The sequence below is a fragment of the Papilio xuthus genome, unplaced genomic scaffold, assembly GCF_000836235.2.
Source record: "Papilio xuthus unplaced genomic scaffold, Pxut_1.1 DF826115.1, whole genome shotgun sequence".
Classification (NCBI taxonomy): Eukaryota; Metazoa; Arthropoda; class Insecta; order Lepidoptera; family Papilionidae; genus Papilio; species Papilio xuthus.
This window is the reverse complement of record NW_013532534.1, coordinates 5,770,818-5,842,906: the sequence shown is the minus strand read 5'-3', so window position 1 is coordinate 5,842,906 and position 72,089 is coordinate 5,770,818. Positions and strand designations below refer to the sequence as shown.

General features: G+C 33.2%; 1 protein-coding gene across 1 annotated transcript; it reads right to left on the bottom strand.

The window, feature by feature from the left end:
* Nucleotides 1–44,657: 44,657 nt before the first annotated feature.
* On the bottom strand, nt 44,658–56,946 carry LOC106123362 (uncharacterized). The gene is made up of 7 exons (XM_013319620.1): nt 56,663–56,946; nt 50,029–50,234; nt 49,531–49,684; nt 47,670–47,787; nt 45,635–45,801; nt 45,043–45,099; nt 44,658–44,815 (listed from the first exon to the last, which is right to left on the bottom strand). The coding sequence occupies exons 1-7, from the start codon at nt 56,697–56,699 to the stop codon at nt 44,742–44,744; spliced, it is 813 nt and encodes a 270-aa protein (XP_013175074.1). The 5' UTR covers nt 56,700–56,946; the 3' UTR covers nt 44,658–44,741.
* Nucleotides 56,947–72,089: the final 15,143 nt, after the last annotated feature.

Genomic DNA, 72,089 nt, shown 5'->3' with positions numbered 1-72,089 from the left:
CATTAATGTGGACCCCAAGTCTAGTCGACTTAACATTAGCCGAAACTCGACTAAGCGTCTGACATGTTGACTCTGCAAACGGAATAATTTATTCATTCGCAAGTGCTCAAGACACGATCCGGAGATCGAAACCGTGTGGTCAGATGTCAGGAGTTGTCCTGAATCTATTTGAAGCATTGTCCAAATGTAAATATTTATAAGTCAGTACAGTTAAATAAGCAGAGTCTTATTCTTCAATTTTTTATGAATACGTGTGTGAAGTGTAATAATAGCTATACTTAATAGCTGTGACTTTACTTCGCCGAAAAAGCGAAGCGATCGCTGCCCATAGACATCAGAAATTGCTGATGCTTTGCCAACCCCCAATTGACGGAGGTGGGGTCGCAGAAAACGATATTTTCCATTCGTATGCATCCCCTCCTCTGTTAAATCCACTTCCCCTTCAAATTCATCTTTCATAAGAAAAGGGTCGTAAGTCAAAGGGTACTAAAATAAGGCATGCAGAATCAAACTTAACAGATGAAACGCGGAAATTTGAACAGCATTGTTATATGCTATAATAATCACTTTAATTTAAACAAACTCAAGTATATGACACATCCCACAGTACGTTAGAAGAATGCTTAGCTGCTTAACACATACAGTACCGCCGACATGTCCGCGAGTTCAGTTAGTAAGTGCGACTAAGTATATGAAAAACGTAGTGGCATTGAAAGTGTTAACTTATTTACATTCCGTCCTGTACAAGCAGCGAGAAGCGCGCTTTATTACACCGTCAATTATGCTCACTGCATTCAACTAACAAACAATAGAAAATATTACTATGACATTCACTCTTAGCTCCGAGCGAGTAATTAAATAATACGTTGAATAAGTGTTCAAATGAATATACTTTTGAATGAACATGGTTTCAATTACAACAGCGTTGCATGTATGAATTTTTAAATTATGAATGTAACTTTTTAATTTCAGCCTGTTCTTTTTAATGAAACTCTACATTTTTATTTACCCTTTTATATATTTACTTATTTTATATTTTATGTATCTATTTTGTCTCACTAATACTATTTTTAGAGCGTCGGTGACTCAGGTGTTAAGCTTGACTTGAATCACGCTACGTACATTGCGTTTTTCGAATTACATATGTACCGACTTTTTTTCGGTGGAGGAAAACATCGTGGTGCAACCTGCATATATCTAAGAAGAGATTTAAAGGTTTGTGTGATATCAACCAACCCGCAATGGGATAACGTGGTTGATGGCCTAGTCACCGTTAACTTAAGGTAGACTCTGAGCCCCTCAGTGGGGACATATAGTGAGCCGATGATGATGAAAACTATCTTGATATATAAGTACCAAGACTATTAATCCATTATCCATTTGTTAATGCAATAAAGTATTAATTTGGTTAATTATGTATGTTATTGTAAAGCGTGTATACAATCTACGTCGGATCGCTTTGATAGGTAGTCTCACGGGGCGCAAAGCAATTAAACGCGTATTGACTTAGGAAGATCTAAATCAATTTACAGTTTGACTGGATGATAGATCTGCGGTTATGCTCAATAATTAACTTAGGATTGATTTTAGTCCGAATCTACTGCGTATTTCAATTTTAATAAATCAATTCTAAATTTAAGCTTTGTGAGTTTTTTCTTTTAAATAAATCAATGTAACTATAGCAATCTTGATTCGCTTTTGTTTCGTTTTTTTCTTACAAATGAATCGATCTTTTGATTCAGGCATTATTCATTTTATATCACGAACACTTAACCCCAGTTCGCATTGAAAATGCATTCATAAAAGGATATATGAGGCATACGGGCGGTGAGCGCCGTAGGATCGCACGATAAAATCCCTGAAGCTAACTTTAACGTTAATATTTAACGTTCCATCGCGGCTGTTTCCTGGCGTTCATTTCAGCTGGGCCAGTAATGGTGATCCTATAACGGCTGGTCGTTGAGATTGAGGTGATCGGACTTTATACCAACATTAATACAACGTTATATGATTATTTAGTAATCTTAACTAAAGTCTAATGAGATTGAATGTTGGCTACAAAGGTAGAGGAAGAACAAAGAAAGTATGGATAGATTGTGTGAAGGAAAAGGAACAAAAGAAGACGTTGGCGTTGACGTAATTATTTCAATTTTGTGATAGAAGCAGTAATAACAAAGACAGAAGTCATTATTATATTATATTATATTAACATAATAAATGCGAATGTTTGGATGGATGGATGGATGTTTAAAGGTATCTCCAGAAGGGTTTTATGGATTTCGCTGACATTTGGCATAGATATAGAACATAGTCTAAAAGAACACTTCTTCTTCTTCTTCTTGTCAGCTATGAGACGCTCACTGCTGGGCATAGGCCTCCCCCGAAGATCACCATGATGACCGGTCTTGTGCCACCTGCACAGGACGCTCCGGCAACCAAGACCAGGTCCTCTGTCCAGGTCATTGTAAAAGAACACAGGGGCTACTAATTACTTTTTTAACGGACGGAGTTGCGGGCAATATCTTGTATTGTTATAAAGATAAACCGATTGCAAATACTGATAATATAAAAAGTCTCAGTAAAAAACTGTCAAATATCCGAAATCATGTTAAAATACGATTTAACTTTGTAAAAGTCGATGGTAACACGTAAAGTCCATTACAAGCCTAAATTTACCAAGCTAAAGTATTCTAAGAGAGAAAATTTCCAAGTTCAATACGTTATAAAGTTTATACCTTAAAGAAATTCTAACATCCTTTATCTGAATTGACTTACAAATCGAAGAAAAGAAACCTTAACTTTTCTATTAATAATATTATTGTTCTTTAAACGACAATTAAACATAGACAAAAAGCTAATTGGAGCGTAGGTGACTTAGACGCTAAACACTTGATTTGCAAACTGCAGGTCCTGGGTTCGAATCTCGCCATTTACCTTTATATTTTTCAATTTCTGATTTACATATGTACATTTATCCAACGTCTTTATTGTGAAGGAAAACATCGTGGAGCAACCTACACATATCTAAGAAGGAATTCAAAGATATGTGTGAAGTCAACCCGCACTGGGCAGGCGTGGCTGAGTATGGCCTTGTTACCCCTAACTTAGGGTAGGCTCCAAAATCCTCAGTGACTTGCAAAGAGCAACATAATTCACGCTCTTAACCCAGAGTAGTAGGCAGAGACCATGGACCTCCATTTGGATTGTTCCTGACATATCTCTCCCGTTCCTTCTGCATAATTTTTTACATTTTGTCTTTTTAAACAAAATGTTAAACACGGCTCGTATTCTCAACCGTGTTGCCAACTTTGACATACAAACGTTTGTTTTGTTATTAATTCTAATTTTGGGTTCATTTCAAAGTCAAGAAGTTTAATTAAGTTCGGAACAGTTTTGCCTGGGGTAGGAATCAACGTGTGCAATTTTAAGTTTGGTACAATTCATAAGAGACCAGTGATATGAAAGGGTGGGACCGAAATAGGTTTCCGACACACACACTCTTAGGATAAAACGCGGAGTAGTTTTCACGATTGTCTTATGCGTACTTATGGTATATCATCGGTCAAGCCAGCCTATTCATGGAATAGATTGTTGTTACTTGCTGGTTTTTATCAATCATTAAGATAAAGTATTATAACATCGAAAAATAATGTTTGAGGTTAATTAGATTAGGCAAATTTCTCAATTTGTCTATTAATATGTAAGTAAAAAAATAAATGTATTGTTTAAAACGCCATCGCCTATATCTTGAGGCAAGCTCGCCTTTCAGCAGGTGCATGTGTGTTTTGTAAGTTCGATAATTTATTCCAGAACTGTGTACCGTGTGGTTTACAATATATTTCACTTATTTTGTATCATAAAAGTCAAGGCGTTAAACGAGCTGGCTTAGAAAAACGTTTTTCTGTCTTTTACTTACTCGAAATGGTTTCTGTGACATTGGAAAAAACATGTTTTTAGACATTATTAGTTAGAATCCTTTGCCGCGAATGACGCGTTTTCGTTACAACGTCAAGTGTTACAATGATTATTGAGGGGACGGATAAACGTCGATAATTTACCAAGGCTAGTGTTGCGCCAGTACACCAGCGCAGTGTAGGATTTTCTTCCTGAAGTTAAAAAATATTAATCAGAGATATATTATGTTTTATTAGACTCACAAAATATTAGGTAGCTCAGTTTACTGTACGCTTATATCTTATATATAAAATTCTCGTGTCACAACTTTCGTTCCAATACTCTTCCGAAACGGCTTCACCGATTCTCATGAAATTTTGTGAGCATATTGAGTAGGACTGAGAATCGGCCAACATCTATTTTTAATGCCGCTCGGACGGAGTCGCGGGCGACAGCTAGTGTTATTATAATATGGTTATCTTTTTAAGATAATTAATTTACGTTTACTTAGTAAACATTTTACCGCAAAGTCAGTTTGAATTAAATCAATATAAGGAAGTTTCAAAGTATTGAATGTTACAAGCAAACTCCATTACGCTGGTGTTTAGAGGGGAATATAATACCGTGCTTAAAACACACTCTGTATTACATAAAATATGAATACAGGATGACTACAATGTCATATAAGGAAAAATACCTACTCGAGGTAGTTGGTAATATTGTGTGCTATGTTTTGAACTCTGTAACAATTCTGATAGGAAAGAAAAAAAAATATCGGTTTAAGGCTCTTTCCAAGGGCTTGATACTCGTAACTTCCTGATGTATCTTGTCCTTTTGTTTCATCAACTTAGATTTTGTACTATAACTCTTTTTTTTTGTTAACGCGGGAAATGCGTTTATGCACTTCGCTGTCCGTGCTGCGGGGGCAGCAGGGACGGTTTCGTGTGGGACTCCCCGCCTGGAAACAAGACCGGACTACCCACTAAACCCCGCGGTGTTCCCCTACGCCCAACCGGACCGTGGCATCTACGTTAGTTTAACCACGGCCCGGCTAGTGGTACTATAACTCTTACAGCTTAGGTTTTGAGCTGACGCTGTGTGTAATTTAAGCTACAATTTTATAAAAATGCATTAAAAATATAAGCACATTTTATTAATTTAATATTTTAAATTAAATGAACAGTAAAGAAAGCCAACTCACGGCAAAAAATTCGCCGCAGAATGACTGCTTAAGAGGATGATTTTTATTTTTACCTGCCGTGGAAAGTAAAAAGCGGCTAACTTTAAATGGGAAAAGTTAAGTTTGTTATTTGAAAGAAAAGGATCTCCATTACTTCGGCCGTCGGATTGATACAAAAGACTCGTCGAAGGAAGTTCCTCTTACTCTCCGTCAACAAGCTAATTGCTAATCATTAACGTAGAAACTTCGTATTTTATAAAATTTTCAATAAGCTTATTGTAAATGAAATTAATAACTTTGACTTCCACTTTTTTGTATTGCGTTATTTCCAAGAAATAATTAGTTTATTTTAATAGCAAAAAAAATGTAAATTGTTACATTTTTAAAAGGGAAATACAAACTCTTTTAGACTTGAATGTGTGAATTCTGTCTTTTTTTCAAATCTTTTTTATTAACCCTTAATTAGACGAATTTTTTGTAAACGTCATACTTACGTAATTTTCTCTAAACTTGTTCAGTAGATTTTTTTTAATTAGTTGTTTGTCACACTGGACACCATAGAATTAAGGGTTAATCGGCTACGGAATTTTATAGTTAACCGATAATTACTTAACATCAATTGTTTTTACTTAAACACACTCATGTTTCAGGGCACTATCCTCACATTACTCACTTAGCGTTCCAATTAATAACTACCCACAAATGGATCGTTAGCGAAAGCCATAACCAAGTTATATTAAGTTATAAACTTAATACGTCAAGATGACTTTGCTCAATTGATATATATTGCTGGCCGAACATATAGAACATGCAATTTATTGCTTTTGTTAATGTTGCTTACATTCAAGTAAATTAAGTGGGACAGGCTAACTCGCGGCTTGTCTCTGTCGAGGATAAATTCAAACCGCACAAAACATGCAAATGAGGTAAAGGTACGTATCCACCTTACAATCCCCCAAATTACATTTCTCTATGTAATTGGCTACTATGATCGTTAATGTTTTACACCATACAAACATAATGTTATAACAAATCCTTGTCTGTGTTAGCTCGTATTACTAGCACTATTTTTATTTATATTATATATTATATATACTCCCTAACTACTAACCCCGCCCACTAATCACTCCTAACTTAGGGTAGGCTCCGAGACCCTCAGTGGGAACGCATAGTGATCTGACGATGAAAACATAAATGCAAATGTTTAGATGGATAGATGTTAGTTTGAAGATATCTCCAGAACGGCTGAACGGATCTCGATAAAATTTGGCATACATATAGAACATAGAAGGACACATATGCTACTAATTAAGTTCCTTTTTTTTAAATTTCGTGCTGGTGGAAACTTGGGCGACAGCTTTTAAGTAATACAATAACAGAATGCGATGTTATTTTATTTGATATATAAACACGGCTAAACACTCACGTATATTCGTCCGGTGGCTGGCACTCAGCGAGCGACGGGCCGCGTCCGCGAAATAATACCAGTACCACTCATCCTGATGAAGGGCCCCCGATGGGCTCGAAACTAGTCGGTGCCGCCACCGGACGAATATACGTGAGTGTTTAGCCGTGTTTATATATCAATTTAGTATAATGTCTCACGAAAGTTTGAATAGTTATTTTATTTTAGTGTTGATTGTAAATTATTATAAAACACACTTAAGTTCATACATAACTTAGACTTGGAGCTTTAAAAGTATACGACTGGTGGATTGTTAACGAGAGCTATAAATATAGAGTTCACTACAGTTGCGGTAGATAGGGCAAGATCTATAGAGTTTAGTGCACTTGATGTTTGTACGTGTCTGTGAGATTTACACTTTACTTAAGTTTATTTATAATATATTAAATAAAGCTTAAAAAACTTAGTTGCATGTTACTAAGTTTTTTTTAGCGGTCAATGAAACATTCATCTATTCAAATTGTCTCATTTATGATATCAGTAAGATTTGCAAGTTGGATTAAGTTATATTATAAAACTTAAAACGTTGTTAAACGGAACTCGCAAACGGAAATGACTTTGTTAACGTTAGGATCAAACAATTAGTCTGAGAAAACAAAGTGAAACTTAGAAAGACCTGTCTCCAAACTTCCGTTTCTAAGCTAACAAGAAAACTATTAGCAATTATCAGAGTTCGACGTTTCTATCAATTTATAAGTTGTAATCACTTACGAGGAGCGTTTACGAGTTCACACAAGTACTTTTATAACTATTGTTGGATTCTGAGACCAAAAACTCTATATAAAAACATATAGTCATCACTCTCATCACCTTTGACAAAACAGAGAAAAGAATATGTTCTATTTCGTGTTGTTTTATTTTATTTTATCTACTAATAGATAAAAAAACGTGGTTGACTATGGCCTAATCACCCTTAATTTAGGGTAGGCTCCGAGCCCCTCGGTGGGGACGTATAGTGAGCTGATGATGATGCTGATGTTAAAAAAAACCTTTTCTATAATTATCAAGTGGTCTATTTTTTAATGATGAAGATATTTCATGTACCAATATGTATTCCATTGTGTATGAAAAACAATTATATTTTATTTCTTTTATGTCTATTTTATTTATCTTTCTATATAATTTGTGTCATTATAAAGGCCATTTAAAAATAAAAAGTAAGCAAACCAGTTAGTTATTATAATAAATTAGTTTTTTAAATTATTTGAACAAATATTTGAATGTGTTACTATACTTATTCGGTTATTCATAGAAAGTTTATCGGATAAGTTATCGATTACTTAGCGCTGGTACGGGAATGGAACTGACTGGTGTCTCTTGTGACCGATGGAGTTTCCTAACTAAATTTACTTGTTGCTTTAGATAATATTGATATTAGTAATTGTGAATTATCGTGATAATACTCTTAATATATTCTGAAAATTTACGATCATATTTTTCATTATATGCTACAGTTTTTATTCCTTTACCTATTCATAACGTTTTATTAACAAAATTAAAATTTTACAGTTACTAGTTTCTTGCTAATAAGAAATTAAAAATAAAAACCTAGTCTTAATATTAAAGACACTATTAAGAATCCAATAATCGTAAGTCAGATCATCATAAATCGGAGTCTACCCTAAGTTAGAGGTGACTAGGCCATAGTCAACCACGCTGACCCAGTGCGGGTTGACTTCACACATATCTTTGAATTTCTTCACAGATATGTGCAGGTTGCATTACAATGTTTTCCTTCACCGTAAGAACGCCGGATAAATGTACATATGTAAATCAGAAAACGAAAAACACATTGGTACATGGTGGGATTGGAACCCAGGACCTGCAGATTGCAAGTCAAGCGCTTGACCTCTGAGCCACCGACGCTCTAAATCGTAAGTAATACTAAAGAGATATTCCGATAACTGAGCGAAAGATAAATCGTTGAAAAGAAGAACATCAAAGGACAGTAATAAAATAAATTGCAATAAAAATATTCAAGATAACTTGAAAAGCTCGAGTTAAGCACAGCTTATACCGTTTGAGCCGGTAAGAAGTTTTTAACTGGAAGCAACTTGTTATCGTTGAGTAAGTTATATGTTAGACTTGAGGCGATACATAAGATGCAAATGAGTTGGAACTGAATTTGCATCTCAGAAACACGACGGTGTGCGGACTACGGGAAGCAAAACTAAAAACCTATTTAAGTTTAATCGTACAAGCTTTGGATGGTGAAATATTTCTCATAGAGCAATGTATGTGGCAGGTCTAACTTAATTTGTATTTTATAGTAGTTAAAATGCGAATGTTTAAATGGATGGATGTTTGTTTGAAGGTATCTTAAGAATGGCTGACCGGAACTGTATTAAATTTAGCATGCATATAGAACATAATCTGAAAGAACAATAGGCTACTAATTACGCTTTTTTTAATTCCAACGCGGATAGAGCCGCGGGCGACTGCTGTAGCAAGTAAATCAAAGATGAAATTGTATTTCTTAAGGTGTATAGTCATGCCGATCATTACATTTTAAAGAAACATCTAGATATAGTTTAGTATAGTCTAGTCTTATTACCTACATTATGTAATATGACATTTTTTATTTAAGGTGCAGGATTAGTGCATACGTATATATGACAATGCTAGAGCCCGCTTTAACATCTTCGCACGTATTGTCCCGGCTCGCCCGGTAATATACCACGACCACACAGAAGACAGGCGTCAAGTGGAAGCAATTCCGCGTTTCGTCTGTTTGCGTTCCGGTGGCCTAATTTAGTCCTCTTTCACTTCCCACCCTTTTTCTTAAATGGAAAGGATGGGAAGTGGAAGTGGACTTTCCGGATGAGAGGATGCATGGAAAGGGAAGATATTTTATTTCTATGTATCCTCTTCTCGGTCGATTAAAGGTAGGCAACGCATATGCAATTGCGTATGTGTATGAGCAACGGTCACTTCGCTATTTCAGGTGGCTGCTCGTTTGTTTGCCACCTTATGATATGAAAAAAATCATTTTATATTCAACATAAGAGATTTACCCTTAAAAATCATTAAAAGCAAAGGCAGAAATTGATTTGGATAATGCAGTAAAGTCGGAGGAAGCATGTAGTTTAATAATATAAGTAAAAGCTTTTGGATTACTTGGTATTTGAAGTGAACTAGCGAAGTTGTCGAGAAACGTAGTAATCAACCAATTAGCTACTAATAACAAAGTAAAACTTAGAGACCTACCTTCAAACTTCCCACTTCTGAGTTAACAAGAAAACTATTAGCAATTATCAGACTTTGGCGTTTTAATCAATTTAAAACTTGAAAACGAGGAGCTTCTGCAAACATTGTTACGACTCACACAAGTAGGTTTAACTTTTAACAGCATCGTTGAAGATTTTTTTTGTTATCATTTCCAGTGGAACTTCCCCAAGTCACAGATTAACAAGTTGGTTGACGTTTGTCCTATATATGGACTCGTTTCATTTCATAGGATTTTGATCTCAGAAAACCACGGTAAAACATAGAAAATGATAAGACATCTATAGTTAAAAGTGGATCTTGTACCATTTTTTTGTATTATTATTATATTACAGTCAACAGTTTTAAGGTACCTAAATGGTTACTGTACTTATTTAAAGTTTAAATGACACTTATAACTTAATCAATTGATTTAATAAATTCCGATTCATAAAATCAAAAATAGGTCAAATATAAGTTTTCAAACTTTGACAGCGCATGTGGGGAGAACTGTCCTAACTTCACTGCAAACGTTAACAAGAAAACTGTTAGCAATTACCAGATGTCGGCATTTCAATCAACTTGCAACTCGAAAACAGGGCGCTTCTGTAAACATTCTTACAAAACTATGAAAGCAGTAAATGAAGTCTTTATTTATATTTAGTTAAGGTTGATTTTTGCAAATCAACTGTTACAAATTTATGTAGATGGGTCGAGCTAGCGGTTACATGTGTGGCAGTTATGCAATTTTCTTCTTTATTTTATCAAATTAGAGAAACGTCCTGGATGGCTGGCATTCCGCAACGGTGCGATTCTCGCGCAACTTCTTGCCTCGCACAGCCGCGTTGTGGAACGGTCTGTCCTCGGCGGTATTTCCAAACCAATACGACTTAGGGTCCTTCAAGAAGCGAGCCTATCACCACCTCAAAGGCCGGCAAGGCATCTGCGGTTCATGGGCGTCGTTGAACACCTCGGTGTTCCCGCTGCTCGTTTGCCCCCTTCTGTTATAAAAAAAACGTCATATTTAGTTTTGAATATAAACAATTTTTTTAACTTCCCTTACTTCACTGTATCTTTGTTTTATATTTAACTAAGCACATAGGATTGTTTTATCTCAAAAGACTTAAAAAGCTCTTTTATCTGTGCAAATAAAGTTTAAGGATTGATTATTGCGATTGGTCATTTAGATATTAAATAAATCCTATTATTAACCTATTATAGAACCAATCTTGCAAAATAATTCATAATATTATTAAAATTCATACACCAAGTTTGTACTTTGTTCTTTACGTTTGTCATTTCATCGCTCTCAGACAAAGTACGTTAAATATTAAATCAGTTCAAATCGTGTTCACTATCTTATTCTTTTCATTTATTCACACTGGGGTTTTGAAATGTCACCTGGATTAGAATATATAACAAAGTAACTGTCGCCAACATCCATCCATTCGCGGAATTAAAAAAAAAATAGTAGCCTATGTGTTCTTCCAGACTATGTTATATCCATGCCAAATTTCAGCGAGATGCATCCGTTCTGGAGATAGCTTTTCAAACAGACATCCAAACATTCGCATTTATATCAGTAAAAAAATTTTTAAAAGAAATATAGGACAAGGGTTTTTTTACGAATAAAAACATAATTTTTTAATCACTAGTTTAGAACTTTGTCTTTGTTGAAAAAAAACTCTTTGTGTCGGAAATATATCGCATTATTAAAATGAGTTTATCAAGATGTTTGATATCTTTAAATCAAGTAATTAAATAATCAAAGCGGACATTGTACGTAAATAATTCATGATATCAACATTAGTATTACGTAAATTATAATTTTACGTTTCTACAAATATAATAAATTTATCCAAAGATCAAGGACCAACCAAATTATAGCTGAGTCGTTTTAATTTTTGCCATTTCTAAGATTTCAACGATTCAGCAATTTTAATATCTTATAAATTCAACGTCGCCACATTACTTCCTTTCATGCATTTATTCAGTAAGAGCCTTTGAAAGAACGTTAACTGGAGACAGACCTTTCATAAAGGACAAAACTTGTGACCAAAAGGTTGAATAATTTTATTTAAAACGCTTTCTTCAAATATCATTTGAAATATTGATTTTTATATTATTAATATCTAGTTTTATATTAATTATTAGAACCTGGATGACGAGCTTTGCTCGGTAATTTTTTTTTAAATTTTGTTTTTTGGAAATTATATTTAAGTACGAATTACTAATAAAATGATGAAATATGAATAATATTTTTCGATCTTACCGATAGAAACATTTAAGTTTATGTTTAAGTTGATTATCGATAAAACACGAATAAAATGACATTTTTCTAAAAATGATTCCTAGCTAGATCGATTTATCGCTTCCGAAACCCTCTATGTACTAAATTTTATGAAAATCGTTGGAGCCGATTCCGAGATTCCAATTATATATATAAGAATTGCTCATTTAAAGATGTAAGATAAAATAAGTCAATACTAAATAGTAAAATTTTTAACCAACTTCAAAAAGGAAGAGGTTTTCAATTCGCCTATATTTTGTGTGCGATTGTTAGAAAAATATGAGTGAGTCGTATTTCTCTTTTTAATTTACTTTACAAAGTTATAACTTAGAAAGTAATATAGTCTACGTTATTCATATAATAAAAATAAATTTTTAAAAAGAAAAACTTGCTCCATACGTTCTCGTAGTAAAATTTCCGAAGTTATTTCCTAAAGCCCCATTCCTTCGCGTTTCCAAATTATTGCGAGTATCAACATTATTATACTACGTTTGATTTCCGCTTCTTGAAAATCCTGTCATTTCTCAATATCCGGTTGCGGATTGATTTTTGCGGTGTTACCTGTACTATATTTACATTAGGAAAGGCAAAATATAATGAAATTCAAGAAGTCACATATGTTAGAAACAGCTTAAGAACGAACAAATAACGATGCACTTAAATAGTAACTTAGTATTGAATTTTATATAATCATCATCATCAGCTCATTATAAGTCCCCAGCAAGGAGCACGGAGCCTACCCTAAGTTAAAGGTGACTGCCTAGTCTTATAGTCAACCACGCTGACCCAGTGCGTGTTGATCGACTTCAAACAGATCTTTGAATTTACTGCCAGATATGTGCAGGTTGCACGATGTTTTCCTTCACCGTAAGAACGTCGGATAAATGTATATATGTAAATTGAAAAAACCATTTGGTACATGGCAGGATTCGAACCCAGGACCTGCAGATTTAAGTCAAGTGCAACTTCTGAGCCACCGACGCTCTTTTATTTATATAATACTAGCGGACCCGACAGACGTTGTCCTGTCTTTAATTTGAATAAATTAATATAAAGTTAATATTTGATGAAAATTGTGAATCTTAACCATTCCCAGATCCCCTTGAACACACACAAAAAAATTCATCAAAATCGGTCCAGTCGTTTGAGAGAAGTTCAGTGACATACACACTCACAGAAGAATTATATATATAAAGATTAAAAATTAATTAATTCTCCTATCAAACTCTGAGGTGAGGTCGGGGTTGATATCAAAGGTTAAGTTGCATGTGCTTGATTCCAACACTAGATGTCAGCACTTTATACTGACTATATGTCGCTTAGTGAATAGAATTTCATGCATAATATTATCTAAGCTCCTTAGGCGACGCAATGCAACTAGAGCGAGAAAACAAACTATTTAAATGTGTAAGATAAAATATACATAACTTGAAATAGTGTACTATTATTTACGGTACAAAATGACAGAAGATAAGCTACAGAATTAGTAGAGGTTCTAGAGTTTCTGCCTACTTAAATACTTAGGTATAATTAGACCATGGTTATATATCTATCTTACTTCTAACTAATATTTAAAATGCGAAAGTTTAGATGGATGGATATTTAACACAACACACAACAACACAACACATAACACATAGGCAACTAAGTTTTTTTTTAATTCCGCACGGACGGAGTCGCGGGCAACAGCTGGTTAATTTATAAATCTGTAATTTGTAATAATCATAATATATACATATTCTTTTCATATAAACCTTTTTACTTTATAAAGATACTCAGACAAAATTGGTTATAAATTTATGCAAAAAGTAAGGTCTGTAATACTAAAAGAAAAAAAAAACAGAATGTAGAATACCCTTAAATATTTCCTTACATATATAACGCTGTAAGAAAGGAGCTTTAAGGGAGACAAGCCGTGCTCATAAAACCTGTTGTTTAAGGCAACCCGAAAAAGCGAGGCTTGCGAAAATATCCACCTTTTTGGATTTATAGCATTTGAGGTATCAATGTGAAAAGGGACGAATTTAAAGTATTTCTGGAAATGTATACAAATTTGTGTCACTCGGTCGAAGGTAAGTATCCTTTTTACTATCTATTTAGTTTATTTTGTTGCGGTTAGAGGTAAACATTTACTGGTAGGGAAGCGAAGGTTTTCTTAGTTTAAAACCCCAACCAAGTTCTATGTGAATAAATTAAATGTTTGAATTTCTCTACTTTTTATCGTCAAGAATTAAAATTGTCTTCGTAATAATTTAAGAGATATTTAGTTTTAAAGTCTTTTTAATTCCTGTTTCCCTTTAAATAAAACGCTATCATCTTCTTAACATTGTTCCCTAGAGAAATTACCATCATTACTAACTTTTGTTTGCATATTAAACGAAACTTGCATAGTCTTCTTGTTGCCACTTACGAAACGAATGCATAATTTAACAAGAAAACAACCCGTTATTTCAATGTTGTAGTTTTAATTCAAAATTTATCTTATTCTAGAAGTTTTCTTGTATATATAAAAGTACGGAATTCAAAAAAATAATAAGCCTAATTTCAGCGACTGAAGATACGTAGAGACAAACATTCAAAGATTTTAAAAGATTACTATGAAATTTTGCAGCAAGATAAAAATAAAGTTGTTTTAAGAGAACTTGTGCACATTCAGAATTGTGTTTGACGAAACAATCCAAATGGTCAAAATAAAAACAAGCGCGCATCTCTTTTTTCTTCGTCGTACTTTAAAGAGATTCTCGTTGGAATTGTTAACATTTAGTTCAAAGATTCAACACAGTCCTGATTGATTCTGAGCAAAGAACGCGACGACGGAGCAATTCATTTTGCTCTCTCGTTGATAGCTTTACTGAGTACATTACGGTATTAAATCTTAAGGTTTCTTTAACGATATTTAATGAAAAATATTGTATCTTATATATAAAATTTTCGTGTCACAATTTTCGTTCCCATACTCCTCCGAAACGGCTCGACAGATTCTCATGAAATTTTCTGAGCATATTCAGTAGGTCTGAGAATCGGACAACATCTATTTTTAATCCCGCGCGGACGGAGTCGCGGGCGACAGCTAGTAATTATATAATAAGAAAAAATGTTTACTATTGATTTATTACTTTCCTTAAAGATTTTACTAAACTAAAAGTAATCATGTATCTAACAGTTGTAAAAATACCTTTAAAATATCTGTTTCTATTTGTTAGAGTTTCGTGTTTTTTTCACCATAACATTCCATTTACCCGTAACAATGAACTCACTTCATCTATAATAACTAGTGTGAAATCATTTTAGTAATTTCAATACGCCATTTGTATTTCTATTCATAATTAATATGCAATGTGGAATTTATTAGGTACAGTAGAGATTTGTTTATATTAACAACCGCAATTTTAATCAAATGTATGCTTGCTGTGGGTTCCCACTGTCAAAACATGTTTACAAAAACATTTACATAAAACTACTTTATTGAAAACTTTGAACTAAATGTATTCTTCAATAGACAAAAATACGTAATGTATGGTCCTTCCTTAACTCACATTATTGTGGATCAGGCGTCAAGCACTTGACTTGCAATCTGCGGGACCTGGGTTAGAATCCCGCCAAGTAGCAATGTGTTTTTCGATTTCCGATTTACATATGTACATTTATCCAAGGTTCTAACGGTAAAGGAAAGCATATCTGAGAAGAAAATCAAAGATATATGTGAAGTCAACCAACCCGCACGTGGTCAACGTGGTTGACTATGGCCTAGTCACCCTTAACTTTCGGTAGGCTTGGAGCTCCTCAGTGGGGACGTATAGTGAGCTGATGATGAACACTTACACAACACACTTATAACACAGACATTTAACTGTATGTGTGCGTAGTATGTGTGTATGTGTGACTAGAATGTTTTGGAAATATGTAGAAGGTCATTAACATATTAATGGATAAAATCTATGTAATTTTTGATCTCCATAGAAATAAATCAAAGGTACTCTTGTGTTAGTTAAACCTGTGAAGGTATGTTAGTCTAAGATTCGATTACTTGAATTGGATATCGGGGTTCATTCCGTAAGGGTCAATCTTTGTTAGCGTAAGCGGATCCTACATTAGCCCCTTGACCGGTCCCAAAGGTGATGCTGGAAATTTGACTCGACACTATTGACTTTCAATTAAACTGTAGCCTTCACATCAAAGTACTGATAGTTTTTAAAATAATTTACTTATTATGCCTATATACACATCATCAGCTCACTATACGTCCCCACCGAGGGGCTCGGAGCCTACCCTAAGTTAAGGGTGACTAGGCCATAGTCAACCACGCTGGCCAAGTGCGGGTTGGTTGACTTCACACATATCTTTGAATTTCTTCTCGGATATGTGCAAGTTGCATCACGATGTTTTCCTTCACCGTAAGAACGTCGGATCAATGTACATATGTAAATCGAAAATCGAAAAACACATTGGTACATGGCGGGATTCGAACTCAGGACCTGCAGATTACAAGTCAAGTGCTGAAACCACTGAGCCACCTTACTTTTATAAGCATACGAATGGAATCAAATGCTGTGTATTCATAAAATATTTTAGTACACGATTTGTTCGTTAATTATTAGATGACTCTCAATTTGTTATTTAAATTATTATGTTGAAATATTGAATTTCTTACAATAGCGGCTAGTTTTTAATAATTTGAGCGGTTAGATGTACCTTTGCAAATATACTTTGTGCCAGCAATGAAACGAGGATTTAGCAAACATGCAACCGTGATTTGAAGCAGCTATGACTCGCGAAAGCCATGGTCGACTTCACTACACAGGATATTGGAATAAAGCAAATAAAAAACGACTTTACATCCACGCGGATCGCCGCTAGGGCTCTGATATTGAAAACAGATTGAAACGAAATCCTCTTCCTGGAGATAATACAAAAACATGTTTTGCAGCAAATTATTAAGAATATTTATTTAATAATAAATTAAAATGGTAGGTAATAGAAGGGCTTTTATACCATTTTCCTCATTGTTACTCCTTAGTTATAAGTATAAAAATTTGTGTATAATGCCTTTTTTTTTATAGTCAGGAAATGCATTTACGCACGCCTACGCCGGGCGGTGCAATGGCATAGGGAGTGTGGGACTCGCCGGCCACAGAAGGTGACCAGAATACCCACTAAAACCTGACTGCCCTCTGACGCATCGGGACGGGACCACGGGCACGCTTTCGCTCTCGTCCGCGGCTGTGTATAATGCCTATCATTAATATGGCTGGATTCAAGAGTATATATTTCTTTGTGTCCTCTCGTGCCCTTAATAGTTGGATTGACTTTGAAGAATTATGTGTCATACGATTTTTATTCTCCACGTAACCACTAAATCCACGACCTACCAGTTCTATAGAGTGGAATAAGACTTTACAAATCAGTTGTTACTTGCGTTAACTGTTCCAATTTCAAATATAGTTCATCAAGTTTCCGTCTCCTTGTAATCCTTAGGACGCTAGCATCCAATTATGAGAAAGCATCAACCACGTCCAGTATCCAATTTCGTGCAACAATTCCAAACTCTCTGATGCCTATGGACCGCAGTGCGTACATAGTAAATTGGCGAATAGCCGAGTGGAGTGCACCTAATTGAATAATTAACACTTTGCCGAGCGACAAAGGACTTCGAAAATGCCTTGATGTGCCGGAATATTCTAAAGCTGAACGATCTCGGCGCATGGCTATTATTTCGAGATTGAGTGTTCAAGTACAGCAATTAATATTTCATTAATTAAACAGAATGAACAGTAATTCGTGTAGTTCTTGAGACATCTTACTTTCGTATTAATATTATAAATGCGTATGTTTAGATGGATGGGTGTTTGTTTGAAAATATCTCTAGAACGGCTGAACGGATCACGATGAAACTTGGTATACACATAGAACATAATCTGAAAGAACACAGATGCTACCATGTTTTTTTAATTTTGCGAGAACGGAGTCGTAGGCGACCGCTCTGTCATGTATCTTTAGCTCCTGTATTTAATATCGAAAAATCGAAACTTAGAATTGATGTCTGTCTGTCGTAACACTAGTCGGATAACTTCATTAATATAAAAATAATTTTATCTTATATAATCGTTTTATTTGCAAGGCTTATGTTCCTTATTGGAAATTATCGATTCCTTGAAATCATGACCGGGTCATATACCATATCGCATGCAAGAGAACAGTTCCCGCGGGATGCGCCGGGATTACGCCGAATGCTTTTGTAATTAATTGTCTGAGAGCTTTGCGAACATGAACCACGGATTAATATTGGAATATGTATCGAACATAATAAACTTGAAACACTTTTAATATGTTTATTTTAAAATCTAATATGCGATTGTTTATTCATATCAACGCATGAAGAACTCTTGAATGTGTTTTTTTTTACATAAGGTGGAAAACGAGCGAACGGCCACCTGAAATCGCTGAAATAGCGAATTGACCGCTGCCCATACACATACGCAACTGCATATGCGTTGCCTACCTTTAATCGACGGAGAAAAGGATGCACAGAGAGAAAATATTTTCCCTTTCCTTGCATCCTCTCATCTGGAAAGTCCACTTTCACTTCCCATCCTTTTCTTATAAGAAAAAGGGTGGGTAGGGAAAGAGGACTAAATTACGCCTGAGGGACGAACACTCATCAGACGAAACGCGGAATTGCTTCCACTTCACGTCTGTCTTCTGTGTGGTCGTTGTATTTCACCGAGCGAGCTAGGCCAATTCGTGAGAAGATGTTAAAGCGGACTCTACCACTGTTAAACTACCAGGTTACTTAACTCTACCGGGTTGGTACTTAAAGTTCTTCATAACTCCTACCTGCTATCATCTACATATAATTCTAATTATTGACCAGGAGTATAATATATCACGTTACAAATCTTAAATTAAAAATATTCGTTAATAAAGTCTGTTTTATTTATCACTGACCACTCTTGCTTTGCTATTTCTTTTTTATTTATCTGTTAAAATCTAAGCGAGTTGTTAGTATTATTTAAATAAAACAAAGGACTTGATAATCTTTGTAGATGAACAGAGTTAATGAATCACGAAGGTTTTCGATATTAGTTCGATTGCGTTCTGATACGTGTTTATATATTTACAGGCCGTATGATGTTATTTGTTATGAAGTTATTTCTCATAATAATTGTATATTATAATATTATGTTTTAATTCTTGAACTGAAAGGAAAGTCTTTAGATTCTAAATTTATGCTATTACTACTAAGCACTACTACGTCCGCGCTGAATTAAAAAAAAAAAACTTAATTAGTGGCCTATGTGTTCTTCCACACTATGTTCTACATTTATACCATGTTTCATTGAAATCCGTTGAACCGCTTATGAGATGCCTTGAACAAACATCCGTCCATCCATCCATCGTAAACAGTTGCATTTTTAATATCATAATACTTAAATGGATTGTTCAAACAGTTCTTTTTATTGTTTTATAAGAAAAGTTTTGTTTAGTTCAGTGCTTGGTCTATTTCAGTCTTGTCTAGACACAGCTCGTTTTAAAAAGAGGATTCAATTAGAATTAATTAGGGACTATCTTATCCCTACGAATGTTACATCGATCTTTTGCTAAATTTGCAGCAATTAGACGATCTTAGGTTGAAAATAAACATTTAGAAATAAAGATCTTATTCTGTACTTAATTTAAAAAAAATTGTAGTTGTGTTTAATTTAAGTTGAAAACAGAATCGAGAAATTATATCATTTCCTTAAACTTTTTAATATTTTCAGTTTTTTTTTAATTTAATTATTACTTTTCTATATGGTATCCATTAGTATTTAAAATAATTTTAAAAGTTCCTAATTAACTTTATTACGATTTCTCTAACTTTAATTAACTGTAAAGAAAATAACTTTAAGAAATCTAGTTATTTCTTAATCATGAGATACTTAATATAAAAATAGAACTCGAAAACTAATATTTACAATATTAAAATGTTCATTAATTTAAAAAGTTTTTGACCAATTAGAAAACCTGATCCGAATCTGTTATTTGAGAGAAATAAACAAATGAAGCTACGAAATTTTTAATTAACTCTTTGAAGTTTTTTGTTTAAAATTAATAAAGTCAAATTACTTCTTTAATTAAATTATTTTATGAAAATATTATATGAATCTATATACTACAGTTACAAGCTATATATATGTTTTTCTATTAAAAATCTTACTAAAATTTCAGTACAATACAAAACCTCGAACTTGTATATTCTTAATCCGGTAGGAAAGCTTTCGTGATGGGTCACAGTCGTAAAACCTGTTGTTTAGGGCAACCCAAAAAGAGAGCTTTGAATAATATCAGCCTTTGTGGATTTATAATCTTTGGGATTTCAAGAAAATATACCGAAATATACGAATTTTGTGTACTTTAGGGTTGCAATTTTTTCTATTCGTTTTGTAACATTGAGTTTAAAAATAGTGTATTATGTATGAAAACTTAAAATAAATATGTTTGGAAGATAAAATTATTACGCCTAAATCCTGTACTGCGAGATAGCTATTAAAATGATCACCGCAAGATGGCGCTGTAGTCATACCAAAACACGCGTCAGTTGTTCGTGTCAGTTTTTCATAATTTTTCAAAAAAAATATTTATTATAGAATTATATTATTAAATTTATATTATATGTAGTTATTAATAATAATAAATTACTGAATGTTTCTAAAATACATATATCGAAAATATAAAAATGTTGTAAAATTTATCAGTGTTTTCTTTTTATGTAACAAAGAGATTCAGTAAGTTCAGATACTATGTTAATAATCCTTTATAAAAGTAGTAGATAAAGTAGATAAACAAACGTCTAAGTAACAGTGGTCAGAAGTAAATTGGGCAGAATATTTTTGTTTGAGATCCTCAATTACCGGCAGTGGATGTAAGGGATCACTTTGTAAGGGTCAATCTTTGTAAGCGAAGGCGAACACCATTAGCCCCCTGACCGGTCCCAGAGGTATTACTTGAGATTTTCGATAACGATGTCATTGATTTTGGATATTCAAACGCCACAGTCTGCCGAGAATGAAACAAAAAGTTTTTTTTTAAATAATAAATTGTAAAATTATTTAAAAGTGTGTTTTTTATGCACGAGCAAGCACATGTCGAGAAATAGTCAATTCGTTTGTCTTTAATAATGTTACGTAAGGTTTGCTTCATCATCAGCTCACTATACGTACCCACCGAGGGGCTCGGAGCCTTCCCTAAGTTAAGGGTAATTAGGCCATAGTCAACCACGCTGGCAAAGTGCGGGTTTTCCTTTACCGTAAGATCGTCGTATAAATGCACATATGTGAATCGGAAATCTAAAAACACATTGGTACATGGCGGGATTCGAACCCAGGACCTGCAGATTGCAAGTGCTTAACCTCTGAGCCACCGACGCTCCTAAGGTTCGGTTATCGGTTATTAATGTTAATTTGACGAAATGGATAATTTAAATTTTTTAATACGAAAAATCATTTTATTAATCAATTTTTTTTTATAAAGAAACTCGTGTTTTCCATTTGTGATCACATAGAATGTTGTTTAGGGAAATTAAATACGAGACCTTTCCTCCATTGCCAGCAATAGTTCGTGGGATCAAATGAGCTTGCTTCTGAAATATATCGCCCGATTTAGCTTAACGTAATGGGATATTCGGGATACATTTGGACGTCTTAAGATCTCTTCTGCAAATAAGCTTCTCCTTAATCTGAATAGATAGTAAAGTTATTTGAAACGTAAAATTACAACTATTTTTGCCTCAATCATTATTAATTTCACTTTTTTGTTAGTTTTTTTTTTAGTTTTAGTTAAACATAGTGGTTGATAAGTAATGGAGCAAGACTGAATCCCTCTAATTAAAGATAGACTCTACCCTCTCGATGGAATCAATGTATGTATGAGGTGTGGGCAACGAAGATAAAGGTACAGATGATCTTAAAATAGAAAATAATATATGTGCCATTTTCAAGGCAAATTGTCAATCTTTGCTTACTTTAGAACGCTACCGCGTGTGCCGTGTATGATCCTACTTTTTAGCCGACTTCAAAAAAAGGAGGTTATCAATACGTCTGTTTTTTTTTTCTTCTTTTGTATATGGCATCTTATGATAATTAAACACTTAAATGTAGTGTACTATATTGAAAATGTAAATTCAATTAAAACCTTTGAAGAATAGATATTAAAATAAAACAAACAGTGAAATTAATAATCGAACAAAATCCCTGTAACACGGGGCATGTAGCCGGCCTCCGGGCTGTATTAGCAACTGCACTCGATGCGATATTGAAATAAAGCGAATAACCGGACATTCCTCTATTTGCATGTAAATCGTGGAACGGATTCTCTATATCAAATACAGATTGAACAGCGAACGATTTTATCGAGGACTCATGTATTTGAATTAAAATTATATTACTAAGGGATTGATACAATTAATGCTAAAACAGAATTAATATTATCTAATAATATAATTTCCATGGAAGATGGGTCGGGTGCTGGTATGTGATGCAACCTGTTCAGACACGCTGGCCCCTTTCCATCTACATGTAACCAACAACAGAGCGGGTGCGGCTTGTGAAGCGGCTGAAAATGCAAAAGCATGCAAATACAGGGGTCTAGGCTCCGAATATCATTTTGTCCCATTCGGCGTCGAGACCCTTGGTCCTTGGGGTCCTAGCGCTTTAAGACTTTTTAGGGACATTTCCAAAAAAATAATCGACATCACAGGGGACCGAAGAGCTGGCAGCTATCTCGGTCAAAGAATTAGTTTAGCTGTACAGAGGGGGAACGCTGCCAGTATCTTCGGGACCTTGCCTAAAGGGACTCCTTTTAATAACATATTTTGGTGAATTATTCGTTTTTTTTAATATTTTATTTTATATCATAGATTTAAGACTATATATAATTATAGAAATAAGGATGTATAATAAATTCATTTTTGAATCATTCATATTTAATTTCTCAGTTCTAACGTTACTTGTACCATCATCCTGTATTTTACTTATACAACTCTATTACTCTTCATATCTAAATTCACTCCCTTCTTATGCATATCCTCTTACACAAAATCCACTGAGAGGCTCAGATCCAACCCAAGTTAGCCTGACTAGGCCAACTACGCTGACTTAATGCGTGTTGGCTAACTTAAGAATGTCAGACATATGAAATTATAAAATCGAAAAATACACAATACAAGGCGAGCATCGAACCTGGTCGTATAGGTATCGGTCTCGTCCCAGTACAGCAGTTAACTATTGCGCCATCGACGCTCAAGGTCGTAATGTGTATTTAAAATTGTTAGTATAGAAAGAAAATGTTTTCAGCTCTATATTTATTTACCCTTAATATTATTAAGAGCTCTTTTCAAATGCCTGAATTTAATCATGTTAAGATTCTTTTTTATCGTCGACCTTTACGTTTCTCTTCCACTAAGCATGAAATTCAAAACATTTATTTAAACATTACAGGTATCCAAGTTTCTTTAGGTAAGGGATTTTTCTTTATGTACAGTTTTACAAAGACGCCAAAGTTCGACTCGTCTTTCGTAGTCAAGATCTTTATTAAAACTTACGAAGCGCAATTTTTTATATAAAAAGAAACGAATTTATGTAACAAAATTAAAGGATAAAAAGTACTGGAAATTTAATAGAATCCACGAATAAACATAGAAAACTAGATAAATACTTGCCTATCTCATTTTTGTCACAGTAACCGAAGCACAACACAGCAAACGAAGAAGCGTTCCCAAGTATTATTACCGCTGGCTTGCAATTTTAAACCAATATTATAAATGCGAATATTTGGATGGGTGGATGGATGTTTGTTTGAAGGTATCTTAAGAACGGCTGTATAGGTCTCGCTGAAATTTGGCATAGATATAGAACATAGTCTTGAAGTCATAGGCTACTAATAAAATTTTTTTCATTCCGCACGGAAGGAGTCGCGAGCAACAGCCAGTATGGAATAATCGATAAATCGATGAACATCAAATACGTTGCGTTAGTTCCTCACATAAGAGATGAAGAGTTAAGAAAGGCGAATCCCTCGTAAGTCATTAAAATAAAACCAGTTAATGTATTTTGTTAATCTTAATTCACCGCGGGGTTAATTTTATTCAACGTTCTGCGCTAATGTATTAAAATATACACACGGAACCGGGATTTAGGTTATATACGTAAAAGGTAGATAGGCTTCGGAAGTATTTTTATTCTGGATCCTTATGTCCGCTGCGGAGGATTAAATGTAAAATATACCGCATATCTACTTTCATTAATTTCTTTCTTTGTTCAAAAATTTACTTTTGTACTTTGTAAAATTACATAAAAGACAAAAGTCTTATGGTTAGCTAGTTGCCCCTGACTACGTCCGCGTGGAACTAAAAAATGTTAGCATCCTATTCGTTATTCCAAACTGTAATTTATCTGTGTTCCAAATAACATCCAAATGTATTCAATCGTGAAGTTACTTGATAACATTCATCTATACGTCAATCCATCCAAACTTTTGTATTTATTAAGATATCTCTGTAGTAAAATTTGATTGTTTGTTTGTGTGTTTGCATTGTATAGGCTCCAAAACTACTGAACCAATTTATAAAATTCTATCAATGATAAGCTACGATATCCCGCGTGATATAGGCTATATTTATTTTTTTTTTTTAATTACGTGTGGACGAAATCGAAAGTCAACTGCCAGTAAGTAATGATTAAGTAAGTAGTAGAAAGGAGTTAATAGAGTTACGTTGTAATCCGCTCTGCGAAGCATCGACAAATTTTACAAATGAAGAATTAGGTGCAATAATAACTCATCAGTCAATTGATGTTTATAATAACATATCAGTATTTTAGCTACTTGAAGCATAAAACGTGACTAAAATGCAATAAGACAGCATTTTATAACTTATTTACTCGTCTCAGATTTATGCGGGAGTATTTTTAAAATTACTAGACATGCAAATGTTATGGACGCGCGCTTGCAGTTGCATATAGACTGAATGCAGAACGCGAGATGCTGCAAATCTATGAATAATAAAATAAGATGTAAGAAATCGATGGAACTCCAAGCAAAATCGCATCTACACTGAATTGAATTTCAACGCCTTGATGAGATGTTTCAAAGAATATTAGTGCCGTCGTAATACGTCGTAGTAAAATAAATACAGACAACGTTACTTGTTACTTTAATTTATTAGGTAATATGAATATGTACGGAAATGATAATTTACTTTAACATAGCTCTCTTAATGCACTTAATAAAAATATTACATTTTAAAGATAATGTATTTTATTTATTTCATTTCAAGTTTTTAAATTCTAAATCATTTTTAAACCGACTGTTACTTTAGTATCTGACTAATATTATAAATGAGAATATTTAGATGGATGTTTGTATGAAGGTATCTTTAGAACAGCTAAACCAATCTCGCTGAAATGTTTAGTAGGACATAGACTGGAAGAACACTTAGGTTACTATTTTTTTTAATTTCTCGCGGACGGCATCGCGAACGACAGCTTGTATCTATATAAAACAAAATATGTTTCAATATGTAAGTCAACATAAAACAAACAACTTGAGCGGTATTTCGTTGAAGATTTTATTTGCTATGTGAGCTCCGGATTCCCAATGCGGCGAACATAACGAGCGATGTATGTATTGTATGGTTGCAATCTCGCAGCCATTAAATTGTATTCACGACACGACCATGAACTCATCAATGTTGGCAAACGCCCCGCACGTGATCTGCTCCTCTAATTCCTTTAAATAGCCACACGAAAACATCTATTACGCTAGATATATAAATAAGAAAACGATAAACATTTGTTGCAGAAAATATTTAAACTGGGCATGTACTTATGGCGTGTACGCTCGAGACAAACAACACTACGTTTATGCATACACTACAAAATGCATAATGTCCAAATCTTACTCCTAACCAATTTAAATCCTACAGTTTAAACAAATGGATGGATGTTAGTTAGAAGGTATTTCCAAAACGACTCGATAGATCTAACTGAAATTTGACATAGATATAGAACATAGTCTAGAAGAATAGAGCGGTGTCGCGGGAAACAGCCAGTTATTGTCTTGCTGTCGTCCGCGACTTCATCCGCGTGGTATTAAAAAAATACTTAATAAGTAGCCTATGTGTTCTTTCAGACAATGTTCTACATCTGTTCCTAATTTCATAGATATCCATTGAGTCGTTTCGGCGACACCTTCTAACAAACATCCATCCATTAATCGAAACACTCACATTTATGTATAATATAATCTTAGTAAGAAGTAAGATTAAGAACTATTAAAAATAACAGAGAAATATATTTGTAACATTTATCATAAATTTGGCATGACCATATTCTAGGAATTTGATGCGAGAGCATTTGTTAGTTATCAATCAATCTTTCTACTTGCGAGCAAATTGCATTCAGTGGCGTGTATGATTGATGAGAAGTATTGCAGAACGCGAGAAATATTAACACGATTCTGACGTCTTCAGTTTAAATGTTTTCTGAATATTACCGTATTTAATCTACGAGAAATGGTATCAGTGATGTTGATTCAAATGTGAATGTTATTTAAGATAAATTAATTAATTTTAGTAGACAAATAGAAGAATTAATTCACCAGCAATTATTTTACGTTCAACTAATGTACCTAGTTAAGATATGCTTATGAAAATTAAACTATTTAAACCTTACTAATATTATTATTGCGAATATTTGGATGTATGGATGGATGTTTGTTACAAGTAATCTGCAGAATGGCTTAAAAGATCTGGATCAAATTAGGCATGGATATAATAGAACATCTGGAATAACATATAGGCTACAAATTAAGTTTTTTTTTAATTTCGCGCGGATCGAGTCGCAGGAAACAGCTAGTTTTTAATATACCATTTCAATAAATTTGGGTCATTAGTTATTCGTTTGAGGACATACAACTGTTAGGAAGAAAATATACTATATGCACTAGCCTTACTAAAATGTCGACGTTTATGTCCCCTCACTAATCATTCTGATACTTGACTTTGTAATGTAATGGCACATTCGCACCTAAGGATTGTAATTAATAAATGTCTAAAAGTACTAAACGAGTTATGATTACTTAATTCTCAAAAAAAATGCTTCTACTTCAGCATTTCGAAGTAAGGCCTCGCACGTCTTCAAGAGTTTGCTTATAAATGTAATCAGAACATGAGAACCTATCAATCATGTTCCAATCTCGTAATGACAATCTGTCACTCATCAGTCGATTACGAGTAGTTCATGTGATATATTACTCCATTACATGTACTGCATACATCCTGTTTAATTTTTTTTATTAAACATAGGTTTCTGAGTCCAATTCTCAGATTAAACATATTGTCATCTCTGTGTTGTCAAAGATAATGATTGGAATGATATGTTTTTTATATTATACAGATATTTTATACTCATAAACCCACGGTAAGATTAACTCAATATGAATATAGTTGTTTTAACCATACTGTCTTACCCAGTTTATAATGTATGCAAGCGTGATTGCATTGATTCCACTGTTTTTTTTTACTTAACTCTAGTTGGGATAAATAATAAATTACAATTTGTTAATTTATTTTTCGTACGGTGAAGGAAAACATCGTGATGCAACCTGCACATATCTAAAAGAAATTCAAAAGATATGCGTAGAGTCAACCGACCTGCACTGGGCCAGCGTGGTTGATTATGGCCTAGTCAACCCTTAAGGTAGGCTCCGAGCCCCTTGGTGGGGACGTATAGCTGATGATGAAAATGAATGAAATTTTTCCTTGCCTTGTTTGCATTCTCTGCAACTTTTTCACGCATATTTGAGGAAGACCAAACAAAGTATGGAATGACTGTGTGAAAGAGGATATGCGTAGGAAAGAGGTAGACTCGGATATGACGGCTAGTAGAGATGTATGGAGGAGTACATACTGTGCCGACCCTCGATAGGGATGAGGGAAGGTTGATGATGATGATGATGATGAAGAAAGAATACTTAATCTAATATTTATAGCGCTATTCGTTTTGTGTGCATCGCGCTGGGTGCTAAATAAAACCGTTAGGTCAACAGATAGAATCAATAACGAATGCATAGAATAGTTCAGTCTCCATTCACAGACCATGTTTACTCTATCCGAAGTTTGCAAGCTTTTTAAAACCAGACGTTTAGTTTTAAATATTTTATATAATTCTTAACCACTGTATGTTTGCTATTTTTATTTAATACAACGCAAAAAGTGGTCATCTCTGTCTTAATTTTAAAAAGAAAATCTGAAAAATTGCGCTTTTATTAAATGTATAAAAGTTATTATTTTAGCGAAACATTTACTGTTGGTTTCTGAGAAGATGAAAAACATGGAGATTTTGGTCTCAGAAACCCACGGTCGGTTGCATATTTTGTAGAACTATAATATGTGTCGCATAAAACGTGGTAGGCAAATGAAATTCCTAATTTCACTAAGCACACCTAAATTAATTGCTCGTCCCACGTACGGACTGTTAGCTTTGCCAGATCTTGTAACAATGTTCAAACAACAAACATAAACATGCCCCAAACAGAGCAAGATTACACACAACGGTCACCTGAATGACCAACGTTTAGCAATTAGACATGATTCCTGACTTCTATGATGACCAATCTTCTGACCGATCCTATGATCTGATGCACGCTGACCCTGCTAGACATTAAATGGTACATGAAGATAGGCCATCATCTAATCAACTGCAAAAACCACTGGAAAGTGGTTTTTGTCGCAATTTTTTTAATATATTACTAATAATATAAATGCGAATGTTTATATGGATGGATGTTTGTAGGTATCTTCGAAACGGCTAAAGGGATCTCGCTGATATTTGGCATAAATGTAGAACATAGTCTGGAACTAATTACGTTTTTTTAAAATTCCGGACGGAGTCGCGGGCAACTGCTAGTTTTAAATAATAAAACAAGAAGTAAATGATAGCGTTAATTGAGACAACACAATACAACATTAAAGAACAAAGTCATGCTTCAAATAATATACAAATGAAAGTATAAAAATTTAAATTAGTACAAGTAATTTCCACCTTTATCTACAATTAAGCCGAGCCGCCACCTGCCACTTTACTGTACCGGTAATTGGTTTAAGCAAAAGCAGGCTAAGTTAAACTCAACCTTATCTTTGTAGAGGTGTCGCCGATTTAACAGATATCCTTCGGTATTAATTAATCGTAGCATTTGCTTTTTATTTTGGTTACAATATTTCTTCTACTTTATTATGAATGGATGTGGTACACGAATTTTAAAAATGTTAAAGGAATGTCTGTTTAATTAATTATCTTCAAACACGTTTTCTTCTTTAAATAAATAAGCGTATTTATAAAGCTGATACTTAAGAATGCCAAACAAACTTTTACCCCGCCTTTTTAGACCTTTGTTGGATAAACTCGAAAAAGTCCTGAAATACGTAAATAATTATTTGATCTCAAAAGTATTTACTTTTATTTTTAAATATGTCTACTGAGACATTTAATTATTTTACTATAAGTATTATATTATAAATGTGAATGTTTCGATGGATGGATGGATGGATGTTTGTTTGAAGATATCTCCGGAACGACTCAACATAGTGTGAGAGAACTTATTACGTTTTTTTTATTCCACGCGGACGGAGTCGCGGGCGACAGTTAGTGTTCACATTAAATAAGAAGAGTTTAACGTAACTATTTAAAATTGATGGTGTAAATCTGAAAATGTAAATCAAATTATGTTCGCAAAAAGATGACTTTTGTGCGAAAATTAAGGCTAATGGGACAATAATTTACAAAGTTTGGTTTATTTAGTTACATGAATTTCAAATTATATTTTGTTTTAGGTCAACCGCCCGTCCTGCGTTATATTTATGGCGACAAAGTTTTATAATTATCGCGTGAACAGAGAATACACAATAACCGAAGAGTTCGTTCCCTTGGTACTGTTATTGTTTGCCTAAAGTACACAGTAGATGTTATTCCACGATTACTAAAGTTATATTCTTATTTTAAATCATTTTATATCTAAACCAGCCTACGCCCGCGACTCCGTCCGCGCGGAATTTATATAAAACTTAATCAGTATTTCATCCAGACTATTTCCTATATCTATGCCAAATTTAAGCGAGATTCATGCAGCCTAGAGATACCTTCTAACAAACATTCATCCATCCAAACTTTCGCATTTATAATATTAGTATAACTAGCTATCGCCCGCGACTCCGTCCGCGCAGAATTAAAAAAAATCTACTGGTCGCAGCGTAATATTGTATAACCTAATGCCTTCGTCTATAAATGGACTATCTAACAAAAAAAGAATTTTTCAAGTACGACCAGAAATTCCTGAGATTTTCGCGTTTAAACAAACAAACAAACTCTTCCGCTTTATAATATTAGTATAATATCATTAATATTAATCCAATAAAATCAATAAGCAGTCCATAAATAGGTAATGCATAGAAGCAATCGATCTATTCATAAACAAACTGCCAGAGGCAATAGTAAACTATTCTATGCATTCGTGATAGATTCCATCAGCGGGACCCGCGTATGTTATTTAATGCCAATAGCGAACGATCGCGAATGCCCCTGGGCCAAAGCATTGTTTTATTGGTAAACGAACTTGGGTTTATTATAATATAGGATTAATGCTACATAACATTATACGTATTTTTTGAGAATTCGTACATTATTTGCACTCTGTATAATTTTAAGAAGTTCATTTCTCACCGACTTCTTCGAAATATAAGACCCTTTGTACACAACGCAACGTAAATCTTTGGAACTAAAATTATTTCCTTGTGTCGCGAGGAACACACAACGAGGAATCAACGCGTTGTACGATATTTGATCCTAAATGGGAAGTGAATTTGATTCTTTGACTACATTAACCCAGCCTACGTTAATGAAGTTGAATGTGTTTTTCCTTTTTAATTACAGATTCGCCTAGTTCTCTAATTGAGCATTTAACTAAAGCAAAAAGGAACGCAGTATTGAATGGTTATGCAAATGTATGGAAGAGCGGAACTAAACTGAATAATTTAAAACTAGGGTAAGTAGTTTCACTGCATTGCTTTGCAGTAAAACTCAATCTGTCGCTGAGATGAAATGACATATAATTGCTAATGAATCTCAAAGTAGCTCAACGGATTTTATTTAAAAGTTAATACTGAAATTTCATAGACTAAGTAAAGAGTTCAGTTTTAAACTTAAAGCCAAAAATTATCAGTTTACTTTTTTATTTAGGTTTTAAACATTGAAGATTAAAGAAAAGTTTTACTTAAAAAGTTACTTAAATCCTTGTGTAATAAACTGGGAATCTTTAGTAAATAACCACGAACATATGCACAGCCAGTAATTACATAGGCAAGTAAATGAAATTTCGTATGCTAATTGACTAAACACAATTAAGGGAACGCTTAGAAAAGGCTTGCTCGGGGTAGAGAAAATCGATGCTCTATAGATAATGGAAGAGTTTTCATTTTATTTACTTTTTATAATAAAAGTTGCGGCCACCTGCGTTCGTCGAAATAACGAAGCGACCTCTGCCCATAGATATTCGTAATACGATTGATGGCGAAAACGCGCAGGTGTATACTTTCTCTACCTATGCGTCCTCTGATCCGTCAAATGCACTTCCTCTTTCTATCCTTTTCCTACAAGACAACGGTAGGAAGGGAAACAGGACTAAAATTAAGCTTCCGAAACGTACACTCATCAGACTAAGTCACTGCACGACAGTGTCTGTGTGGTCGTGGTATTGAACGGGGTGAACCAACCCGTTCTTGCAACAGATGTGGTTGTTGCTTGCGTCTTCTATTGTTGATTATAATTTATAATGTAAAACAATATACTCAATTTAATAAAATATGTTCTCTACGTTTCTTTTTGTTCTAATTTCCTTTGAAGTAATAAGAGAACATAAAAGCCGTAACAACTAGCTTTGTGAATACGAAATACTACAAAGAAACATCATTAGACTTAATAACAATTTAATGGTTCATTGTATTAGGAATGTATGATGAGCGAATTATTCTTTTTGTGAATATCCTACTTTTTTTATAAAATTCTAACATATGTTTCTTCTCGTAGTTTCTTCTTTCTGATCATAGTAACATTTATAACAATATATGATTTGGCATTTATTATTTCATTAATTAAAATGAAACAAGTTAATAGAAATATCTAACTCGAAGGACCAACTTTTTAATGTCCTTAGACTTTAGTATTAATTATATTAGTTATCTTTAAAATATTTATAAAAATATCGTATAGCTTTTCAATTTGTTTACTTAAATTTTCTTTTTCATTAGTTAACTTGCTCCACCATAGCTTTATGCTTACTCCTTTGGATTCGCTTGCACAAGACTTGCTTAAATATAACTTTAAGCTGTATAAGTTACGGAACGAATGTAAATATATCCTAAGTAGTATTAATGGTCTCATCTAGTGAAGTGCACCGAGCTATGTTAATTAAATTTCAAGTTAAGTCAGGAGCAGGTGGCGCTGGGGACGCGCGATAACATGCGACTTATACATAACATGCTGTTTTTATTTACTTTATATTTAACATTTATTTTGCTTCATAACTAAAACGTATGCATCTGTTAAAATTATTTTATAAAAAAATCTTATTATTTGTTAAAAATATAATATAAGGAATCTAGAATTTAAAATACAAAAATTTAGCATGACAGAAATAATAACAAATAATAAGGTAGGTCATTACATGTAATCATGACTAACTGTGGCCTGCGACTCGGTCCGCGTAGAATTACAAAAAAAAAACTCACTAGCTTGTGTGTTCTTCCAGACTATGATCTACATCTATGTCAAATTTAAGCGATTCCATTCCATCGCTTTGGCGATACTTTCTAACAAATATCCATCCATCTAAACATTTCGCGTTTATAATATTAGTATGATAGTAATACAAAAATCACATTTACATCAGAGCTAGTATAGTATAGAAATAACATTTTATTTTTCGATTATACGATTCGTCAATCACAAGCTCCGAAGTCTGTTAAGGGATCGAACATAAAATGTTTATCGTTGTATAGAATGTCTACACGGAGCATGGCTATTTGTGAAATTACCTTTAGCCCTACGTACTAATCGTAAAATGATCACAACAAAGGTGTTCTTGTAAATAGAATACGTGACTCGACGACTGCAAGTTTAATACGTAACACGTGAAAACAATGATTTTCATTTATTTAATTACTGGATGTCGCCCACGCCTCGGTAAGCGGAATTTTTAATAATTACCCTATGTGTTCTTCCAGACTGTGATCTACATCTATGCCAAATATCAGCGATGTCATCGTAGCCGATGGCTACATACCTTCTAGCAAACATTAATCCGTCCAAACGTTGACATTTGTAATAAAATATATAATCTTACTTATATTATAAATGCGAGTGTTTAGATGGATGGATGTTTGAAGATATCACCAGAACAATTGAACGGATCCTGATAAAATTTGGCATGGATATAAAACATTTTGCCGCGCGGATGGAGTCGCGGGCGACAGCTAGCATTAGTACAATATAAACTGTAATTAAAGAGTTTTCTTTAGATTGATATCATTAATTGATAAAAAATTGTGACATCCAATCAAAGTAGTGTATACTTTAAAAGTCGTAGCAAAGTTTAGAACGAGAATAAGTTGTTACGTTGGCTACGTATCATTTTTCAAATAGAAAAATTGTGTTCCAGAAAATTTCTCGCTGCAAGAAACTTTCCTAGAGCTATTATTACTTTTACAACGTCACTTCTGGAATGTCGCTTGAACTTGTTTTGATGTAGCTTAGCCGTAACTTGAAATATGGAATTCCGAATATGAATTTTTTGATTTATTTCACACTAGCTGTCGCCCGTGACTCCGTCCGCGCGGAATTAAAAAAAAAAATAAGTAGCCTATGTGTTTTTTCAGACTATGTTCTACATCTATGACAAATTACAGCGAGATCCGTTCAGCCGTTCCGGAGATACCTTCAAACAAACATCCATCCATCTAAACATTCGCATTTATAATATTAGTAATATAAAAAATACATCCTTGACCTCATAAGATATGTTAATCTGGAAAAATATAACATCCCAGGTATTTGATCGCTAAATTACCTTAAGAATATTATAAAAATTAATTTTTCTGGCAACTAAAACAATGATAATTTATGTTTAAATAACAAGATAACGTGACTTAAATTTAAATTGACTTGTTAAATAACTCGACCTATATCTACAAACTTTAGGTTCTCTCTGATTCATATTATTTTCATATAATATAGAAATACTATGTATGTAATAGCAATGATCTTTTGTGACTACATCTTGTGATCCTTTCCGCAAACGCACAACGTTCCTCCACAGATAAGAAGCACCAATTCTGAGCACAATTTCACGAAAATATCCCAAGTAATGAAAAACGACGTATGCCCTTAACGATAAGAAATGTCAAAGCCATATTTTTCATTTCGTAATCTAAAGAAATGCAGTATAAATAGAATTCTAAAGCACAAAAGTGATAAATAAATGAAAAGATATGATAACAAAGGTTGATGGAACAATTATAGTAGCTGTTTTCTGTCTTTGTTCATAAAATAAATAATGGAAGATTGGTTTCATAATTACAAAAAATACTAACTAACTAGAAAGTATACTAACTATAAAATTACGTATTTAATTTATTTAATACTAGCGGTCGCCTACGACTCCGTCCGCTCGGGATTAAAAACTAAATGACTATGAGTTCTTCTAGACTATATTCTACATATGTGCCAAATTTCATCAAGATCTGTGTAGTCGTTCCAGAGATACCTTCAAACAAACGTCCATTTAAACATTCGCATTTATAATATTAGTAAGATTATTATGAGTCTGATTTTAATTTATAGCCGTTGTTATTTTCTATTAGATCTATAACATTACTACTCCAAAGGTAATAGTATACTAGGCATTCATAAGTTCGATAGTTCAAAGCACCTTTCAAGATTCGGATCAACGCCTTCAATATTTCGAAGATGAAATTTCCTATCGATGCAATTTGCAATTCCCAATCAGAAGGTATTCATGACTGAAGACCCAACTGAATAATACATGTTAAATGCCTCAACTAGTTTGTATTCAGACTTTTAAAATTATTTTAATATTAAAAGACGGTTTAATATTAAATCAAGTTGAGAAGATACGAATACAAAGAGATATCATATGAAAAATGTCTTTGTTATTTTTCAATAATATTTATATTATAAAAGCTTTATCTATTTAAATAAGGTCTTTTTAGCTTCACTTTTTTTCTAACAAAGAGATACGTAGATACTATTATAATTTAATTAGTCATATTATTGTAAAATATTAGAAAAGTAAATATCTATTTCCTTTGGTCGGCTGGATCAATTTTGTCAATTCTTGTTTTGTCGTTTTTATTATTGTCAGGAGACGATAATTAAAAAAAAAATAGGAAACTAAAATCTTGATTAAATTTCGAATAGATATAGAACATAATAAGGAAGGTTACATAATACATTTGTTTTGTTATTCTTTAGTTTTGGTATTCACCTTGATCGGAGAAAATTCGACAAACAAGCCAACAATCCAACAGACAAATAATACATTGTTCAAACACATAATTTGTTTAACACGGAACTGACACTTAGCTAATAAATAATTTAATAATTCGACAAGTTGCCAGCATTTGCTGTGTTAAATACAACCGATAGTTCAGGAAATTTAACACATGCTTTCGATTACTGTTATTAAAATTGTCTACTATCTAGTTAAGAAATACGATCCCTTATTAAGTCACGGTATTTGTTGATAAGTGGTGTGTAAAGTTTATAAAATTAAACGTACTAATACTTAGTAATCAATGTGTTCTTCCAGACTATGTTCTACATCTGTGTCAAATTTCAGCATGATCCATGAAGCCGTTCTGGAGATAACTTCAAACAAACATCCATCCATCTAAACATTCGCATTTATAATATTAGTAAAATAGAAGAAGAAGGATATTGTTGAAGATTAAATTATCTAATTATGGGGAAGCATATTTCCTTATTTAAGTAATAGTGACCGCCCGACATTAAGTTGTTATTTTTTTTTAATGTATAAAATATTTGGCGAAAATCCAAAAACCTATTGCTAAATAGGATTTTAAATTTAAACTATGCAGTACCCTTCACTTTTGGAGTATCACTGCAATAGCAATCTAGTTTTCAATAAAAGGAAAGTGTGCCAACTTTTGAAAAATATTACTTTTCCAGTTTTCACCTAAAAGTAACCCTTAGCTGCATTCTATGTATTAAAAAGTTTTTTTTTTATTTTTATTAAAAAGCTCTTTTTGATTTTCACGTTAAAAATAATAATTTCAAGAGAGCTTAATATTTAGTGGTGATATTAAAAATTGATTTCATACAAATTTAAACACAAAATGAAAAAAATACCTAGACATGTTTGATTTGTTGTTAGCTTTGAGATTAAGCAGTAAACAAAAATCTTGTGACAAAGTAAACCTACTCTTCGTATATCTTTGATAAGAACTCTTGGCGTCGTAACAAGGGTCAGTATTAAGTCGGATCACCCATTAGTATCATGACCGACCTCGAAAAGGAATACTCGACGGTTTTACTAATGAACTCATTGATTTGTAGAACACGAGCCCCTAATGATGACACAGGTCCCGATTCGGGAAAATCATCAATAATTTGGATGTTCTTCAAACAGATAATTATGTTTCAAAGGATTTTGTATAAAATATTTTTTGATGTAATTATTATCAGATGCTCGTATAAAATTATATTAAAATTACATACCACAGTTAAAGCTATTATAGTATATTGTATTAAAATAAATATTATTATGAATTTCGTTTTTCAAAGTTCATTTATGCTCGATTTAACAAGATTGAAATTTAGTTTGAGAACATAAGTTTGCATCATTCTACTAACAACATATCTACATATATCTATCAGTATATAAAACGAAGATAAATAATAATTTACATATACTGTGTAAATAGCAAATTTTAGTCAGTACATCAGGTTAACTAGAATTGATTCGCAGAACGTTGTCGTATTGAGTTGCGTCAATCATTATCAGCGATAGTCCAGATTTCAATTCACACGGGAATGCTCCGCGTCAAAAGGAATTGGTTTTTATGGCGTGGAAAAAATAGTGGATATTGCGTCATAACGTTTGGGAAATAGAACGAGTGTGACCCGCAGGCGAGCGGGGGTTGAGGTGCGGGGCGGGGGTAGAGGGAGGTTTCACGGAACGTTACATTCAATGGACCCCTGTAAGATATTACAATTGCAATACATGCAATTTATAAACTAGAAATGTTTTGTCACCAGTTCCTTGAACGTTTCAGTTTTGCACCATAATAATCATTTTACTTTCATTTGAGCAGACAAATTACTTTTAGACATTATTAGTTAGAATCGTTTGGCCCGAATGGCGCGCTTTCGTTACAAAGTCAAATGTCAGATTGATTAGTGAGGGGGCATAAACGTCAACATTTCAATAAGGCTAGTATTGCGCCGATACACCGACACAGAGTAGGATTCTCTTCCAAATTACAGACATTTTTTTGGACATTTTTAGAAAAAAAAAAAATAGAAACCAAGAAAATCTTGGCACCCTAGTTGATTGGCGTAATATTACTTTTATTAATTAACTAAAGTTAAAAATTATTTTACGAGTTATTCTATCGAAATATTCGTTAGATTTTACAAAGCCATTACGCTGGCTAAAATCCAAAAAAGATTGAGAGTTGCTAAATTTGAACATTGCAGTACATTTCGCAATCGAATTTGCTTTGAGTGATGTGAAGTTTATTGAAAAATAGATTGCGATTGAAAATGTTTACAATTGTTATCGAGACTCTCTATATAAATTGTCTACAATAAAATAAGTAACAGTATTAAAATTTTAAATAAATTTTACTTATCTTAATTACATGTATATAAGAGAATATACCTATTATTTGAGGACTTTGGTTGTACTTATAATTGATTACTTTAGGAGTACCTATATATTTGCATACCTTGTTTGCTACGGTCTTTTTGCAGCTGAGTGTACATATGATCCTTGTGTCATTAAGCAAAAGTTCATCGGCCAGACATTGATCCTACTGCTAACGAGCATACGATACTATTTTAGAGTACTTAAGTAAAAGTTTACGCTTCGTAAGTTGTAATTTAAAGTTTGTAAATACCGACGAAAAAATATATTTAAACTATCACCAAGGCTCCTTGGACAGTATTCCGTGTTTACTTTACTTTATTTTTTTATAGCGTTTGTGACAATATTTGGCGGACAATCATCCGTTTTTCAGTACAATTTTATAGAACGCTCTAGAAGACCTCACTCAAGTAAATTAAAAAACTATCTCATCTCAACATATAATTTGGAAACAGCGTCGCGTCAATCAGACGACGGACCAGCTGCATTGCGCTTTCATGCTCATATCAAAAGGATTAGATTGGATGTTGTTGGAAGGCCATTGTTACATACAATGCGTACTACGAACTATGACAATACAAATTTATCATTGCTGTATAATAAACATTTTAGTTTTATGCTACACTAGCTCTCGACTTGTGACACTTTTATTAAAACGCTAGCTTTAGCACTCGAATCCGTCCGCACGGAATTAATAATGAAACTTGATAAGTACCCTATGTGTAATTTCAGACTATGTTCTATATTTATGCTAAATTTCAGCAAAATCCATGGAGCTGTTCTGGAGATCAAACAAACATCCATCCATATAAACATTCACATAACATTAGTAAGATATTGGAGTCACAGATTTGTCGAATAGAATGATTAACCATGATTAATGAAAATATCGTAGCAGTTAATTTTATCCAAAAATGTTATAGAATCGAATACATTTTAAATCTTACCATTTATATTAAGTTTCATCCAGGTGTAAACATTGCTTCTTGCTTTTGCAATCTCGTCTCCATTTGAAGAAATCCTTTGCTTAATTAAGTTACGCTCGTCGTATTTATTATAAATGTAGACTGGAGACGATTATGGACTTGTTTACGTTTAAAGTACATTTTAATTCAATTTGAATAATTTATTACAGTTTAATTTAACTACAGGTTTTTATTACATTTCATAAAGATGCAGTTGAAGATTTCTAACTTTTTTCTATATATTGTTTCAATAATTTGCTATCATAGAATTAAACTGTTCTTAAATTGAATAACTACAGGCTGATGATAATGGTGGGGATTTAAGTTTTTATATTATGATTCATACCAAAATTCGAAAGGTGAAAGCGATATACTGGGTATATTTACTCTTACTAATATTATAAATGTGAATGTTTGGATGGATGGATGACTGTAGGTATCTCCAGAATAGATGCCGCTGAAATTTGGCTTAAATATACCACATAGTCTGGAAGAACATGAAGGCTGCTTATTAACTTTTTTTAATTCTCCGGGGACGGAGATGCGAGCGACAGATTACTTGTTAAAATTCAAAGTGCTATGATAAAAGTTTTTCCAATCAATGTGTTAAAGATATCATTTAAAGTACGAATACTTACAGAGTATAAAAGATTTCCTTAAATGAATCCTAAAGAAAAGCAAGAATTAAATCGAAATACGTAATACAGTGGATAAGGTTATAAGGATCAGTTCGTAAGGCGGACCCACATTAGCCTCCTGACCGACCTCAAAAGGAAACGCTCGGCTGCTTTGCTAATGGTGCTATTGATTCGAGTGATTTCTAAAGCACGCCTCTTGCTCCCAAAAGGACCGCTCCTATTAAAAGTAAGAAGCTTTCTAACATAAAATTGACTACCATTTTCTTTATTCACAGAAACCTTGAGATAAATTCATTAATTTACAAAATAGGAAAAAAAATTAGAACAGGTAATTTTTTTTTCACTTTTAACTGACAAAAATATCTTACGAATCTGAAATTGATATTTATCATTTGTACTATTTAATTTTAAATGACTTAGTACAAATATCTATTAAAAAAAACCTCATATTTACCACGAAATGATGAATTATTTTGTAACGTAGTTTAATTCTATTGCATTAAACGTTATCGGGTATATATAGAGTGAAACATAAAACTTTATTGAAGCGCAACCTAAGACACATTTAGAGAACATTTAGAAAGGTTTATTCATGCCTCAGTGAATTTAATGCACTCACGTACGCTCCCAAGCGGTCACTTCTAGAAGAGAAATGACGTCATCTTTACAATATCTGACCTAGTAACATCTTACTAATAATATATTTAGACAGATGGATGATTGTTTGCTAGAACTAGGCTGCATTGATCTCGCTGAAATTTTGCATAGATGTAAAACATAGTTTGGGATAACATATATACCATTTAAGTTTTTCAATTCCACGGGGACAGAATCGCGGGCGACAGCTAGTTTTAAATCACGTAAAAATCATCCAACAAATTGCAAGCAAATTATCGAATCGTAAGTAACTATCTAAGTCTATTAAATATAACTGTAATATGTATTTAAGTATTGAAAAATGTATGTTATATTTTCTTAAATAATTTTATTCGTTTCAGTACTTTGAATAGTCCTTGATTGCTTCAAGATATTGTAAAAATATATTTCTACGCGCGCGTTTACGTGATGTAGCGTCAAATAGGAACGTGACGTAGGTGTTATTTTAAAACTATTTCAACTAATAATATTAAACTATTTGATTCATTCGATCGAAGTGTCAATTGATCACATTAATACTTAAAGATTTTATTGTAATTTAGCGCGGAAATAAAATTAGTAATCGTAAGTATGAAAACAAATCGACACCTCGAGGTTTAGGCTAAGCGGCATCTGAGCCCGGCCGCGGTAAAGCTCTAAATGCCTCTTAGTGGCAAACGATGACTAATCAGTTACAAAAAAGAACTTAATTAAACTTAAGATAATCACGCCAGTGTTAAGTAGTTTTTCAATATCACGGTTTTACTCAAGTCCATAAGATTACTCATCGTCGTTTTCTTTATACCAAATTCAAGGAAAATCCATTATTCACCTTTAGATCATTTCCTGATGAATTGTCATCATTGACTTAACCTCAGATTAACCTTTTACCTTCTACAAAAAAAAAAAACTACAAACCAATCTGCAGAAAGCTTTGTAAGTCTGAATTCAGTATAGTGCACGATTATCCTAACATAGTAAATGAAAAACTATCGCAGAACGCGGTTTCAAAATTGCACTGCGTCAATCAGGACAGCGGCTGCAGTCCAATTCATACGGGAGTGTACCCTGTCTATCGGGAGGATTGGATTGAAGCTTGTTGCGAAAAAACACATATTTAGTTTCACGCTGCGTCCGACTAGTACTAACAATGGTTTTACCTATTCGATTCTGTATAAACGACTTGACTTAAAATGATTCGTACTTTGACATTATCAATTAGAATCCTTTGGCTCGAATGACGTGCTTTCGTTACAAAGTCCAGTGTTGTGCCAGTACACCGGAACAGTGTTGGATTTTCTTCCTAACCGTTCTTACACTTAAAACATCATCATCATCAGCTCACTGTACGTCCCTACTGAGGGGCTCAAAGCCTATCTTAAGTTAGGGGTGACGCTGGCCCAGTGCGGGTTGGTGAACTTCACACATATCTTTTGAATTTCTTCTACAAAATGAACAGATTGCATCACGATGTTTTCCTTTACCGTAAGAATGTTGGATAAATGTACATATGTAAATCGAAAATCGAAAAACACAGTGTAAACGGCGGGATTACAACCGATGACCTGCAGATTACAAGTCAAATGCTTAACTCCTAAGCCACCGACTTTGTTAATCTTCTTATTTAATGTTATTGAGCTAATTAATGATAAAAGTAGATGCTTATTATATTTAATCGAATCGTTTATATTTTAAATGATGATTAGTTAAGCGTGCTTCATAAATTGTACATAAAAGAGTCATAAAGTTAAGTTATAACTTAATGCACACAAGAGTTAACATGAAACTCGACGACCGATCATAAAAATGCAAACGACGAAACAATAAAAAAGTAAGCAGTTTTCCATAGTAAGGAAATACCAGTAAGTGTTATTATGATTGTAAATTCATAATAACTTTAATCCACGTTTATTGCTTCGTTTTGCCGCTTTAATCCTGACTTAAATTTACGAACGAAATTATTATTAATTCCGCGAAAATTGTAAACGAGTTTTACTTTAGGCCTGTAGCACACATACGGAAGCGATACGAAGATAGAAAAATGTGTTTGCATTTTGTAACTATATAGATCGCCGAAATGTAACTTGAAAATTTTATTTTGAAACATCGCGACAATTGAAAGAAAAATTTAAATTGGTAACATAGCTTGTATGTTGACAAGCTACAGTAAAAAATCAACGAATTATCGGATCCAATCGCCTGTGTTCTTATTAATTTATAACAGGTACTTGATAAACTTACAAAAAAAAATGAAATTCGCAAACAATTTTTTGTTTTGATGCCGTTTCAGGATCGCTTTCACGGCAGTGTGATAGAGGCTTATGAAAATCAGGCTTAAATGTAAATAAACCTTAACATAGCAAACATTTAATTAAGCGAGAGCGTTTCTCTGAAAATAACACAATGTCAAAGACACGAGGCTTTTACCTAAGAAAGATATATTGTTACATTTTGTCGACACAACCATAGACGTGACGAAAGTCATACAAATTTGACTCTTATAGATTACTAGCTATCGCCAGCGACTATCCGCGTGGAATTAAAAAACTTAATAAGTAGTCTATGGATTCTTCCAGACTATACTCTATATTTATGCCAAACATCGCGATACATTCAACAGTTCTGGAGATACCATACAAACATGCATCTAAAAATTCGCATTTATAATATTAGTAAGATATGAATGAGTTATTATAGTTTGAAATACAATTTTATATAGTTTAAACTGTATGTAATAAACTGATATATAAACACGGCTAAACACGTATATTCGATGGCGGCACCGTCTAGTTTCGAGCCCATCGGGGGCCCTTCATCAGGATGTGTATTATTAAGGTATTATTTCGCGGACGCGGCCCCATGGGCTCGAAACTAGTCGATGCCGCCACCGGACAAATATACGTGAGTGTTTAGCCGTGTTTATATATCAGTTTAGTATAATGTCTCACAAAAGTGTGAATAATTTAATGTATGTAATAAACATATCAACATTGAACACAGTCAACATTTATCCCGCAAGACTTTATGCGGGAGTTTATGAGACGAGGTCATGTATCTCAATTTAGTTTGATTTAGAGCTTCACTACACGCTACATAGAAACGCTTCCACAAGCGCTATACAGACCTAAGTGCAAACTACGTAATTAATAGCCACAATGTAAGGTATTAATATAAGATTTTTAGTAAGACAATTATTTCGATGATACCTTTTAATTATAAAGTAAACATAATAATAACTGCAATAGATTTTATTGACATTATTTTTTTTAGTATAAATTATAAAATCTTTTATCTGTCGTTTCAGTTTTGCTGCAAAGTGTAAATTTATGCCTTATCAATATTAATATTATATGTGTATTTCACTATATTGTCAATTTGTTTAAAGATTTTTAAATAGTTCATTTAAAATCTTACTTCTAACTTATATTATAAATGCGAATGTTTGGATGAATGGGTAGATGGATGGATGTTTGTTTGAAGTTAAGTTATCTCCAGAATGGCGCCATGGAACTAACTGAAATTTGCCATAGACGTAAAACATAGTCTGTAAGAACACATAGACATACTAATTAAGTTCTTTTAAATTCCATGAGGACGGAGTCGCGGGCGTCATTTAGTAATCTAGACTACTAATATTAATTAGAAAATCTTTTATCAATAATTACAGTTTTGCAGCAAAGTGTGGATTTTAATATTATTTCGATTCCAGATTTTAACAGTTAATTTTAAATAAAGATTTTTTTTAAATAACCTCAGTTAACATTCAGTGATACATGAGACAAAGTAAATTAAAAGCCGTGGTATAAAGTTCAAAGTATTTTCGGGGAAAAAGTTCTAAGCCTTCCAAATTTGTATTAACTTCCTACGGGTCATATAATGTCCCAGCGGCCTCGCTTAATGTAAAATACGTGTCTCATGGGAAATCTATGTGCGGTACAAATCTTAATCTTCCAACAAAACGACTTTCGTCCTAAACTCGTCTATGGAATTAATGTACGTTACTCTAAAAAAATCTTTTACGCAACATTATGTTTTTGAGTCATTATAACATTTTTCATATTTTATTGTTAGGTTTTCGTATAAAAAAACATCTAGACGAATTGATAACCTCCTTTTTGAAGTCGGCTTTAAAAGAAAAGGAAACTTTCCCTTCTATTTTTCCTTTATTAGTCGGTTAGTTTATCTTTTCAGAAAAGAAATGCTTCTTTACATTGTAAATTATTTATTAAGATTCACTAATTTTAAGACTAGATAAAAATTACATATAAACACAATAGACAATTTGTGTATTTTTTTCAACAAACGTAATTATTAAATTTTTATTTACATTACTGCATCATTAACTTGAGCAATGACATTATTAGTTTTTTACATTTTAAATATCTCTACCCTTCCCCTAGGGTTGCAAGAAACTTCGTCCGAATTTCTCTTACTTAATTGTATTAAGATTTATTACAACATTTCCATATGCATGGTATTTTCACCTACTTTGTAAAATATATAACAATACCATTGGTACTAATACTAGAACGGGCATCGACTCCATGGAGTTACCTGAAAAAAAAAGAAAATAAAAATATTGAATTTTGCAGAAAATATTTAAGATTCTTACACACTTACAACCACACTTGTTCTTTCTCTTTTTAGACAAAAAAAAACTAGATTTAATAACAGTAAAAAACTCTAGATTGCTAATTCCCTGTGAAAATGAGATGAGATATTTTAACCCATGAAAACTTATTCATTTTATGCTATTTACATCATTATAAAAGAATAGTTACCTGTATCAGGTGACGTTTGTAAATAATTAGTTGACTCAGGTGAAGATAAAGGTGGATCTGGAAAGAAGTAGATCTTTGATATATAAACACGGCTAAACACTCACGTATATACGTCCGGTGGCGGCACCGACTAGTATCGAGCCCATCGGGGGCCCTTCATCAGGATCGGAGGTCGGTGCCGCCACCGGACGTATATACGTGAGTGTTTAGCCGTGTTTATATATCAGTTTAGTATAATGTCTCACGAAAGTTTGAATAATTTGTAGTAGATCTTTATTAAAAATATACGAGTAAATAATTCTATTCTAAGATAATATTTAAAAGACGTAGTAAATTATTTAATTCAGTCGATTTAACAACTAACTTTGAATATAAATTATAATAAGTTGAAAAATTAGAAACTAATCTGAATGTTTAAAATGTTAGAAACATAAATAAACACTATACAGAGTGTTTCTAGACTCCAGGGAAACATTTTATGTAACAAACCACGCGAACTAACATTTTGGTATCATCATTTATTCGTTTAGACACAACATGTTACACTAACGTTTATGACTAACAATAAATTAAAACTAAAAAGCTAACTAACCTCTATAAAATATATCCCTTTTTCTGCTGAAATAATTCGCGAGGGGGACTTGCATGTCGCAGAGGATTTCAACCGTAGGAGGCAAAGAGTCGACGCTTACTACGGCACTGGTTAAAGCTGTGTAACGACCCTCGAAGTTTTTGATAGAAGACTTCGCGTTCAGAGGTCTGGAAAGATAAATAATCGTTTAAAAAAGTTACTTACCGTAGATTTCTGAGACCAAATTACCTCTTTATATGACTATGATCATGGCAGGGATGACGATATGTTTCATACAGAGATTTTAATGTCAGAAACCAACGGATTACTACGATGATGATCATCTGTGGATGTACATTTGGATGCGTAGCTCTTTTTACCTAAACAAAACTAAGAATATACTTAATTTTTTTTATAACTGAAGGGGGTAAACGAGCAGCGGGAACACCGAGGTGTTCAACGACGCCCATGGACATCAGCAATACCAGAGGAATCACAGATGCGTTGCCGGCCTTTGAGGTGGTGATAAGCTCGCTTCTTGAAGGACCCTAAGTCGTAGCGGTTTGGAAATACCGCCGAGGACAGACCATTCCACAACACTGCTGTTATTAAATTAAGTTACTTATTTTTTGACCCTCATATTATGCACAGCTAAATTCACAGTAAATAATTCGTTACTTCTTTTATTTCACTGTATGCTCTACAATGTTTAAATTGTTAGGAAACTTTCTTCGCCGATCGGAATTACGAAACTTTGGCAAGTTTAAACATCTACGGCACTGATTTTATTTGTGTCCGATAGTATAAGTTAGGCTGATTCGAATTTCAAAGTAGTGTATTTATTCTGGAACTCATTTTCTAATAGAATTATGTTATCATATTGAAAAAAAAAAGTAAAATAAAGTATCTCGCTCCCTTATTAATATTCCTGTCCATTATTATCCTTCCATAACGTTTTTTTATATCATAGTGTGGCAAACGAGCGAGCGGCCACTTGAAATCGCTGAAATAGCGAAGTGACCGTTGCCCATAGTTATACGCAATTGCATATGCGTTGCCTACCTTTAATCGACGGAGGAGAGGATACACAGAAAGAAAACATTTTCCCTTTCCATGCATCCCCTCTTCCGGAAAGTTCACTTCCACTTCCCATCCTTTCCTTATAAGAAAAAGGGTGGGAAGGGAAAGCGGACTAAATTAGGCCTCCGGGACGCACATTCATCAGACGAAACGCGGAATTGCTTCCACTTGACGCCTGTCTTCTGTGTGGTCGTGCTATTTCACCGGGCGAGCCGGGCCAAGTCGTGCGAAGATGTTAAAGCGGGCACTACAATTGTACCCTTTGCCATAGTATATTATTGTCAAATCAATTAATCCTGCATGTAATTTACATGTACACATATAACATTGTTGTGTTGTTCTGTAGCAAACGAAATTTATCAGGCCGTGCATGACGTGTGACGTGAGGATTTCATGGTTGGGAGGAACGTTAAACGACTTAGATGCGATGTCGTATGCTTGACACATACGTAGGTACATAGGTATCTATATAAATACGTATATGTACAAGATACAAAGCCTATTCCACAAGTTCACTAGGCATGTTAATTGGTAAGAGCTTTAATACTATGTGTATAGCTTAATTCCCGCATAAATAACACGTATTAGTTAGAACCTTAAAGGTTGATTTAGAGCGAAAACTATGCTTAATAAACCATACTACAGTAGGAAAAAATGGTTGAAGACAATGCCTATTATTTAATCGATAGTTTTGTCTAATCTACAAGTTTTTCAGGGAGAATTTCTGCCATACAATATTGTTGAACTTTCTTATATATATTTCAATTATTCGCTATAAAAAAAAAGAAAATCTGTGAATTTGAAAAGTAAAGTGAGAGTACGCTGGTCACAAAAGAATGGAAATGCGTCGGGCGTTTTCATGACCTGTCGATAGCGCCTACAAGAACAAAGAAGGCCAAGCGAATTTAAATCTCTTATAAATTTTATTATGAAGCCGAGATTAAAAAATATTTTATTTACCCATAATAATAATTACCTGTTTCCGACTAAAATGACTAGCTCTGGTTTGGGAAAGACGCCTTCAACAGAACAAATAATATTCAAGTAGCCGTCGTGTAGTCGATCTTGTATCATATCAAACCTCGTTTCGGGCACTGAAATAAATATAATAAATAATTGGAAACATTGTTTTCGATTATTTGTATCGTTAGTAAATCATTATAATTTTTTACAGAACGCCTGTTGAAATATATTAGCAAAGTATGTAATTCGATCGTAAAATTCCAAACATCAAAAAGTCAAAGAATTAATTCAAATTGAAAAGATACGTAAAGTCGTAATGAATAATGAGAAGGATCAATCGATCCACTGTGTATACAGACGACATCAAATTTTACGATTATTACTTCGACTTGCAATGCTTACTGTGCTTTATCCAATAGTTTCATATCACGAATGTAATAAATCTTTGAATATGGAATTGTTACACGTCGGTTCAAAGCTATAAACTATTTTTTGGAATATCTGTTTACGTTCGACACGATGTAAGACTTTTAAAGTTAGCCTAAATAAATAATTCTACGTTAGTTTCAAAATATGTTTATATTGTAACTAAAATTGTCCATATTTTTTAACAATCAAGTAAGCTTCATGTTTCTGATCAAAAACACTTTAAAAAGATACAAAAATACTTATAGACTGTAAATAATGTTATAGCTTTTACTATAATAAAACTAAATTAACTTCCAAAGTTTAATTGTTTTCCATATACAATTTTCGACCACAGATAAGATCGTATCATGTATTGATTGATTTCATGTAAGCAAAACGGTAATTTGTATTCCATTAGCTACTGCCCCTCCCCAATCCTCCTCGCCTGATGTTCCGCTGTTCCGTTCGTATTTGTTTATCCGTATTATTAATCAATACGAGTACGTGTTGTACGATTCGTATTAGTATTTCGTAATGCACAAAGTAACGCTAATAACAGCCAATTTAAAAAACGTTTGCTATGAAACTGTTAACGAAGGTTATATGTATGAGTAGGAATATTTTAAATTAACTTTTGTGACGTTTTAATTTGATGGGTTACTAAACATGACTAGATAAATCTTCATCATTCGCACCTGCGGAAATTCTTCCGCAATCAATTCTAATGCCAGATCTCACCATTTCAGTCAGAATTGTTTTTAATAGGCTCTTAAAATTAAGTATTTATTAGCATAATTAAAGTACGAAAATCAATAGATAAACTACAAGTGCACTGTTATTGGAAAATACAAATCACCCCTGTTAAAGCTTGTAATGTACCAGTCATACCCTACATCCGTTCAGGTACGACCAAACAACGTGCCGCCGCTACACCGGTACTAAACAAGCGCTGTGTAATTTCCGTTTTGTCTCAACTCACAAAACGCATATCTCTTGCCGGCAATAGAATTTGTGAGTTGGTTGTTCGTAATTGAAATCGAGCGGTTTCAGATTCTTAGAAGACTTGGTTAAATTAATTCAATGTTATAACCACAGCGAATATGAACCTCAATTACCTAATAACCCAAATATATATGCTGTTAATACGTTACTGTATTAAAGTTAATACAAATGAATTTTGAAAGCAGAAAATAACTTGATTATATTTTGAAGCTAGTCCTCTGTTCTCTATCTTACTAATATAATAAATGCGAATGTTTGGATGGATGGAGGTTTGTTTGAAGGTATCTCCAGAACGGCTGAACGGACCTCGATGAAATTTGGCATACATATAGAACATAGTATGGAAGAACACATAGGCTACTAATTAACTTTTTTTTTAATTCTGTGCGGACGAAGTTCCGGGCATCAGTGCACATCTATATCCTAGTGGAAGTCAAAAATTAGTTCGAAATTATTAAACTTACCAAAAATAGTCATAGGTCGAGTTTTCTCATCTTCAGCAAGGAACGTAGACACCACACAAGTATAATTGCCTGTGAGCTCGGTACCTGGCTGCAGGATCCTTAGAGCTCGGTGCTTCATATACGGATTTTGTGACACTTTATATGTCAAGTCCAACTGAAACCATAAAAAATATTGCTAAGATGATTCTGTCAGGGAGTATTTTGAAGTTTAGTTTTTTACAATCTTGATTAGACATTGGTCTAGAGGACTCTACAAACATCTGCGTTAAGTGTAATATCATAAAATCAGATGGGATTTGGTTTTTGTATCCATAAATAACCATCATGATAAAAAAAAATATTCAGGGCTCCTGTTCTAGTTGAATCACTGCCCTATTGATAACGGAGTATAAAAGTATGATTGGAAGAGGAAATAAGAGGACTACATATTTAATTCGTCTACAAATGGTCCAATGGTCAATATTCTTATCGTTTACGAATGACATAAAAAGGCCAAACCTTATTTTTCAATAATCCCAACGCTTGAGGCTTCTGTGGCGGTATCCATTGGTAGACGGGTTGTGAGCGATCGTTGTAGAACCATTTCACCACCAAACCCGTGACGTTCTTTGTTACGTAGTCACAATCCAGCGTCACCGCGTCCCTCGTACCATATTGAATAACTTCTGGTACACGTATATTGATAATGCGTACCGAATGTACACCTGTGGAATAAAAAAAATACGATTTACACAACGGTGGAAACCCACATAATCTCTATTGCAACTAAAGTTTATTTCAACCTGTGAGACAGTAAACATAAAATATCCTATTCTATACCTGAAATTACTTAAATATAAAGTCAAATATGTGTGTTTAGAATTTCTACATTTATAATTACATTTTTGAAATTTTGAGTATCATATAGATCTATTTAATTGTTAAACAGATCTATTAAAAATTATTTATTAAAATAATTATGAGAATTTAAATTCACATATTGCAGATTTTCATTTTTTGTAAGAAATAATCCAGCGAGAAATTGAAGGTGGATAACCTGCAGGCACATTAGGCGCGCGCTCGCTCGGAAGCCTCGTTATTATCGGATGAGCCAGCTCGAATATTGTTTCGCGGTTTTCTATCAACTGCGAACTCCTTTGAAATCCATTCCATTTTAGAATATCGTCTTGCATTATTTTCTTGTATTTCAATGCTGCAGGGTAGAATGAAATTATAGAAAGCTTCGTTATCATCTCGCCGATTAATTGGATTTTAAAATGGTTTTGTGTTAGCGTTTTATCGATTTTTACCCACTAGTTTTTTCAAGACATCAAACACACTTCTAAACTACGTAACTACTAGTTCGAGATGATGAAATTCAGTTTTAGTTTTAACCGAAAACGCATTAAGACTTGAAACTAACGGATTGCTTATGTAAGCAAAGTCTGTGACTGGAGTTAGTGATTAATACGGTTTTCCCTTAGAATAAACCAAAAGAATACTGATGAATACAAAGAGTATAACAGCTGGGAAAAAGGAAACGTGTATTTCTGTCGGGTACAATATGATACAAGCACGTAAGTTGCAGTCGTTCACATCGTCACGCTGTTGTAACTCGGTTAATATCCGGAGTCGGCTTCAACGCTGTACATTCGCGGCAGACTTTCCGTAATCAGATGCCACCGCTCTGTTTCGCCTACAATTTGCAACAAGCGAGTATGTGTCTGTGATTTATAGCGCTAGAGGATATTATTAGAAGCTACAGGCCTATGTGACTGTCATAAAACATTGAAGATCTTAAATGAAATGTTTAGAAGCTAAGAAGGGACATTTTTAAAGGACAAAATGCATTCGCTTCGTGATGAACTACAAAAATTTATAGAACTGACAATAACTCTTGATAAGTATTATGTTTGTTGTGCGTCAATTTCATGCATTTTTGAAATCCGTTATGGAATCACTTAGAAGCGAATGCACTTTGTCTAACCAATATGAAGACAAGCAGAAATTTATCTACTTTCGATTATGACATTTATCGTTTATTTTTTTTATTATAAGTTAACAATCGAGCATTCAGCCGCTTTAATTAAATGAATAGACAATTTGTTGGGAGGCCGCAAAAAGCATCGGATAAAACTGCAGTATGTATGAAAATTAAAATGATAAAAACAAATTGTAATAACACAGGTTATACGCAAGCTTTTCCTTATTGACGGCAATAAAAACATGGTGTTTTTATTGAGGAATATTTTTATATAATGCATGCCAGGATATAAAGGGTGGGCAGTCGACCGTCGCCTGCCGCGATTCGTGCGTTACTTGCTAGAATTATGCATTTGATTAATATTATCTTACTAATATTATAAATGCGAATGTTTAGATGGATGGATAGATGGATGCATGGATATTTGTTTGAATGTATCTCCGGAACGGCTCAACGGATTTTGACGAAATTTGGCATACGTGTAGGACATAGACTAAAAGAACACAACCTACTTATTAAGATTTTTAATTCCGCGCGGACGGAGTCGCGGTGGATAGTTAGTATCTTAATAAAGAAAGCAGCAAAAAAACAGGGCCTTTGTCTTTTGGTTTATTTATTTATTTAAGCTTTGTACACATTATTATGTTTGTAACATTGCATAGAAATGCGGATATGTACGGCTTAGCTTAACTCTAAAAAAGTTCTCTTACAGCTTATTTTAATGTGACTGAGTGACAAAGTTAGATTTAACTTCGACCCTTTGTACAAATATTATGTCGTTCAACAAAGTTTGAAATTAAGGACAACGAAACTTACGTTACTGTTATTTATTGAATTTGATAGAATAGACAAATTATAATAAAACAGCTGTACATCGAAACAAGTAGGGTAGTATTTTAAGTAGAGCGAGACGGCCAATTACTTGTATGAAGTGTGAGTGAGACGAAGTCTGAAGATACACATATCAGAGCCTTCAAGCGTGACAGGCAGACGCGTGCGCAACGTTCCACTTAGCTGCCACACCGTTGATAATGAGATACAATATTGCACCTGTGGCCGCCATATTGGCTTTGTTGTTCGTTTTTTTTAATGCTTGTACCTCAAATTCATAAACTAAGGATGTATTCTTGACATCGACTTTTAATATGTACGATTAATTGTTGCTCAGAGAGTTAATTCAGATATTATTTAAATATATTTTAAGTGTTGGTCGGTATAAGTATCTACTAAACATCTTCAAATTCTGTTTGGTACATAATTATATTATACTATACTGTTAGAAAGAAAATCCGACAGTGTTGGTGTACTGGAACAATACTAGCTTTACCAAAATGTTGACGGTTATGTCCCCTCACTAATCATTCTGACACTTGACTAAGAATCCTAACTAATTATGTCTAAAAATACCTATTTGGATCTTTCCAGAAAATTAAAAAAAAAATTATGAAAATTAATTTCTAACATAATTTTTTGTACCTAAACTCTATAAAAAAGTTAAACAATGATGTAAACAAATATTAAAAGCATACATCGCATGAAATTTAATATTCAACACGTAATTAGAATACCATAAATGGCGCGAGCGCACGTAATTTACAGATAACTGAAGGCGCCTGCTCAGAAGAGCGAGTCTCCTGTTCTTTATGAGAAATAAAAAAAAACCGCAGCAAAAAATCACCTTTGTACCCGCGTCTTTGATGCATCAGACCGTAAACACACGTCTTGGTCGCGTGCTATGAACAAGGCCCTTTATAACGAGTTTTTAAAATAGTATCGGGTATTAGATTCTTTTGTTTAAAAACTCATTGTTCGCAATGTTTAACAATGCTTATCTAATATTGCAAAATTCAATCTATATTTAGGGTTTTGTCAAATATGATTTTGTGCATATCGCTTGACAAACTCATATCATACATTTTTGTAAACATACATATACACTACTTACTATGTTCTTTTGCTAAAATAATAACAAAAAGCGTGAAGAAAATAATTCTAAATTTATTATATATCATCATCATCATCAACCTGCCCTTATCCCTATCGGGTCGGCACAGTATGCGCTACTCTTCCATACATTTCTATCAGCCGTCATATCCGAGTCTACTCCCTTCCTACGGATATCCTCTTTCACATAGTCATTCCATACTTTTTTTGGTCTTCCTCTACCTTTGTAGCCATCCACATTCAATCTCATTACTTTTTTGCTTATATCATCATGATCCCTCCGCATAACATGTCCAAACCACGCTAATTTTTTACTCCTCAATTTCTCGATCACTGGCGCTACTTTCAAACTTCCTCTAATAAGATAATTAATCCTCTATTGATCATACGTAGTAGTTAAATTGAATTATTTTGGAGTATTGAAGGAATTTAATTAATTATAATGGTGTACGATTCTTTTCATTTAAACATTCCCTTTGAGATATAAAAGTGGTTAAAATATCCTAAAAGAGAATAACTCAAATCCCATTGTTAAAGTTTCACGATTTGTTCCGCGCGAAATTCTTCAATGTGAATTTTCAAAAGAATATTTCAAAGTTTCCAAACTGAGTGATCTTGAAAGTGACTCGGCTGATGTTAACAAGGACTCGGCGTTCCCTTGATGTCACTTTTACCTTTGAATTTTTAACTTCAACGCTTTCACCAACGTAAAACTTTACTATGTTCGGGTGACTATGAATATCATTTCTAACTGAGAAAAGCCTTTATTCTTAATAAAATTGGTTAATTTTAAAAGATATTGTGTTGTATCGTATATTGATAAACTAGCTGTCATCCGCGATTCCGTCCGCTCGGATAATGTGTGTGCGTATGTGTTCTATACGTGTGCCAAATTTTAATGAGATCCGTCATGTCAATGTCATCCATCCATCCATATATTTATAATATTACTAAGTTGGTCATCATACGAAGGGTCATTGCAATTTTTTCTAGCTGATTCGACTTTTTGATACGTAAAACATTTTGTCAATTTGTATGTCTATACTACGAACTTGTCAACAATCAGATTGTAAACAATCTGTTAATCCGATTCTTATTAAAGTTGTAGCTATGTATTAGTAATTTTCCCAGTCCCTTTTTCAAATAGGTACAATGTACCAAGTTTTTCCAGAGTGTGAACTTTCAGAAACTTATCCGCTTTGATTTGAATAACACGTGGGGCGGCTGTTGAAGCGACGATATCCTACGTTTTGAGGACTTTAAAAGCTTTCTTTCAGTGGCCTTATGGTTTGCCAGTGAATTGAGACATTTATGAATATGCAATGAGATGAAGTTTGAAAAGGAGTTTTGGAATGACATAGTAAAAACTTGAGCTGTATCAATTATTTAGGATTGTTTTGGACTTAAAGAACACGGGAAGATGTGCCGTATTGTCATATTTATTTATTTATTTCATGTAACATCTTGGAAAATATATTACATTCGTTTTGGATAAATATTACGTGGAAAAATATACGACGTGTGCACGTACCCAGTGTCGCACTATCGGGCAGTCAAGCTTGTCGTTAAGGCCTCTTAGCGACAAGCTCTTATTTAATAGGCAATGAATATAAAAAATATATTCGTAAATCTGATATGGTTTTAAACCGACTATTGACCTATAAATGTTATATGATTAATGTGAAAGATAATAAATTGACTAAAGTGTTTTTAATGCACGCAGTAACGTGTTCATTTATCGACATCAGATGATGAACAACCTCCGCGCTGCTATCGGTTACTGCGCGGATCAATTTCACTGTAACCTGAACTGAGCTTTTACAATTTGCCGATAAAATTGATAGTTATTTACGGAAACATCAGAGATATATGTTACCATAATAAAAGTCATCTACATATGTTAACTATGTCTTTATTACGTTGATTATAACATTAACTGATATATATTTATACTTTCCCTAGCTGTCGCCCACGACTCCGTCCGCGCGGGATTAAAAAAAATTATATATAAGCCTATATTCTCCAGACTATGATCTACATCCTTGCCAAATTTCATCGAGATCCGTTTAGCCGTTCTGGAGATACCTTCAAACAAACATCTAACCACCTACACATTTGCATTTATAATATTAGTAAGATTATATGATTACTGTAAATTGCATTGTTTATCAGTTAAATGGACCACTGTTTAGCAAGTATAACTCAAGCTTGAACAACAAGAGTAAGCAGTTATAAGCTATACTCGTAGTTAGGTTACAGTATTCACCATGAGGCATTAGATCTACGACAAATTTATTTTGTACTATCATTTTTTGTTTATTTGTAATTCTTTTAATAGTCTTTGTACGAATAGTATAATAATAATAACTATAATATTTTTTTATTTAAAAAGGAATTTCGTACATTAGACCTATTCGCTAGTTCAAACGCGTCCGGAATGTGAAATTCGATTATATTGCTTCCCGTCTAGCGGAGGATTTGGATAAGCAATTTTTTCGGTACATCAACATCGTAACGCTCAATTTGTTAGTTTTGTATTGATTCACTGTAGGTTTTATCAACTATATTGCGTACATTTTTCCCCATAAATTTCTTATAGAGATTAATTTTGCTTTCTGTTTTTTTTCCAGTCTTATAAGACGGTAGGTTTATTAATTTTAGTTTTGTATCTAACATTTTTCATGCATATTTCAGCAGCAGTCAAATCGTATCGTAATCAAAGTTTTGAAACGACTTAAAAAATAATCTTCCATTAAATATTTTTTTTTTACTTATTAGAAGCAAAAATTCAGAAATTCGTTGTAGATGAACCTGAAGTTAATGTAACAGACATGTTTTTACTTTTAAAATACTAATGAAAACATTGTAGTATTAATTTCGAATTTCTACATTTATTTCAACTACCAATAAAAAACCAAATACATACATATTCATAAGTTTATAACCTTTAAAATGAGAGCTCTAAATCTTTTTTCCATAGAATTCGAACATAAAACCAGATCATAGTTCCCAACGCGCACAAAACGAATTATCGAAACGTCGATGTTTCAAACAATTTGCTCTTCATCATTTAGCTGCCAGTACTCATATTGGAATTTGTCAAAGCTCTGTCAACGGAAAAAGTACTTTACAAATATAGAAATAAATTCTGTTTTTGATTTTTCTTCTTAATAATTCAGTGAAAAATTTATGCTCGAAATTAATGAAGGAAAAAAAAGTACTTACATTGTAGAACTAGTAAAAAATGCATCAAGCACCACATATTCACTTCACAGGTCTTATAATCCAGTAGTTCACAAGTACGTCAACACCTCAAACAGAGAACAACTCGGCTCAAAGTAAAAAAGTCCTTTGAAAGAAAAAAAATGCACAACTTCTCGACTCAACTTTAACTTTTCCCTGTATTTAGAATTTCGACGTGAAAATGTGTGTTTCACAGACGCGAGCTCTTAAAACTAAGTTGGCGGCGCGTAAATCCAAACTATGGTTGTAACCGACCCCAACGTGTGTGGGGTTCGAACCCGGACTTGTAACTAACCGCCGAAGCAACTGGCGTCCGGTGGCAAGCAGACCATATCGGAAGCACTTACTGTATTGTTGCTATTGAATAATTTATTCTAATACTCGAGTTTATATTTTAAATTATTTCTTATTGCTAGTGTTTATGGCATAAGAAAAAAAAACTTACTTTTTTCTATTTAATTTTTTTTTAATTTCAAATAGTAATTTAATATGGTCCCCATCTCATAATCTTAAATTTATCACAGATATTATGATCTAATTTTGAAATGTCTTGAAGACCAGTCTTCGCTAACCTAAGTAAATTATAGTGGGAAGCAAAAAAAGAGGTCAAATGAATTCGCCCAAATGGCGAAGCGACCGCTGCCTATAAATACACATTTGCAGATGCGTTGCCCACCTTATATTCATGATGCCGACAAAGTCCCACGGTCTAGCAGAAGTCCAAAAAAGATGTTATCATGCCACTTAACTTCTTATAATCTTTGAAAAATATGGATGACAAAACGTTATGACCAATTGCATCACCAGTAGATGCAGTTCAGATTTCAACATTTAAATAGTATAAATCAATCGAATTTGTTAATTTTATTAGCAACATTTATAATACTTATTACATTCTATTGAAGAATAAAATAATGCATTTTCAATGGTCCCATATATGAGTCAGTACAATTGTTATTCATAGAGTTAGCGGCGGAATTAAGCCGATACGTGCTTCTTCCGGAAGATATCGTCTAAGCCAGTGGTTCCGCTCACTAACTACATACGATCCGACATACTAATGATGTGACGTCATAAACCTCAGCCTGGGATCGACTGTGAATATTTAATAACTAACTTTAGTTCATTTTTAGATTTTTGCGTCATTTCCCAAATCACAGTTGTATTCGATTGTATACTATCAGATTGTATTACATTTAGAACGCCTTAAAATGATTTTTTAACCGAAACACTCATAGAATCTTAATAGTTACCTAAATGGTCCGTTAGCATGAATTTCTCAAATTAAATCTACACTTAGAAGTACAATTAGTGATCATTGAGGACAGTTTAAAAAACAAGAGCGTTGTTATTAACTTTACAGATTACATTAAATAGTTTGTTGTCTTCGAAAACGTTAATAATCCGGGTAAGATTTCCTTTGAGTTAGAATATAAAAGTGAAATAAAGCGAAAATAAAATCGAATGCCGCCATCTTCGGTGTCGCTGACAATAAATAAAATTAGGGCAGTTAATTAATATTTATCGGCGTCGCCGCCGCGTCCGGTGCGACGCCGTCTCTCCTATTGAATCAATTCATTTCGTGCTAAGAGAATCGCTCGATACTTGCTCGCTCTTTATCCTTTATTATTTCTTTTATTCGAATTCATTTGAATCTTTTTATATGATTAAATTTCTTTGTAATTAATTAAACCCTTATGGGCGTTTACTTTATTTTACTTTATTTAGTTGTATTTACACATTTGTATTACACAAGTCGCCTTATGGTTCCATTCTATTCTTTCCCGTGTTTTGGTCTGTTGGTGTTAAATCTTATCGTTTGGAGTGAGGTTAGCATATTGCCTTCACTGTTTAGTTCTAAGTAAACTAGTGCGATAATATTCATTTTAAAATTATTAAATCCAACATTTCTAACTATTTACATGGTTCATTGTGTCCTTAAATTAATTTCTGTATTTCCGATTGATTGTGTCGTTGGAAGTTTCATTATTCTCCCAAACCCATACGGTACTGAATAGTATTTTTAGATGTGTTCCACCCGAGCGGTACGGACGTCCGGTAACGTTTCCGACCGTCACGGCTTCTGCTTGTCACCCCTAGTTACCTAGTCTGCGACAATACTATTTTCGATAGGGTTGTTATAAATAAAAATAACATATCTGCTACTCTAAAACTAAGCTAAATTAATACAAGCCAAAGTTGAATTAGAACGTCACTACTCTAAATGAGTTTCGACATTGTCATTCTCTTGGATAAAACATAATCATAATGTTATAATATAAACTAATTTTATACATACATTAATAAAATCCTGTAAAATATTTCATAAGCTTATGAATTCCTCTACATGTTATCTTGAGTATAAAGGTTGAACAAATAAAAATGTTTTTAACGTCAAAATCTTTAACCGACAAACGGTACTGTAGTTGCGTTTAAGTTGTGATGTTCACTGGCTAGGAATTTAATTACACAAGCACACGTCGAGTTTCGTTACGCTTTCTTTATTCTACGTGTAAGTTCGCTGCACTCAAACATTTACGTCAACTACAATTACTTAGTAAACAAAGATTCTTGTTACTTTACAAAATACTACACTTTATTCGTTCTTACGATAGTATGTATGTATAGTGTGCAGAAGATATTGTTAAGAAGGATAAGAATTCAGTTAATACAACTGAAAGATGTATGAAAGATTGACATATAATATTTTGACTTTCCGAAGGGAAGGACAGATTTATGATGCTTCTGGTATTTAAGAGAATAAAGATGACAATGTATTTTATAAAAATACTAGTTGTCGCCCGCGACCCCTTCTAGACTATGTTCTACATCTGTACCAAATTCAAGCAAGATCTATTGAGTCGTCCCGGAGATATGTTGTAAGAAACATTCATCCATCCAAACTTTTGTATTTTTTTTAATATCATAAAGTGGCAAACGAGCGAGCGGCCACCTGAAATCGCTGAATAGCGAAGTGACCGTTGCCCGTTGCCGTATGAGAAAAAGGGTGGGAAGGGAAAGTGGACTAAATTAGGCCTCCGGGACGCACACTCATCAGACGATACGCGGAATAGCTTCCACTTCACGCCTGTCTTCTGTGTGGTCGTGGTATTTCACCGGGCGAGCCGGGCCGATTCGTGCGAAGATGTTAAAGCGGGCTGTACCACTGTTAGCTAAAATATTAACTGTTAGTTATAATATTAGTAAGATAGTAAGATTTAGTTTATGGAAACATATCATAATATACAGGTTAACTTCCTTTGAAAACCTAAATAAACAGAAAATACATTTAAACTATAAATCATATTGAGTAATACGTTCTCTAAAAGCGAGGAATCTTAATCAAATATTCATGTAATATCTATCTCATTTAACTCTCAGCTTAGCAAACGTTACGTGTTAACATATCTATGTTAAAGACAGTTACTTAAGTACACTTTGGAGAATTAACTTTCTTGCTACATATTACTTAGCAAAATCATGCTTAGTATTAAACTACAGGATGTATACAACTCTTGTTATGTTGGAACATAATACGTAATGCAATCGTTATTCAAAATTGTATTATATATCATTACATGATATTAAATTTTAATTTTTCATAATATAAATAATCAATTTTTACTTACATGACCCTAGTTTCGTAGTAAAATAGAGTCGTCTACAATGTGACTTTTTACTTTATATTATAAATGTGAATGTTTGAATGGATGAATGGAAGGTGATGTTGAAGGAATCTCCAGAATAGCCGAATGGATATCGATGGAATTTGGCATAGATGAAGAACTTAGTCTAGAGGAACATCTAGGCTAATAATTCAGTTTTTTTTTAAATCCGCGCGGACCGCGTTTCGGGCGACAGCTTATACGTGATAAAATCGATGTTTAAAATTGTATCTCATAAGAATGATAAAATTTTCATTTTTCATGACATAAATAATTAATTTTCACTTGTATTGTTTCGGAGAAAAATAGAGCCGAGCCGAGCAAATAAAAGAGGAAATCAGTACAATCAGGAACATCAAAGCAGTGCACATATTATGTCACTTTAATACGTTGCTTTTACTGTTCATAGAACTATTGTAAATTTGCAAGAAATTGTGAGCAAAAAAGAAGCCGATAGCATAAGTTATGTCCGTGACGTCATTGTTTGTGAAGCGATTGCTTGTATGCGGGCTTTATCAAAATGCTGTTCTGAATATTTTATTTTTAATTTTAAAAATGTTTTTTCTCTTTGTAACATCGTTGTTAAGTTTAGAAGTCTTATGAAATATTATAATTTTTGCATACATTAAAATACATTTGGAAGCATATGTTTTGCTTTAGATTATATAAAACGAATTGCAATTTAGGTTTGACATTGCTAAGGACACATACAAGTTATTTATATTGTATTCAATTTACTATGTCTTTTTGTAACTAGCATTCGCCTGCGATTCGATTCGAAAAGGATTTAAAAAAAAAACTTAATTAATAGCGTATGTGTTCTTTCAGACTATGTTTTACATCTATGCCAAATTTCATCGAGATCCGTGCAGCCGTTCTGGAGATAACTTCCAACAAACATCCATCCATCCATACATCCAAGCAATCGCATTTGTAATATTAGTAAGATTAATCGTTTAGCAGGCGAACAATCAAACACTTTTGTGGAATATCACCTTTAATTTGATCTAATACAAATCGTCATTTATTTTTTGGTTTCAACCGGTATTACGTATTGTATGAAATGAGTCGTTTACTTAGTCCAATAGCCATTAGAGGCTATCATATCAATGGACATGTCAGTCGGTGCGGCGATGCAATATGCAATTGAACAGTAATAGCATCATATTGTAGAGTAACATCGGGTTTGAGCACGCGAAAGACCCGTACAAATGGCTTGTTTTCCAACAAATAACATAGTGTACAATTTTATTTGTTTTTTTGATGGCCTCGCCCGAATTCACATGTGTTATTCCGTAAATAAATTACTTTAGGATAGCTTTTGTTTCAGCTACATTTATTACATACGAATGTGCACTCTTTTAATTCAAATTTTCATTAAGTCGATTGAGTTATAACTTTTTTATTTAATAGCATAACACCAAATTTGTTAAAAGAGTAGGTTTTATACTTATTCTGTGACCGTACCGACAGACAAGAACACATTATTGACAGACAAATTATTTAATCTATGTGCGTGCGAATATTAGTATGTTTTATTTATCAGTTAAATCAAAAGAAAGTTTCAAAGATTGTTAATTGTGTAGTCAAATGAAACGGTTAATAGATAAAGGATCTTGACAAACAGACGGACGGACAAGAAAGTTATTTAAAAGAGTTTCGTTTTTTCCTTTCGAGGACGGAACCCTAAAAACTAGCTAAAGCGCCTAGACGCGGGTAGCACAAAGTCGATCATCGTGGCGATATTTGGAGGCCTATGCCCACCAGTGGGCGTCGTGGCTAAAGAGAAGGCTAAAGGTATGGAGTGTTTCCTAGGTATGTGAAGAACTCATTCTTAGTTAACTGAAGTATACGTTAATACTTTCAATGCATCTGCAAGACTACTAGTAATTAGTTAATGCTTCTTTACAGTAAGATATTAAAACATACAGAACAACATTTATACAGAAACCTAAATATTCCCCGAAACTGCTTACAAGTTTCGTAGTAAATATACTAAGCTGTTTGAGTTTCAAGAAGTTATATTAAAAGGAATTTTGTATAAATGAAACTTATCTATCATGTCTTCTATATTTTGTGAAAAAAAATGTAAAGTAAAATTTTCTTCACATTTTTAGATGGATGGATTGTTTGAATGTATCTCCGGAACGGCTATATGTATCTCGCTGACATTTGGCATAGATGTAGAAGTGTTAAGTCCGCGCAGACGGAGCCGCGGGCGACAGCTAGTAACAATGTAAACAAGTAAAGTGTAAGACGCATCCCAGCAATTAGTCTTCCGTGCCATCAGTTGTTTGCGAGAGGACTCACAGGTAAACGGTATTAGTAAGGAAGAAACTCTTATGTTTGAGGATAGATTATAGCTAAAGAATAAAGATTTCTGAGTAAATCTTAATAAAAATATATTAAGATTTCTGAATTAGTCAAAGAAAAAGTGTTTGTTTTTTCATATTAATAAACGTATTACGGGAATTGCGGATCAAACACAAATTCTCTGGATGTGATGGTCTAATTATTAGAATAAGGTTATACTACTTCAACAATGTAAAAAAGTAAAAAAGAAACCTGGGGAGTGAAAGTGCAGAACGTAGTCATCGTTTTTAAATAACAGCGAAAAAAAATCATACTTCGAATACATGGTATGGTGTATATGCGATGACGAAAATTTACTTAAAAAAATTTTTCTCTCTCTGTCTGTCTGTAATCCGGAACTGGTCTTGACGTCAAGGTGATGCATGCAGGCATTTTAAAGGCTACATTTTTAGGGTTCCGTACCTCATAGAAAAAAAATGGAACCCTTATAGGATCAATTTGTTGTTCGTCCGTCTGTCTGTCAAGACCTTTTTTTAGTATGCGTTGAAAATAAAGACCATTAGTTGTATATAAAATAATTATATGCAATTATACTTACAGCAATTCATAAAGATTAGGAATCATTGCATTGTTTTTTTATTCAAATACGTTTAACTCTTTTACAATTTATACGTATGTAAATTTGTTGAATCGTCTCGAATCTTGTGACAAAGGATGTTATTAAATAAAGTGAAATTTATTTAAGCTCTATTTTGTTTCGAAGCTAATGGCACACTAAACTGACGGGGATTATAGTATAAATATTTTATCAGTACAGTATTAACAGTGCCGAGCTCAATTAAGGCCGCTCGCAAGCCTTGCTTACTTTCCAGCACAAAAATATTGATTTTGCCCGCGCGTTTAAGGGAACTAAGTGACCCCGTTCTGAACACTTTTTGAACATACTGTATTATTTTATAGACTCTTGGTGGCTGAAAGATACCCACCTTTAATGCATTAAATCATGTTAATATTAAATTAGTACGTTTATAGAAAAAAAATAACATTGCAACATTTTATTCTGTTAAATTTATTTATATTTGAAACTGAGATGAAAGTCGCCTGTTATTATTCTAAGATGTCAGACGTCTAATATAATTTTCTTTTTACTTTTAATTTATGAATTTCAATAATATTGCTAAAAACTTAACTAAGTAAATATTTAAAATGTTAAATTTGAATAACATATAACTAAATTAGAATTTTGTGTAAGTCCAACTTGGTAAAGTCTATGTTACAAGTTCGTAGTTCATCGCACTGGCTGAATTCTGAATGAAGTTGCACCTTGCAAGATTTACAGGCGCGGCGGGAGTTTCCAACTTGCAATTTGCAGATGTCCATAGTGCTGATTGAAACGTTGATTCATAAACTCAAAATAGACTGGAATGTCACGTACGAGCTCACCATGATTCTAATCGACATTTTTAATTATTATCAAAAGTGTTGTAAATCTGGCTACACACTACAATCGAACAGTACAGTTAAATGGCGTGTAGTCATTTGAACCGTTAATTAAACTGGATAGTTATCAGTTTTGTCTACATACCTTCTATTTTGATTTTACAGTTAAAACTGAATTGTGTAGCGGGCTTTAGTTTCTTCGAGAAAGGAAAGGACTGTGCTCAAGTGTAGTCATATTCTATCTAAATTTGATAGTTTTGTTAGTAAATATTTATTCTTTGGTTAAATACTGTGCGAACTGTACTGCACTGATCATTAATACGAAAAAAATTATATTCCAATAGGTGCTGACTATACTTGCTTATAGGCCCTGTCTTGTTAAAGATAAAAGATTTTTCTTAACCAAAAGTTATTTTCATTAATTCAGAAAGCGACCTTTATAAAATAAAACAGAAAATATTTTGGTCAAAATTCTTAAATGAAGACCAAAAATTCCAGCTGAAAAGCAATAATGGAAAGTTGGTGTCGAGTTCGTACGATAAATTATTTTCTGTTGGCAAGTTGATGTCAAAACCATAAGTTGTTTTTATTTCTTGAGTTTCCCAAGTAATATATCATGCACGTGAAATTTTTATTTTAAACAGCTTTGTGTTCGTTTTTAGATATATAACTGGACGGAGAGAAAAAATCAAATAGTAGAGTAAATTATGTATCTACTTACGTAAGCGAGTCACCACTACGACCACGACTAGTTTGAAAAGACTATAGCATCGAATAAGGACTTCAAAAATGAAATTTTTCACGTATTAGTGTTACCAAATAGTGTGCGAATTCCTATTGAATTTCTTGAAAAACACCACAAAATAATGACAGTTGACAGTGTCTTTAATTCTCGTACCCTTCATTTATTAAAATTTATGACAAAATATTTTTTATAATTCAACATTATTCAAAGTAATAGTATATTAAACTTGGCGCATGCTTTAATTTTTTACGGCTTCAGAATTTATAAATATGGGGTTCATGGATTTATTAAGTCAAACGTGCTTGAAGTAAGGTTGTGTTCATAATTGAGGTATTAAAATGTTGAATTACTTTTATTAAAAATATCAAAAAACGCACGTTTTTCTGCAAAAAAAGCAAGCAGCAAAATAATTATGATTATGTAATATTACAGAAATACAAATAGAGAAATTACAATCAAATCCACGAATCTTTATTACGAAGCGTGAGAAAAATTAAACGTTTACAATGAAGTTGCATTTTTTGCAATAATTTAAATTTAAAATAGTTTAATTACTCGCTTTTTGTAATAAATAATTATAGGGGAACTTATATTTCACATTGTATTTAACAATTCACTGGACTTCAATCATTTCAATATTTCAGCTAATTGTTCACAATTTTTTTTTAATTTAGCTGTAGTTTAGAATACGATTTTTTATTCCATAACGTGGACTGACATAGGAACTATGAGTAATTAATATTATTAATATTTCCATAATAATCTAAAAATAAATATTTAATTTTTCATTTTACTGTATACGCGGCCTAATATTATATTATGATTTAAGCACATGTCGCGGAAACGGCACGGATGCGACAGATTTCCGATATCATATTCTTATAATCGACACCGATTACCTTCCGAAGCCTTACGCAGTACAGCCAATATTCTTGTCAGGACCAGATATTAAATGGCCACGTGTACCTTTCACAAAGGGGACACAAATTTAATCAACGCCGTATTTACATGAAAAAGTAAAATGTAATATTATGGAAAAATTTGTCTGAATTCGTAACATATAAAGTCTGTTGGTGAAGTTGTATGGTTACAAAGCCACTTAGCATAATTATTAAATATACTACGACTTAATATTCTTGGTCGAAAACTAAAGTTTTAGAAAGTATAGTAAAATATGGGCAGTGAGCAGTGAGCCAACGTGCCGAGAAGTGAACCAGGCGCCGGGGGCAGCTGTAAACAACTTTGCTAATGGCCACTTAAACTTTACGAAATCGCCACACTTCTGCGAAAAGTGTCGGACGAAAGCTTTTTTCGGGTTCAGATATGACGTGTTTTCTTAAACGACTGGATATTTAGTACGGGGACCGTGAACTTTTTGAAGCTAAAGTGGCTTTGTGTTGTTATAGAACCGTTTTCAGTTTTGGCACACTTTTGTCTTGTCGCAGTGGTGACAAATATTGTACAAAAACATAATTTTAGGGTTCCGTACCTCATAGGACAAAACTAAACCCTTATAGGATCACTTTGTTGTCCGTCCGTCTGTCTGTCAAGACCCTTTTTCTCAAAAACGCGTAAAGGTAGCAAGCTGGAATTTATATCAAATGTTCAGGTCTGCGGTCGCTAGTTGCTGTGAAAGAATAAAACTTCTAAGCCAACCCAATCAAAAGATACAACCGTTTATGTCGCAACTTTACGCAAATTTTCGACATTGGCAAGGGAATCAAAACCTAAAGGGTACTTCCCGTGAACTTAGAACATTTTTTTGTTAATAAAGATAAAGAAGAAAGGAATTGACCCAGAACCGTAACTGATTACTAGTATTTTTAGTATAAAACCTAGTCTTCGTTTGTTATTTAAAATACGTATGATTTTCATGGTAAATAATAACGCATTAAAATTGTCTCTGACAGTGTGAAGCCACGCCCACCCAAAATTCCTCATATCCTTTATGTTTCTGAGTTATTTATTACACTTTTAAACACAGCGCTTTGCTCGAAGGCTTTTTGTTCTACTTTATATTCTTTAAGATGTCTTCGCGATGTCAAAGACTTTAATTACTTAAACAAATGAATGTTTGCTTAGCATAATTGATGTAACCTTTAATCCTTCGACATTTAAACATGTTTTTAAAAAATGTTTAAATGTCGAAGGATTAAAAAATATATATAGGTAGCCGATTTTCTGACCTACTCAATATGCTCATAAAATTTCATGAGAATCGGTCAAACCGTTTCAGAGGAGTATGGGAACAAAAATTGTGACACGAGAATTTTATATATAAGATATGTATTTTATTTTATGTATAAGATGTTATCTCTGTCTTCCAAAGTGGAGATATATTGTCATCTCTCCACTTTGGAGACTCTACTCCACTCTATTTTATACAAATGTTTCGCCAATGGAAACGTACAGTAAAATATGTTTCGAATGAAACTGAAAGAAAGAACTAAATATCATCGCTCGATTTTAAGATACATTTTATGACTATTGTTAAGAAAAAAATCCGACACTGTGCCAGTGTATTGGCGCAACACTAGCCCTACTAAAATATCGACGTTTATGTCCCCTCACTAATGATTCTGACACTTTCTTTGTAATGAAAGCGCGCTATTCGCGTCAAAGGATTATATCTAATAAAGTCTAAAACTATCAATGAAAAGTTCTGTATAGAGAAAGATATATACAAGGTAGTTAGTTTGAAGTAACATCCAATCGACTAAAACAATACGGTACAATACCATTTAACATACGAGTACAGATAGTATATGTTGTATTGTTTCTATGCTACTGTTTGTAATATATCTCGGTATCTCCGGATCTGTACTGAATGGGACGAGGTCGCGTGACCGCTCATGTTAGTTTCACTCTGTTGAATTCTATATAAAGCTTGGCCATCCTTATTTTAGTTGTCATTTGGAGATACGGAATCTAGAATTTAAAGATGTTTCTTAATAGCAATCTGAATTGTGCAGTTAATTTTGACAATTATAAGATTCGCGATGAATATTTATCAGAAACTTACTGTCGCCCGCAACTATATCCGTGCAGAATTTAAAAAAATATTAGTAGTCTTTGTGTTCTTCCAGACTATGTTCTTTATGTATGCCAAACTTCATCAATATCCGTTGAGCCGTTCCTGAGATATCTTCAAACAAATTTCCAACCATCCATATATATAAATTTTCGCATTTATAATATTAGTAAGATAAGACCCATGCTGCGTTACAGCTGACTTGTAGTTACACTGTTGTTCTTGATTTTACATTCTTCTTTATGTTTATGTATAAAACTTTGTTCATAGTAAGTAAATTTCTCTTTGCAGTAAATATGAAAAACTTATGAAATGAGGTTTTAATTCATAAAATTAATTAATAATAAGTACACCCCTGAACATTATAAACACTCGGCGCTCTTTACGCAAACGCAGTTCTATTAAAATATATTCATGTTCGCAGGAACATTGCGTCGGTAAATCTAGAGTCCGCCCGCTGGGCACCGACGAATAAAATCGCATCTAATGCCTGCTTAAAGTTTTCTTTATGCGCGCCCCGGGAAACCGCTCCGGAAATCATATTTCTCGTCCCTTAATAGTCTCTCAGCTTGTTTGCAGTATATTCTGAGAATTAGCCGCTTTACTTGCTTTGATACGGATTAAGTTGGCTATGTTTTCAGCGCCCTTGTGGGTTTAGGCGTTAATTTATGCGTGACTTCGTTAAATTAAATGTATAACAAAGGCACCTACATGTATTATATAAAATAAACTTAATTAATATTCTCTTATTGTACATGTTGAAAAAATATAAATTAAAAAAAAATAACGAGTGCATATAAATAATTTATTATAATTTATTTTAATAGCGGGACATGTCGCCGCCTTCGCAGCGCTGCGCCACGCAAAATGTAACCACCATATATCAGTTAATGCCGCAAAACATGCATTGTAATTTATTTACAGCGGCGTTTACTCTAAAAAGCATGTTCCTACCTTCGGAAAATGTCCCATTAAACAAGGGAAATTGCAAAATAGGATTTTCGTTTTTGCAACGAACGATACTTCGGCTAATGTAAACGTATAAATTGGAATTTGGTGGATATTAATACCGACGAATGACCGACTCAGCCATCCTAAAGTGTGTCGATGATGCGCACTTTGATTTTAAAACCACAATATATCTGAGTCCTTTTACATTTTTACGTCTACAACCAAATTTCTAACTTAGTGGTCACCTATGTGTAATTATAGCAAGTCTAATTTTAAATATTGAAAACGCAAAAGAATTGATAAATTATTAGTCCAGAGTGAACCGACGTCATGCGTGGATCAAAGTGGCGTTCGACTTCACAGAATCGGGGATTAATCATATGAATGAGTTACGTCCAATTAGTGTCGATTCAATGAACTTTATTTTCGATTCGATTAATTTCAAACGACTGAAGAGATAATCATAGATAAAGATGTCGAGAAATTTAAACACTATTCCTTTTTCTATAACTCAACACATAAATATGAAAATAATATGCAAAATGAAAAGAATACAGCAGAGTAAGTAATCATGAATTCTTTATGGAAACACTCTTACGACGCAATGTTAGTAATTGTGGTCATTTGAAAAGTTTTAGTGGCTATAACGGCCCCTTTATTTTCCCACAGAGCGGCCACTGCGTAGATTTACGTGTGACCAAATATCAAGGGGATGCTGCCGGGTTACATTACCCATAATATTACATTTACTGGAAGCGATTCTAATTTCAAACGGAATATAATTTTCCATTTCTTCGTTACGCACGAATAAAATTTGATTATCTGTTTTTTAATGATAAGTTAAGTAATTTGGATTAAAAACGCAGCTTTGAAATTACGAATTTATACGGAGACTCTTTCGCAGCCAGTCTTTACAATAGTTTAAAAAAAGTCGGTTAGTAAAATAAGGTCTAAAGCGTACACAATTTATAAGTATAACTTCTTGATATAGCTAATACGTAGTAGATAATAAAGGAAGCTTTATTCATTTATATAAAAGGAAAAGCGAGCTAAGTGTGTGGCAACAACAAAGGTTGTTTACCCCGCCTACGCCATTAAAGCAAACGCAAGTTAGATAAAGTAATAGAATCCTGTTTCACTTTGTACGTAAGCTTTTTAAAAGCATAAACCATTTCATTTCACATCGTATATCCTCTTACAAGAAACGGAATAAATGCTACTTTTCTATTTAGAGTAGTTTCTGAGAGCTTATTATGTTTAAATAACAGCTTTAATTAGATTAACTGTTTCTCTTTTAAATATATTTATCGTTGTGAGTTTATTTATCTTTTTTTTATATAGTATTTTATCTGATATTGGTAATCAATTTAATTAGTACAGATCAATATTCCTCTCGGTTGTCATATGTGAATTGCCCTTTAAATGAAATTTAGAATTTAAATTTCTACTTGCATTATCATCTACTTGCATATATTTATAATTTTAAAACGTTTAAACGTGACTGATATCATAGCTATAGGTAAAAAGCGTCGGTAACAGAATTAATTAAGCTGTTAGGATTTTTTCTAATTATCCTATTTTTAAGCACCATTAAATATTGCATTGTGAATCTGCTTTAACATTCAAAATGGTGCTTATCTCAGCGTTGAAACGTTTTCACTGATTTTGCATTCTCAAAAGGTCAAGATTTCTCAAGTATTACTACAAAATGCGAAAAACTCTTGATGGTTCTACTAAAGAAATACAAAGAAATGAAATATCGACGAATTATCAGGACAGTTTTCCTAGATTCAGCCTCTCTTTGTAGATTTGAAATTGTATCGTTAAAATAACAGGTTACTCTGATCAGAGATCAATATTTTCAAGGTATTATAATAATGTTTAAACGAACTTAAGTACATCAACAATTACTGTCTTTAAATATTGCGGTAAGTACTTTAATAAAATAAATGGAAACGACATTTCCCAGTGGTATAACGACAAGCAATAACATCGAATTTCCATATTTTGCCACGCATATTAATTACGAACAGTTAACGTGCGGCGCAGAGGCGCATTAGCTTAATTCGATTCTGGATACCGCTTCGATTTTATTATTTTTTCTGATCACGTGAAATCGTAGCTATATAGCTAATGGAATTTCTATTGAATTGTACGGAAATAGTTTTGCAGTATGTATACATAGTGCATTAAATTAATAATAAATGTCTTGGCACTATGATTAGTAATTACATTTAATTAATATTTTCTACAACATTAGCTAACTGTAGATTTCACATACTAAATATACACTAATTAATTTTTAAATCATTTTTTTTTATTTTAACAATAAACTCCTTTGATTAACCTTTGTGAAATACAAAAGGGTCATTTATATTTTTGAATAGTCGATTTTAAACAGTAAATGGGACGATTTAGGCAATAAGTGTAAAGGAAAATGTCGATAACAGACACAATTAATCGTATGGATAAGAGGCTATCAACGATTGACCCGAAAGATATTTGAACCCTACAAAATTATCATCGAGTTTAACTTTTAAAAGACGTAATATTTTTAATATTTTATGAAAACATAACATAACTAAATATCTTACCATTGTATAATAATTAGGATAAATGATTACAGCAACTTTTTAAGGGCACTTAAGTATAAAAAATCAAATTGTCATGTAATAAATGTATTGTACATCAATAGGTTTTACCTAAATACTACGCATTTTGTGTTTTTCGTGGTATCAATTTTAATGGAATTCCGTCATCGCTCACTTGCACGATGTACGCTATTTTTTTAGACTTGATATCTTTCTTAGAAGATAAAGCTGGTTCAACATTAAACTTTTGCAGTAATCCAACTAGTCCAGTTAATGATTCTATAATCCCTAAGCGAGCACCTGTAATTGAAAAACAGAAAACTTAAGTAAAATTAAGTAGTAATATAAAATAAATCTCTTAACATTTGGGGTACATTTGTGATGTTACTGTTCTGCTATAAACAACATTTAAACAACTTAAAACCTTACCTATACATTTTCTAGGTCCTTCTCCAAATGGCAGATAAACATATCTGTGTCGTGTTTTTACTGTTTCAGGAGAAAATCTATTAGGTTTGAATTCTGATGGATTATCATAGTATTTTTCATCCATGTGCAATGCTTGAATAGGTATGATAACTTTCGTTCCAGCTTCTATAGTTAATCCGAGTTCAGGTATAGTATAATTTTGTATACAGACTCGTAATGTCAATCCACCTGGTGAAAATATTCT

Coding starts and splice junctions, on each gene's coding strand:
- LOC106123362 (XM_013319620.1), bottom strand. CDS start 56,699: ATGTGGTGCTTGATGCATTTTTTACTAGTTCTACAAT. Junction 47,788..49,530: donor TCGACCTATGACTATTTTTG/GTAAGTTTAATA, acceptor TATTTATTTCAG/TGCCCGAAACGAGGTTTGAT. Junction 44,816..45,042: donor ACAAACGTCACCTGATACAG/GTAACTATTCTT, acceptor TTTTTTTTTCAG/GTAACTCCATGGAGTCGATG.